Source organism: Scyliorhinus canicula, chromosome 6, assembly GCF_902713615.1.
Source record: "Scyliorhinus canicula chromosome 6, sScyCan1.1, whole genome shotgun sequence".
In the NCBI taxonomy this organism is placed as follows: domain Eukaryota; kingdom Metazoa; phylum Chordata; class Chondrichthyes; order Carcharhiniformes; family Scyliorhinidae; genus Scyliorhinus; species Scyliorhinus canicula.
Window position 1 is genome coordinate 219,163,201 of NC_052151.1, and position 71,375 is coordinate 219,234,575.

Genomic DNA, 71,375 nt, shown 5'->3' on the forward strand with positions numbered 1-71,375 from the left:
GCCCCTACAACCCTCCCTATCTCTGTAACCTCCTCCAGCCCCTACAACCCTCCCTATCTCTGCAACCTTCCTTTATGCAAAATATTCCGCAAAACATTCCTTTATGAAAGGCGCTAGGTGAATGCACTTTGCTGGAGTGGGAATTCGGAAGCAAGGGCCCTGACAGAGCTCTGAATGCTTGGTACGCGTCCTGTGGGCAGAAAGTATTCCAGAAAATATTCCGGCAGCTGCTGCTGAAACGTCCCACTTTGTCTTTGCGACTTGGGGCTGCGGGCGCTGTATCGGCTCTGAAATACCCAGGGTGCTGCTGAACGGTCAGGGTGACGACCTCTCACCCTGGGAAGGACCTGTTAGCAAGCTGAAACATCACCGGGCTGCCTCCGTCTAATAGAAATCTCCTGCTGTCGCTCGGAGCAGGGAGGATGTCTGGGAGGGTTCTCGTGTCAGCCCCTTGGCACCAGGAATGCGACCTTTGCCCCTCACGCTCAAGCAGGCCACTGACACACCATTGACTCAGTGCAGCCCTCACGGCCGGGGGGGGGTCCCTTTTCTCAGGCCCAAATGAGGCCGGCACTGCGATTGTGACAGTGAACACATTGCACCAGCTGGCAATTCGAATCAACACGCTGGAAACATTTGGCAGGTCTGGCACAATCTGCCGATCCAGACAGGCCAACAAAGTTAACATTCAACTCCACCCCCCCAGGGTGGTCTCTCTACTCCAACGGGACAGATACCCCCCCCCCCGGGCGGGATTCTCCCGTTCGGCGGCAGAGTGTCCGCTGGGAGTACCCATCCTGGGCCCACTGGAGCGGTTCACTGCACCGTGAACGGGCCGCTGGGAGTACCAATCCTGGCCCCCTACACGGGGCCGGCCCAGCGCTGGAGCGGTTCACCCCACCGTGAACGGGCCGCTGGGAGTACCGATCCTGGGCCCCTACACGGGGCCGGCCCAGCGCTGGAGCGGTTCACTGCACCGTGAACGGGCCGCTGGGAGTACCGATCCTGGGCCCTACACGGGGCCGGCCCAGCGCTGGAGCGGTTCACTGCACCGTGAACGGGCCGCTGGGAGTACCGATCCTGGGCCCACTGGAGCGGTTCACTGCACCGTGAACGGGCCGCTGGGAGTACCGATCCTGGCCCCCTACACGGGGCCGGCCCAGCGCTGGAGCGGGTCACGCCACTCCAGCCTCCCGTCCCGCCGTGCGACCTGGGCGCCGCGGGATCCGCGCAAGCTCAGCGACGCCAGCGACCATGCGCAGCCGACTCCCCCAACGTGCCGGCTCCGATGCAACATGGCACGGGGGGGGGGGGGGGGGTGGGGGGGGGGGGCAGATACAAGCGGGGCCGCAGTGGGGGGGGGATTGGGCCTTTATCTGAGGATTCACGAGGTGAATTACAGCGAGAAAGGGGCGAGGTGCAGAGCCCCGGCCGAGCAGTGCTTGCAGAGAGGTGGCAGGGATTAAACTGGCCCAAAGGACCTCCTTCTGTGTCACAACCATCTTATCATTCAGTAAAAGAAAGGTCAAAGAGCAACCAATTAAAAGGGTGCAGGATAGAGAAGTGGGTGATTTGAGGGGGTCAAACTCTGACCTGACAGGTCACCTTTTGGGGTCAGAGGTCAAACCCACCAGAGAATTCAGAGGGGGTGAAGGACTGATAGACTTGAAAGATTTCCACCCTCCTGCGCGTCATTATTTATTCATTCACAGTATGTGGGCGTCGCTGGCTAGTCCAGCATTTATTCCCCATCCCTAACTGCCTCTCGAGGGGAGGATGGTGAGCTGCCTTCTGGAACCGCAGCGGGCCCCCTTGGTGTAGGTACACCCACAGTGCGGTCAGGGACGGGGTTCCAGGATTTTGACCCAGCGACAGTGAAGGAACCCTCGCAAGGGCCCTTGCCTCCCCGTCAAAGTCGACTTTGCGGGATTGGAGCGGCCGAGGACAGGCAGCTTGGATTCCTGGCACTCCGTCCGTCTGACGAGTGGGAAGCTCGCTGGCAGAGACATACGAAAACAGTGGCATTTAGAGAACTCGAATAAAAGTAGAGAAATATGTCTGCGGAGAATTGACGCAAGTGCCTGACGATGTGGAAAAGGTCAGCCAATAGGAAAGCTGGCATTAAGCCAAGAGAAAGAATTAGCTCGCATTAATACGTCGCCTTTCATCGCCTCGAAACATCCCAAAACACTTAACAGCCAGTAAAAAAGCTGTCGCGAAGAATTAGCCATGCAGAACAGGCCATTCAGCCCATCTGTTGGTGTTGCTGGTTCACACGAGCCTCCTCCCACGTCCCCCCCACCCCCTCCACCTCACCCCTTCGACATTTCCTTCTATCTCTCTCTCATCCTTGTGAGTTTATCCAGTTTCCCCCTTCAATACATCCCCACTGTTGACCTCAACCACTCCCTGTTGGAGTGAGGTGCACATTCTCACCGCTCTCTCTCGCCTGGGTTGTGGGATTACTGGATACAGTTACATTGCCACGGCTCTGTTGTCACCCCTATGTGGATGGCCTTTGCTGCCTGCGTTTCAAACTTGGCATCGTTTGGGGGCCCTTGGCACATTTCCAAATGGCAAATGGGGACCGGCCCCCGTTTATGTTCCCAACCCAGGTTACCCTCACAGGGGGCCAGCACGGCTCTGGCGTGGTTTACGCCACTCCAGCGTCCCTACACAGCGCCAAATGGGCGTCGCGCCAACCCGCGCATGCGCAGTTGGGGCAGCTCAATCCTGCGCATGCGCGGGAAATTCTTACGCGCGCCGGCCCCGACGTAATACGGCGTGGGTGTTCAGGGGCCGGCTGCGGCGGAATGTCAGTCCCGGGGGGGGGGGGGGGGGGGGGGGGGGAGGCCAGCCCGCCGATCGGTGGGCCCCCATTGCGGGCCAGACCCCTTCAGAGGCCCCCCCCCCCAAGTGAAGGAGCCCCCCCCTACCCCAACCCCCCCACAGGCCGCCCCCCGAGCATTCCCGCAGAGTTCCCGCCGGCAGCGACCAGGGGTGGACGGGGCTGGCGGGACCCTGTCGTGTCGGAGCGGCTGCTCGGCCCATCTGGGCCGGAGAATCGCCGCTCGCCGTTTGCGCCGATTCTCCGAGCGGCCCGGCGTGGGAGAATCGCGTGCGGGGGTCGGGGCGGCGTGGCGTGATTAGCGTGGCACCCCGGCAATTCTCCCACCCGGCGTGGGGGAGGGGGGAGAATACCACCCCTCAAATCTGGAACATTCTGCTAAATCTCTGAAAGACCTGATCAAGTACCTCGGCAATCGTTTTTTTTTTCGAAAGTATCCTCCCCATCAGTCCCACTCCCCCCAAAATGTATGGACATTGCTCACAGGTCCCCCCCCCCCCCCCCCCCCCCCCCCCCGCAACACAGCGTCCACATCTATCCTCCATCCCCTCGAATGACCTGCTCATCCGGGCCAGTCACTGCGCCCTGTGGCTGACCTTCAATTATATCAGGCGGACCCTGGCACACAACGAGGATCCATTGACTGACCTCAGGACCTCCTCCCATAATCCCGCCTCCAACTCCCCACCCAGATCTATTTCCCACTTTCGCTTCACCTCCCCTGTCGGGGCTCCCTTCCCAATCCATCAGTTCCTTGTAGATCTCTGAGACCTTCCCCTCTCCTCCGACTACTGAGGCTGAAATTGCGTTCGGTGACCGGCCGGAGAATCCAGCTTCACCACAGATTCAGGGGCATTAGCCGAGGCCCACCATCCCAAAGCTCCATCCACAACGTGTCGAGTTCCCAACGGCGTGCCTCCCTCATGGTCTCACCCGTCGGGAACTCGTGGCGGCTGTGGACTAGGTTCAGCGGCGCAGTTGGGGGAGGGCCAATCCGTGGGCGGGGTGGAACACTGGGCGGAATTCTCCGCAAGGCCCGACGCTGTCTTGAAACCCGGAGAGGTTCACGACGGTGTCGGAGGCCGCTCCTTGCCCCCTATTCTCCCCCCCCCCCCCGGGGGGCTAGGGAGGCCATGCCATAAATCTCGGCCGCCGGGCCTTGTCGCTGTCGTCAAGTTAGCGCGCCGAGAATGACGCGGTCGGCGTGCCTAATGATGTCAGCCGCGCATGCGCGATTGCCGTCTTGCCCTCCGCTGCCCCGTAAGACATGGTGGCTTGATCTTGCGGGGCGGCGGAGGGGAAAGAGTGCGTCCCTTTGAGACGCCGGCCCGACGATCGGTGGGCACCGATCGCGGGCCCGTCCCCCCCCCGAGCACGGCCGTGCTGCTCACTCCCCTCTCCGCCCCCCACAAGCCACAAACCGGCTTTTGCCGGCATGTTCACGCCGGCAGCGACCAGGTGTGGTTGCCGCCGGCGTGAACCGGTCGGGAACGGCAGGCCGCTCGGCCCATCCGGGTCGGAGAATCGGGGGGAGTGGGAGAATCGCAGGGGGTGCCAGAGCGGCCCTCCCTCGATTCTCCCACCCGGCGTGGGAGCGGAGAATCGCGCCCATTATTCGGGGCTGGGGGTACTGTGTGGGGTGTGTGGTCCGGGGCACGCGAGCCGGCCGATGCGAGAGACTACTTCACGGGCCGGATTCGCGAGAGACCGGAACTGTGCACAGTGACTCCCAGTGTGATACAGAGACAGGAACTGTGCTAAGTGACTCCCAGTGTGATACAGAGACAGGAACTGTGCACAGTGACTCCCAGTGTGATACAGAGACAGGAACTGTGCACAGTGACTCCCAGTGTGATACAGGGACCGGAACTGTGCACAGTGACTCCCAGTGTGATACAGAGACAGGAACTGTGCACAGTGACTCCCAGTGTGATACAGAGACAGGAACTGTGCACAGTGACTCCCAGTGTGATACAGAGACAGGAACTGTGCACAGTGTCTCCCAGTGTGATACAGAGACAGGAACTGTGCACAGTGACTCCCAGTGTGATACAGAGACAGGAACTGTGCACAGTGACTCCCAGTGTGATACAGAGACAGGAACTGTGCACAGTGACTCCCAGTGTGATACAGAGACCGGGACTGTGCACAGTGATTCCCAGTGTGATACAGAGACAGGAACTGTGCACAGTGACTCCTAGTGTGATACGGAGACCGGGACTGTGCACAGTGACTCCCAGTGTGATACAGAGACAGGAACTGTGCACAGTGACTCCCAGTGTGATACGGAGACAGGAACTGTGCACAGTGAATCCCAGTGTGATACGGAGACTGGAACTGTGCACAGTGACTCCCAGTGTGAGACAGAGACACGAACTGTGCACAGTGACTCCCAGTGTGATACAGGGACAGGAACTGTGCACAGTGACTCCCAGTGTGATACAGAGACAGGAACTGTGCACAGTGACTCCCAGTGTGATACAGAGACAGGAACTGTGCACAGTGAATCCCAGTGTGATACGGAGACTGGAACTGTGCACAGTGACTCCTAGTGTGATACAGAGACAGGAACTGTGCACAGTGACTCCCAGTGTGATACAGAGACAGGAACTGTGCACAGTGGCTCCCAATGTGATACAGAGACAGGAACTGTGCACAGTGACTCCCAGTGTGATACAGAGACAGGAACTGTGCACAGTGACTCCCAGTGTGATACAGAGACAGGAACTGTGCACAGCAACTCCCAGTGTGATACAGAGACAGGAACTGTGCACAGTGACTCCCAGTGTGATACAGAGACCGGAACTGTGCCCAGTGACTCCCAGTGTGATACAGAGACAGGAACTGTGCACAGTGACTCCCAGTGTGATACAGAGACAGGAACTGTGCACAGCGACTCCCAGTGTGATACAGAGACAGGAACTGTGCACAGTGACTCCCAGTGTGATACAGAGACAGGAACTGTGCACAGTGACTCCCAGTGTGATACAGAGACCAGGACTGTCGACAGTGACTCCCAGTGTTCTAAGGAGACCGGAACTGTGCACAGTGACTCCCAGTGTGATACGGAGACTGGAAGTGTGCAAATTGACTCCCAGTGTGATACAGAGACAGGAACTGTGCACAGTGACTCCCAGTGTGATACGGAGACAGGAACTGTGCACAGTGACTCCCAGTGTGATACAGAGAAAGGAACTGTGCACAGTGACTCCCAGTGTGATACAGAGACCGGAACTGTGCACAGTGACTCCCAGTGTGATACAGAGACAGGAACTGTGCACAGTGACTCCCAGTGTGATACGGAGACGGGAACTGTGCACAGTGACTCCCAGTGTGATACAGAGACAGGAACTGTGCACAGTGACTCCCAGTGTGATACAGAGACAGGAACTGTGCACAGTGAATCCCAGTGTGATACAGAGACAGGAACTGTGCACAGTGACTCCCAGTGTGATACAGAGACAGGAACTGTGCACAGTGACTCCCAGTGTGATACAGAGACAGGAACTGTGCACAGTGACTCCCAGTGTGATATGGAGACCGGAACTGTGCACAGTGACTCCCAGTGTGATACAGAGACAGGAACTGTGCATAGTGACTCCCAGTGTGATACAGAGACAGGAACTGTGCACAGTGACTCCCAGTGTGATACAGAGACAGGAACTGTGCACAGTGACTCCCAGTGTGATACAGAGACAGGAACTGTGCACAGTGACTCCCAGTGTGATACAGAGACAGGAACTGTGCACAGTGACTCCCAGTGTGATACAGAGACAGGAACTGTGCACAGTGACTCCCAGTGTGATACAGAGACAGGAACTGTGCACAGTGACTCCCAGTGTGATATGGAGACCGGAACTGTGCACAGTGACTCCCAGTGTGATACAGAGACAGGAACTGTGCATAGTGACTCCCAGTGTGATACAGAGACAGGAACTGTGCACAGTGACTCCCAGTGTGATACAGAGACAGGAACTGTGCACAGTGACTCCCAGTGTGATACAGAGACCGGAACTGTGCACAGTGACTCCCAGTGTGATACAGAGACAGGAACTGTGCATAGTGACTCCCAGTGTGATTTGAAAATCTCCTCCAGTGCCTGCAATCTCTGTAACCGCTTCCAGGCCATCCATCTATCTCTTTAACCTATTTCAGCCCCTGCAGCCCACCCGATCTTTGTAACTTCTGCCGGCCCCTCCAATCCTCCCTATCTCTGTAACATTCCCCTGCCCTTACAGCCCTTCCCAATCCTGGAACCTCCTCCCCCATCATCCCTGTTTATTGTCAAACACACTGTTTTCTGCTCTGGGTGATGAGCAGATCAATCGGCAGCTTCCCTGACAACTATGGCATGTTTTACTTCCTGCTGCCTGGCCTCGCGCTGTATTTCCTGCCTTTGAAGGATAATTAATGTTTTTGCTGTTGAGGGCTGAGTTAATCCATTGCATCTGTCTCCCAGGCGCTGCCAGGAAGCCGTCTCAATCAGCTGGCCCATTCCAATCGTGCCGCACAGATGTGGGATGAAGTTCCCTCTGGGAGAGAGAGAGAGAGAGAGAGCTGCTGGGTCAAGAAGCCCGGGCTCACACAGACTGGCTTTTCGGAAACTGCAAACATCAATGCAAGAACCATAGATAATCATCTTTGTTCGCGTCACAAGTAGGCTTACAGTAACACTGCAATGAAGTTACTGTGCAGTTACTGTGTCGGAGAGAAAGAAGGAGAGAGAGAGAGAGAGACAGAAAAGGGCAGGGAGATGAAGATAGAGGGAATTTCAGAGAAACAGAGGAAGACACAGACTGAGTTTGTGTGTGTGTGTGTGTGCATGTATGCGCGAGTGTATGTGTGCCTGTGTGCGTGTGGGTTTGTGCATTGCAAGGGCCCTTACTGCTCATTTCCTTATTTCCCCTTTTTCACTTTGTCATTATTATTTTTGATCCACGGGGGAATTAATGGACATGTACCTTTAAGTCCAGCAGCAGAATTCAGATGTCACTGTCCCTATGAGCAGGTGATCTGCATGCTGCGCATTTCGGAGCCAAGCAACTGGCGGGGAGCATCATGGGGTCGCTGCGGAGATTGGGGACGTTTATCGGGTGCAAACTGAATTCAGGGAAAAGTGAGCATTTTGTGGTCCTCCTGTCGGGGGTGAGGGTAGTGGCGGGGATGCGGGTGGGGATGCGGGTGGGGGGGTGGGGGGGTGGGCTGCCATTTCGCCTGGCGGCCTTTCAATTTAGGTATTTGGGGGTGCAGGTGGTCAGGAGTGGGCTGGGTGATGTACCATCAATTCACGACGAGATGTTGAGAGCGAGTGAACATAGGCTTTACTATCCAAGAACTTGCCTGCCTGTGGCTGCGTTAACAATGAGCGCCGCCCCCAGGCGGCAGGTCTATATACCACCTGGGGAAGGGGGGGGGGGGGGGAGCCAGAGGCAGACCCCACCAGGGTTCCAGTACAATACATGGAAGGAGATGATATTCCCATTCCCTGGCCATAGGCCACAGTACTGTACCGGCAACTTATATTATGGTGAATACGTTCACCACACTGGGCTGTAGGAGTTTAATGTCGCCCGTCTGGTGGGGAGGGTGAAGGCGGAGTTGGTGAGGTGGGATGAACTCCCTCTGTCGTTCATGGGCCCTGTGCAGGCTGTTGAGGTGAAGGTTTCCCCCCCCGATTGCTGTTTCAATGTCCGCCGGCCCTTTGGGCTCGGTCGTTTTTCAGTGGGTTGGATAAGTTCATCTCGTCGTCTGTTCGCAGGGTGGGAGGTGGCCAGGGTTGAGAAGGTGGCACTGCAGAGGGGGACGGTGAGGCCTCCAAAATTTCTGGGTGGCAAATTCAGATAAGGTGCAGGGCTGGAGCAGGGAAGGCGGAGTGGGTGGGGGGGGGGGGGGGACTTTGTTTATGAGGAAGAGGCGGGTTCTTGCAGGGGTTTGGGGGTTGCGGGCGCTGTCTACGGCTCTGCTGCAGGTGGCCGCTGGGAGATGTTTGGCGAGTCCGGTGGGGGCGGCCATTGTTGAAGATTTGGTGGCAGTTCAGATAGCCCTTTAAGCTGGGGGCCGAGTCAGGATGGATGACAATCAGGGGGAATAATGTGCTTAAGCCAGGGAGGATGGATCCGAGGTCGCAGAGGAGGGAAGGGAGAGGCATTAAGGAAATGAAGGGTGTGTTTCTGGGAAGGTGGCTTGCGAACTTGGGCGAGATGTGTTGGCTGCCTCGAGCAAAGGTGTGAGGTATACGCAGGTGCGGGACTTTGCAAGGAAGGACTTTCCGAACTTTCCAATAGCACCTGGCTCCTCGCTGTTGGAGGCAGTGCTGTCAGTGGGTGGGTTGGAGAGGAGGTTCGTCTCGGTAATGTATGGGAGGGTTTTGCTGAAGGATGGAGTGTCCTATGGGTGGGGAGGTTCAGACGAAGTGGGAGGAAGAGCTGGGGGCAGCACTGGGGGAGACTTTGTGGTGTGAAGTGCTCTGCAAGCCGAGGTGAATGCTTGACCTTTACGCCAAGTTGGAGCTGATACAGCTGAAGGGATGTGCAAGGGGGTGGAGGATGTCTGTGAGCGATATGGGAGGGGCCCTGCGCACCATGTGGATACGTTTTGGTCCTATCTGAAGCCGGAGGAGACGGTGTTAAGTACAATCACGGGGAGGTCTTGCACGTGGACGTGGAGCACGATCCCCGAGAAGCCATATTCAGGGTGTCGGACTGGCTGGAGCGGCAGGCAGATGTGGGGCAAATGTTTTTGCCTCCCCCGCGCTGATTGCTCACAGGCGGTGTGGTGATATACATCACTGTAGATACACAAGGGGTTAATGTAAATACACTACGACTAAGTAAACACTAGAGGGAGCGCCGGAGATGTCATGACATGCAGACATACAGCTACTGAACACATAGAATAGGACACGGCCAATGGGCAGTCAAGACACCCAGAGGTGACACTACCACAAGGGGGCATTACACAACCCATATACAAGGAGAGGGCACACATGCTCTGTCTCTTTCCACAGGCGATACTTAGAGAGAAGGACAGGGGCAGATCAGAAGCATCACACCCACCACGTGGCTTAGAGCAGACTGGTTAGTTAGACTGAGTCACTACAGCAAGATTAGCAGGAGAGTCAAACTCATAGAGAACTGTGCTAATGGTTCAATAAATCACAGTGAACCTACCGAGATCTGGGCGTTCAGGTCCATTGTACCCTGAAGGTGGCAACACAGATCGATAGAGTGGTCAAGAAGGCATACAGCATGCTTGCCTTCATCGGGCGGGGTATTGAGTACAAGAGTTGGCAGGTCATGTTACAGTTGTATAGGACTTTGGTTAGGCCACATTTGGAATACTGCGTGCAGTTCTGGTCGCCACATTACCAGAAGGATGTGGATGCTTTAGAGAGGGTGCAGAGGAGGTTCACCAGGATGTTGCCTGGTATGGAGGGCGCTAGCTATGAAGAAAGGTTGAGTAGATTAGGATTGTTTTCGTTGGAAAGACGGAGGTTGTGGGGGGACCTGATTGAAGTCTACAAAATTATGAGAGGTATGGACAGGGTGGATAGCAACAAGCTTTTCCAAGAGTGGGGGTGTCAATTACAAGGGGTCACAATTTCAAGGTGAGAGGGGGAAAGTTTAAGGGAGATGTGCGTGGGAAGTTTTTTATGCAGAGGGTGGTGGGTGCCTGGAACGCTTTGCCAGCGGAGGTGGTAGAGGCGGGCACAATAGCATCATTTAAGATGCATCTGGACAGATATATGAACGGGCGGGGAACAGAGGGAAGTAGATCCTTGGAATATAGGGGACAGGTTTAGATAAAGGATCTGGATCGGCGCAGGCTGGGAGGGCCGAAGGGCCTGTTACTGTACTGTAATTTTCTTTGTTCTTTGTTCTACTTCAAAGTCTGGAGTATGTTTTGTTCAAAGCTGCACCGAGTTGCAGCCTGTGTTATCCCAGAGTACAGAGCACAACAGACGGGACTTGTTGGGGAGGAGGGAACAGGTGAAGATTGGATGCGATCCCAGTGTGATGATTTTCAGAGTCCCAGTGAGTTTCAGTTTGACTCCTCCCAGAAATGAGTTCCTACTCTCTCCCCACCGTGTTCTCTCCAGGGTGGCTGTGAGGGCTGTATTCCTGAAGCTCCAGAGAACCGGAATGATTGAACCTACAGGGAAACCATTACAGGCTGCAGACAAAGATAAGAACCTTCTCTCTCTCTCCCTCTCCAGAAAGGCCTGCATCTCTGAAACCACAGAGACCTCAATGAACCTCCAATAAAACCACAAACTGAAAGCAAGGCTTGAAGAGGAGTAAGTTGCTAGAAACCACCATCTGAAACAAAGACTCTTTTTGCCTTTGACTTATGATTTTTTTTACCCCTATCTCCCCTTCTGTGTTTGTCTGTCTTGTTTGTGTGTACAAAGGGTGGAGGCCACTTAAAGTGAGAATTAAGAGTGAGCGAGCAGTTAACCCCATTTTCTGCATATTTAATTTGAGTTCTTGTTATAAATAAACAATAAATGTGTTATTAGAAATGGAGATGCCAGCTAGAGAGAGGAAGGTGGAAGTAACTGATGCGACTGATCAGAATTTAAATTGGAAAGAGTTAGCTGGGATCACAGGTGAGCCCACGAAGTAGTGGAGCATCGGGGGTATTTTCCGGTGGGAAAATTGAGCTGGAAATTCGGATGCAATGCCAGCATGAGAGAGAGATGCAGAAAAAAGCAGATCAAGTGTAAAGAAAACGAAAAAGGAGAAGAAATGGAGATGGAAATGAGGAGGTTGAATTGGAGAGCGAGGGAAAGGAAAAAAGAGAGAGAATTCCTCACGTGGACATTACCTGGTGCAGAGTAAACTGACGGAGCGGGAGCCTAAGAATTATGACAAGATGACAGGCTGTTCTGGATGCAGACGAATTGGTTCCTGAAGCACATCGGTATCAGTTCTGGAATCTGAGGGCACAGTCGAGACAGAATTGTGCAGAATTTGAAAGGGTTAAGCAGAACAATATTAATGTGGGCACTGGCATTGGCAGTCGTAACTGTCTATGAGACTCTTGGAGAGGTCACTCTCTTTGAGGAATTGAAGAATTTACTACATTAAGAACCCATATTGAAGGCAGAGGGTGAAATCTGATGGACAGGCAGCAATAATGGCTGACAATTATGAGCTTATCCATCAATTTCAGTGAGTGTGTGTGTTTCAGCGTCTGCTTGTGAGTGAGTGTGTGTGAGTGTGTGCCTGAGTATGTGTGTATGTATGTGCCTGTGTGTGTGAGAGGGTGTGCCTGTGTGAGGGTATGTGAATGTGGGTTGTAGTGTGTGAGTGTGAGCTTGTGTGTGTGCTCTGTGCGATTGTGTGTGTTTGGGTGTGTATGTGAGTGTGTCTACGTGTGTGATTGTGAGAGTGTGTTTCGGTGTGTGTGAGCATGTATGTGAGTGAATGTGAGGTTCTCTGTGCATGTGTGTGTCAGCGTATATGTATGTGGCTATGTGGTGTGAGTGTGTGTTTCACAGACCCTGCACTGAGACACTGAGAGGACAGAGGTATGGAAGGCATGACTGAAAGAGGCCTGGGGTTGTGGGAGTGGGGGTGAAAGAGAGGTGGGGAGACGCAACATAAACACAGTGTAACACACAAATAGCCACAGAAAGCTCCCTCTACATTACCCTGATAGTGTCCCCCTCCCACCCCCACCATATCCACTGTCCCCATCAAACACTCCCAAGACAGGTACAGCACGGGGTTAGATACAGAGTAAAGCTCCCTCTACACTGTCCCCATCAAACACTCCCAGGACAGGTACAGCACGGGGTTAGATACAGAGTAAAGCTCCCTCTACACTGTCCCCATCAAACACTCCCAGGACAGGTACAGCACCGGGTTAGATACAGAGTAAAGCTCCCTCTGAAGTGTCCCCATCAAACACTCCCAGGACAGGTACAGCACGGGGTTAGATACAGAGTAAAGCTCCCGCTAAACTGTTCCCATCAAACACTCCCAGGACAAGTACAGCACGGGGTTAGATACAGAGTAAAGCTCCCTCTACACTGTCCCCATCAAACACTCCCAGGACAGATACAGCACGGGGTTAGATACAGAGTAAAGCTCCCTCTACACTGTCCCCATCAAACACTCCCAGGACAGGTACAGCACGGGGTTAGATACAGAGTAAAGCTCCCTCTACACTGTCCCCATCAAACACTCCCAGGACAGGTACAGCACGGGGTTAGATACAGAGTAAAGCTCCCTCTACACTGTCCCCATCAAACACTCCCAGGACAGGTACAGCACGGGGTTAGATACAGAGTAAAGCTCCCTCTGAAGTGTCCCCATCAAACACTCCCAGGACAGGTACAGCACGGGGTTAGATACAGAGTAAAGCTCCCTCTACACTGTCCCCATCAAACACTCCCAGGACAGGTACAGCACGGGGTTAGATACAGAGTAAAGCTCCCTCTACACTGTCCCTATCAAACACTCCCAGAACAGCTGATGTACCATCAATTCAACTCAAGACACAATTAGGATCCGAACTGTGGCTTTAATCAGCTAGTTGTTAGCCCGGTGGTCGACTATAGAGAAAGGCCGACCGCCGGGAACTCTGGGTACTTATACCCCACATCGGAGGCGGGGCCTACTTGCCTCTCGACATTTTGGAGAGCAGTCACATGACTAGTCCCAACCAATCGGATGAGAGGCACATGACCAGTCAGAGCCAATGGGAAGCCAGTGCTCAGCACCAATGGCAGTGCTAATATCCATACCACCACATTCACCCCTTGTGGAGAAAGAAGGTGGGGGGGAGGGGTGTAAGTGGGAGAGAGAGGGGGGGAGTCCGAGGACTGGTGGTATGAAAATCGATAAAGGTGGGCTGCCCACTGGCTCGTGGCAAAATGATACTACTACTACTAACAACAGAATAACACAAAATGTCCAAAATAAAGTCCCATGGCCGCTTCAGGTGGAGCTGATCAGCCTGTCGGGTGCCCGTGGTGTTCTGGAGGACCGTCGCAATGGAGCCGGTGACGTTGGGCCAATGGTCGTCCTTGCCTCCGGGAGCGTTGGTCGTAGATGTGTCTCCGTACCCCGGGCGGGTGGTGGAGACGCTGTAATCGGGGGGAGAGGGGGGGATGTGCGCTGGGCCGTGGGGGTGCGGGGGGCGCTGGGGGAATTGGGGTTGGGGTGGAGGTGTTGATGTAGGAGGAGAAGGCCGCACGCCGGCGGCTGCCAGCTCCCGGAGGGAGACCGTATCCTGCCGACCGTCGGGATACTCCACGTACGCATATTGCGGGTTGGCGTGGAGTAACTGGACTCGCTCAACCAACGGGTCGGACTTGTGCACCCGCACATGCTTCTGGAGCAAGATGGGCCCGGGGGTGGCCAGCCAGGTCGGGAGAGGGGTTCCTGAGGACGACTTCCTGGGGAAAACAAGAAGCCGTTCATGAGGTGTTTGATTAGTGGTAGTACAGAGGAGAGACCGGATTGAATGCAGGTGTCGGGGATGACCTCTTGCCAACGGGGCATAGGGAGATCTCTGGACCGTAGGGCCAGCAGGATGGTCTTCCAAATGGTGCCATTCTCCCGCTCGACCTGTCCGTTACCCCGGGGGTTATAACTGGTCGTCCTGCTAGAGGCTATGCCCCTGCTGAGCAGGAACTGACGCAGTTCGTCACTCATAAAGGAGGACCCCGGTCGCTGTGGATGTACGCGGGGTAACCGAACAGGGAGACGATGGATAGGAGGGCCTTTATGATGGTTGTTGTGGTCATGTCGGGGCAGGGGATGGCGAAAGGGAATCGAGAGTATTTGTCGATAACACTCAAGAAATAAGTGTTACAGTTGGTGGAGGGGAGGGGACCCTTGAAGTCTATACTGAGACGTTCAAAGGGGCGGGATGCCTTGATCAGATGCGCTCGTTCTGGGCGGTAGAAGTGCGGTTTGCACTCGGCGCAGACGTGGCAGTCCCTAGTGACGGTCCTGACTTCCTCAACCTGGAATGGGAGGGACTCGTCGATAGCGCGCATCGTGGCCTTTGCGATATCCGCTTTGATGCGGCTAAAGGCCTGGCGGGCCTCCATCGACAGGGGAAAGGAGGTGGACTGGATGAGGGGGCGGGCATTGTCAGCGTAGTTGGGGACCCACTGGGCATAATAGGAGAAGAAGCCCAGACAGCGTTTGATGGATTTGAGGGTATTGGGGAGAGGGAGTTCCATCAGGGGGCGTATGCGTTCGGGATCGGGGCCTATCACTCCGTTACGCACTACGTAGCCGAGGATGGCTAGGCGGTCGGTGCTAAACACGCACTTATCCTTGTTGTAGGTTAAATTAAGGAGTTTTGCGGTTCGGAGGAATTTTTGGAGGTTGATGTCGTGGTCCTGCTGGTCGTGGCCGCAGATGGTGACGTTATCGAGATACGGGAAGGTGGCCCGTAAACCGTGCTTGTCGACCATTCGGTCCATCTCCCGTTGGAAGACCGAGACTCCATTTGTGACACCGAAGGGAACCCTGAGGAAGTGGTAGAGGCGCCCATCTGCCTCAAACACGGTGTACTTGCGGTCACTCGCACGGATGGGAAGCTGGTGGTAGGAGGACTTAAGGTCCACCGTGGAGAAGACTTTGTACTGCGCGATCCTGTTAACCAGGTCGGAAATACGGGGGAGAGGATACGTGTCCAGCTGCGTAAACCTGTTGATGGTCTGACTGTCGTCTATGACCATCCGATTTTTCTCCCCAGTCCGAACTACCAGCACTTGTGCCCGCCAGGGGCTGTTGCTGGCCTCAATAACTCCTTCCTTCAGGAGCCTCTGGACCTCGGACCCGATGAAGGTCCGGTCCTGGGCACTGTATCGTCTGCTCCGAGTGGCGACAGGTTTACAATCTGGGGTGAGATTAGCAAACAGGGAGGGGGGTCCACTTTGAGGGACGCGAGGCTGCAGACAGTAAGGGGGGAGGAATAGGGCCGCCGAATTGGAAGGTTAAGCTCTGCAGGTTGCACTGGAAATCCAGGCCCGAGAGTGCCGGAGCGTATAGACAGGGGAGGATGAGGAGTTTGGAGTTTTTGAAAACCCTCCCCTGGACCGTGAGGTCCGCTATGCAGCACCCGGTGATTTGGACGGAGTGCGAACCCGAGGCTAACTCGATCTTATGTTTGACTGGGTGGATGGGGAGCGCGCAGCGTCTTACCGTGTCGGGGTGGACGAACCTTTCCGTGCTCCCGGAGTCCAGCAGGCACCTTGTTTTGTGTCCGTTGAGCTGGATCGGTGTCATAGTCTTGGCGAGCGAGCGTGGTCGCGACTGGTCGAGTTTGATGGAAGCCAGTCGTGGTGAGAGTTCCAGATCATCCTCAGTGGCAGAGTAATCGCTGGCAGGGCCTTCCGTGTTGGCCCAATATGGCGGCGCCCATGGGACCCTCGTGGCGGCTGGGGGTAGAGTCAGCGGCGTCCGCGAGTCGGTCGGGGCAGCTAGGGGCGCGGGTCGGGAGGACCGTTGGGCCGTTGCGGGAGCCGGGAGGCGGGCCGGAGAGGTTGGTGCGCAGCGTGGGGCCCTTGGGGGGGGGGGGGGGGGGGGGCGGGGGGGGGGGGGCGGGGGGGGTGGGTGGGGGGGCGATCCGCAGTCGCTGCGCGGGACAGCAGCGACCGACTTGGTCTGGCAGACCACCGCGTAGTGGCCCTTCTTCCCGCAGCTCTTACACAGAGCGGAGCGGGCCGGGCAGCGTGGGCGGGGGTGCTTGGAGAGGCCACAGAAATAGCAACGGGGCCCCCGCTACCTTATCGGAGCGACCCGCGGAGCAGGCTTGGGGGGGTGTCGGGGTCCACTGAGGATGGGGGTGGCGCGTGCCATGAAGTCCAGGGGGTTGCTACACGGCCGGGGGCGTATGCGCGGGCGTTCAGGGAGATTGCCAGAGTCCGTGCCTCAGCTAGGCTGAGGGTGTTCTTCTCCAGCAATTGTTGGCGGATAGAAGGGGACTGCATGCCAGCAACGTAAGCGTCTCTGATTCGAAGTTCCATGTGCTCCATCGCCGAAACTTGGAGACAGGCACACGTTCTCCCTAGAGCTGCGAGGGCCTGGTAAAACTCGTCGAGGGACTCACCAGGGAACTGTTGGCTGGACTTCAGGAGATGCCGTGCGTAAACTTCATTGACCGGCCGGAGAAAGGGTCCTTTGAGAATCTCCATGGCCGCATCAAAATCGCCTTCGTCTTCGATCATTGCGTAGACAGAAGTGCCCACGCATGAGTGGAGAATGTGGAGTTTCTGCTCCTTGGTGGGCTTGCCGGCTGCAGTCGTCAGATAACTATTAAAACACGCCTGCCAGTGTTTAAAGATTGCAGACGCATTTGCAGCATGCGGGCTAGTGCGGAGGCAGTCAGGCTTGATGCGAAGCTCCATTCCAAAATTCTAACTGATTAAATTGATGTACCATCAGTTCGACTCAAGACACAATTAGGATCCGAACTGTGGCTTTAATCAGCTAGTTGTTAGCCCGGTGGTCGACTACAGAGAAAGGCCGACCGCCAGGAACTCTGGGTACTTATACCCCACCTCGGAGGCGGGGCCTACTTGCCTCTCGACCAATTGGAGAGCAGTCACATGACTAGTCCCAATCGGACTCGTCCCAGGACAGGTACAGCACAGGGTTAGATACAGAGTAAAGCTCCCTCTACACTATCCCCATCAAACACTCCCAGGACAGGCACAGCACGGCGTTAGATACAGAGTAAGGCTCCCTCTACACTGTCCCCATCAAACACTCCCAGGACAGGTACAGCACGGGGTTAGATACAGAGTAAAGCTCCCTCTACACTGTCCCCATCAAACACTCCCAGGACAGGTACAGCACGGGGTTAGATACAGAGTAAAGCTCCCTCTACACTGTCCCCATCAAACACTCCCAGGACAGGTACAGCACGGGGTTAGATACAGAGTAAAGCTCCCTCTACACTGTCCCCATCAAACACTCCCAGGACAGGCACAGCACGGGGTTAGATACAGAGTAAAGCTCCCTCTACACTGTCCACATCAAACACTCCCAGGACAGGCACAGCACGGGGTTAGATACAGAGTAAAGCTCCCTCTACACTCCCCATCAAACACTCCCAGGACAGGCACAGCACGGGGTTAGATACAGAGTAAAGCTCCCTCTACACTGTCCCCATCAAACACTCCCAGGACAGGTACAGCACGGGGTTAGATACAGAGTAAAGCTCCCTCTAAACTGTCCCCATCAAACACTCCCAGGACAGGTACAGCACGGGGTTAGATACAGAGTAAAGGCCCCTTTACACTGTCCCCATCAAACACTCCCAGGACAGGTACAGCACGGGGTTAGATACAGAGTAAAGGCCCCTTTACACTGTCCCCATCAAACACTCCCAGGGCAGCCTCAGCATTGTATCTAACCCTGTTCTGTACCTGCTGTGGGAGCGTCCGATTTCGACTCTGGTCTGAAGAACAGAGTAAGTATTTAGTCCACCAGCACTTATTGGCATCAGGCACTGACTGGACTCTGATTCGCTACTCCAACACAATTTTACACTTAGTCAAGCAGTGGAAATAAGTTTAAGAGGGGGGGGAAATCCTGACATTTCCTGAAAGTGGTGAAGGTGCTGAGTGAATAACAAGCGCGAAAGCAGTCAGTCGTATTCTGTGTGGTCTGCACAAGCTTCCTCTGCTAACACCCCGCGACTCGGTCTCCACAGTAAAATGGAGAGAGACTGGAGTATGTATCGTCAGCGCAGCAGCACAGGGCAACAAGCCCCTCATAGCTGCAGCTTGTTTCCAGATGTGCAGTTCAGGAAAATCCCAGGCTTCAGTTCCGGCCTAGTGCTGGGGGCAGGCGGTGGGAGGGGCACAGTTAAGCCTGCTGCTTACGTATTGTATGAATATCGTTCCCAGGATCTTGGGGAGATCTGCCCACCTCCTCTACCTATCAGTGTTACAGGGACAGCCTGAGAGAACATCAGCTGGAAAAAAAAAGCTGTTGGCGCCACCGGAACGAACTGCTCGCGGGGCCCGTTCATATCCATAGTCGCCCGAGTAGACCATCATTTATTGCCCATCCCTACCTTCACAAGGTGGTGGCGAGTTGCCTTATTGAACCTGCTGCAGTCCATGAGGTGTAGGTACACCCACAGTGCTGTTAGTGTGCGAGGTCCAGGATTGCAACCCAGCAATAGTGAAGGTACGACCGATATATTTCCAAGTCACGCTGGTGAGAGACTTGGAGGAGAACTTGCTGCTGCTGGTGTTGGTGTTCACAGGTATCTGACAGGCATTGTCCTAGATGGTCGCAGTCAGGGGTCTGAAAGGTGCTGGGAGTTGAGAATGGAACTTCTCAGGAGACCTGGACAATGGGCTTCCCCCCCACCATGGCCCACCCTCTCGCCAATTCTATGCCGGGCTGAGTGAGGCCTGGGCCGCCCTGCCCGCCCTTGCTTCAGTTGAGATCCTCAGGTGGTCTATTATTGACCAACGGAGGCCTGTTTCCCATCAAGCCTCAGCTTTCAGGCTGGCGGAAAGGGTCCAGGTGAAACGTGGGAGGGGAGCCGAGAAAGTAACCAAGTTCTGACTCAGGCTTACACATTCCAGAAAGCTGGGACAAAAGCATCGGAGACATCCTGCAGTTCCCGGTCCTGCCCACTTCCATCTTCCTGGTCTGCAGGGATTGGAGAGCTTGCCGTCCAATCAGATTGGGCCGGTCGCACTCTGAGTTGGCGGGGTAGAAATCCCACCTCCAGCCGATTAGCGCTCACTGGAGCGTAAAGCGGCAGCTCGGGGCAAGCAGTGAGGGTGGGGTTGCATTCCCTGCCTACTCTCTGGGCGGAAGGATGGAAAACCCTGCCGTCCTGAAAGTCCTGGCCACCGGCCACTGGGTTGCTGTCCTATAAAGTGGGTTACAGAGGCTGGCGGGGTCGTGCGGAAAAGGATGCGGCCAGAAATGCGGGGGGCGTGCGATTGGGGGACAAGGGCAAGTCTGGTCTCGGCCTTTTGGCGAGGATCGAGGTTGGGATCAGGCGCGAGATCAGGTCTCGTCAGCTTGTCTCTCTCTCTTGTGGGGGCTGTGATTGGATTCAATTTGAAATTGAATTGGTTTTCGGAGGAAGGCAAGGAGATGGATTAAGGAGCCCATCCTGTCCCCCCTGTGCATTAGCTTTGTGACTCAGAAAGGAATAACGTTTCAAGAGACTGATAGGATTGCAATTTGTGTGGTGGCCATCTTGAAGTGTCTGTCTTTATCTCTCAGACATTTTATGAATAAGAACATAAGAACGAGGGAGCAGGAGCAGTTCAGCCCCACTCTGGGTAGCGAATTCCAGAGATTCACCACCCTTTGAATGAAGTCATTCCTTCTCATTCTTCTTTTAATACTGGCTCCCCTTAGCCTGAAACTAAGGCCTCGCTCTGGGATGCCCAACGAGGGGAAATGTCCCCTCTACATCTAGCCTGTCAAATCCCTTTAACATCTTCTACACCTCCATTCGATCGAGTGATAGCCTGAACTACTCTACCTGTCTTCCTAAGCCAAGTATATTGTCTGGGGGGAGGGGGGGGAGGAGAAGGCTGACCGGCTCCCAAAAACAGCAACGGCCGAGGACCTGACCTAATCAAGCTCTTTAAAATTTGGAAAGGTTTCAACAGAACCGGTCCAGCGGCACAGTGGTTAGCACTGCTGCCTCTCAGCGGCGCAAGAGGCCCGGGTTCAAATCCGGCCTGGGGTCCACTGTCTGTGCGGAGTCTGCACGTTCCCCCCCGTGTGTGCGTGGGTTTCCTCCGGGTGCTCAGGTTTCCTCCCACAGTCCAAAGGTGTGCAGGTTGGGTGGATTGGCCAAGATAAAATTGCCCCTTAGTGTTCAAAGGTGAAGTGGGTTTAATAAGAACACGGGGGGGGGGGGGAGTCCAGGGGCTGTGGAGGTTACAGAGATAGGGAGGGTTGTAGGGGCTGGAGGAGGTTACAGAGATAGGGAGGGTTGTAGGGGCTGGAAGAGGTTACAGAGATAGGAAGGGTTGTCGGGACTGGATGGGGTTACAGAGATAGGGAGGGTTGTAGGGGCTGAAGGAGGTTACAGAGATAGGGAGGGTTGTAGGGGCTGGAGGAGGTTACAGAGATAGGAAGGGTTGTCGGGACTGGATGGGGTTACAGAGATAGGGAGGGTTGTAGGGGCTGAAGGAGGTTACAGAGATAGGGAGGGTTGTAGGGGCTGGAGGAGGTTACAGAGATAGGGAGGGTTGTCGGGGCTGGAGGAGGTTACAGAGATAGGGAGGGTTGTAGGGGCTGGTAGGAGGTTACAGAGATAGGGAGGGGTGTAGGGGCTGGAAGAGGTTACAGAGATAGGAAGGGTTGTCGGGACTGGATGGGGTTACAGAGATAGGGAGGGTTGTAGGGGCTGAAGGAGGTTACAGAGATAGGGAGGGTTGGTGGGACTGGAGGAAGTTACAGAGATAGGGAGGGGTGTAGGGGCTGGAAGAGGTTACAGAGATAGGAAGGGTTGTCGGGACTGGATGGGGTTACAGAGATAGGGAGGGTTGTAGGGGCTGAAGGAGGTTACAGAGATAGGCAGGGTTGTAGGGGCTGGAGGAGGTTACAGAGATAGGGAGGGGTGTAGGGGCTGGAGGAGGTTACAGAGATAGGAAGGGTTGTCGGGGCTGGATGGGGTTACAGAGATAGGGAGGGTTGTAGGGTCTGGAGGAGGTTACAGAGATAGGGAGGGTTGTAGGGGCTGGAGGAGGTTACAGAAATAGGAAGGGTTGTCTGGGCTGGATGGGGTTACAGAGATAGGGAGGGTTGTAGGGGCTGAAGGAGGTTACAGAGATAGGGAGGGTTGTAGGGGCTGGAGGAGGTTACAGAGATAGGGAGGGTTGTCGGGGCTGGAGGAGGTTACAGAGATAGGGAGGGTTGTAGGGGCTGGAGGAGGTTACAGAGATAGGGAGGGTTGTAGGGGCTGGAGGAGGTTACAGAGATAGGGAGGGTTGTGGGGACTGGAGGAAGTTACAGAGATAGGGAGGGGTGTAGGGGCTGGAAGAGGTTACAGAGATAGGAAGGGTTGTCGGGACTGGATGGGGTTACAGAGATAGGGAGGGTTGTAGGGGCTGAAGGAGGTTACAGAGATAGGGAGGGTTGTAGGGGCTGGAGGAGGTTACAGAGATAGGGAGGGGTGTAGGGGCTGGAGGAGGTTACAGAGATAGGAAGGGTTGTCGGGGCTGGATGGGGTTACAGAGATAGGGAGGGTTGTAGGGTCTGGAGGAGGTTACAGAGATAGGGAGGGTTGTAGGGGCTGGAGGAGGTTACAGAGATAGGGAGGGTTGTGGGGACTGGAGGAAGTTACAGAGATAGGGAGGGGTGTAGGGGCTGGAAGAGGTTACAGAGATAGGAAGGGTTGTCGGGACTGGATGGGGTTACAGAGATAGGGAGGGTTGTAGGGGCTGAAGGAGGTTACAGAGATAGGGAGGGTTGTAGGGGCTGGAGGAGGTTACAGAGATAGGGAGGGGTGTAGGGGCTGGAGGAGGTTACAGAGATAGGAAGGGTTGTCGGGGCTGGATGGTGTTACAGAGATAGGGAGGGTTGTAGGGGCTGGAGGAGGTTACAGAGATAGGGAGGGTTGTAGGGGCTGGAGGAGGTTACAGAGATAGGAAGGGTTGTCGGGGCTGGATGGGGTTACAGAGATGGGGAGGGTTGTAGGGGCTGGGGGAGGTTACAGAGATAGGAAGGGTTGTCGGGGTTGGAGGAGGTTACAGAGATAGGGAGGGTTGTAGAGGCTGGAGGAGGTTACAGAGATAGGGAGGGTTGTAGGGGCTGGAGGAGGTTACAGAGATAGGGAGGGTTGTAGAGGCTGGAGGAGGTTACAGAGATAGGGAGGATTGTGTTTGGAGGAGGTTAGAGAGATAGAGAGGGTTGTAGGGGCTGGAGGAGGTTACAGAGATAGGGATGCTGACCAGGCGCAACATTGCTCAGAGGGACTGTAGGGAAAAAATGAAATGGTATTTTAACACAGGTGTTGTTTAAGTGGGAGAAACATTAACAGCACTGTCCGCAGTATGCGTCAAAAATAGAGGCAGCAGGAGGCCATTCGGCCCTTCGATCCTCCTCATTATCATCATGGCTGATCATCAAGTTCAATACCCTGATCCCGCCTTCCCCCCATATCCCTCGATCCCTTTAGCCCCAAGAGCTGTATCTAATTCCTCCTTGAAATTACAGAACATATTGGCCTCAACTACTTCCTGTGGGAGTGAATTCCACAGAGTCACCCCTCTCTGGGTGAAGACATTTCTCCTCACCTCAGTCCTAAAAGCTTTACCCCCTCATCCTCAAACTGTGCCCCCCTAGTTCCGGACTCCCCCACCATCGGGAACATTCTTTCTGAACCTACCCTGTCTAATCCTGTTAGAATTTGGGAAGTTTCTAAGAATGGGATTTGTTGCAACGGCAAGGTTGATTATTGACGGGTTCTGCGTGCTTGCAGCCTCCAGTTTCCCCCCTGGCCCATTTCCTCCCCACTCCGTCGCCCACACCCGGTCCTCCTTCCCCTCCACCCTGACACATCCCTCCGAGCTGTCCTGAAGGCTTGGCATCAGGCTGGAATTGCAGCCTTGTGCAGGGCCTGCTTCCTGGAGACTAATGGCAGCTTGTGCGGTTTTTATTTTACTGGATCGCCTGAGGCTGCGTCTGAATTACTCCAGACAGCAGGCCGTTTGTTTGTTTGTTTGTCTGTTTGTTTGTTCACCTATGTTCCACCCTGCTGCCAAGTCGCCCACACACTGCCCAGCAAACAAACACGTTTTAATTGAAAAGAAATAGCACGGAGGGCAGGCGCGACTGCAGAGCAGTTCGCCAGCAAGGCCCCTCTGAGCAACGTTGGGCCTGGTCAGCATCCGGGAACTCAGGAGGCCTGGCTTGTGGTGAATGTAACTCCGTAATTCACACTGTATTGTATTATACATGAGACCATGCATTTTGTAAGCGCAGTTGCGTTGCCCGACCACTAGGGGGAGTAGCGCTGGGAATGCTTAGGAGTTTGTACAGGGCTCCACCCTTGGCTCCGCCCACGACTCCTCCCCCTGGACTGCTGCATAAATACCAATGCTCAGAGCCAGTCGTTCAGTTCATCGAGAGTTCAACGCGGAACAGGCTGGCTCTGTTGTAAGTAGATTAAAACCACTGTTCATATCTTAAAGCACGTGTCTAGTGAACTGATGGTTCCATCACTGGCATATCCTTCCACTCGCAGCACGTGCCTGTCTGAGGGCGGGGTGTGGTAGGACACGGTTCAGGCCCTAGTAAACAGGCCCGAGAGTTGAGGCCCACGGCAGAAACTGTGAGACCCCAATGAGGCTTGGGGGGAGCTGGGCCTGGCCATCATTGTAACAGTCGGCTGCCAAATCATGCCTCTCGAGAGGCCAGGAGGTCCGTGGAGACGAAAGGATAGGGTTGCCAACGGCGACTGACTACTCCAGGACGTTTCATCAGACCATGAGACATCGGAGCAGAATTAGGCCATTTGGCCCATCAAGTCTACTGTGCTATTCAATCATGGCTGATAATTTTTCCCATCCCCATTCTCCTGCCTTCTCCCCATAACCCCTGAGCCCCTTATTAATCAAGAGCCTATCTATCTCCGTTTTAAAGACACTCGGTGATTTGGCCTCCACAGCCTTCTGCGGCAAAGAGTTCCACAGATTCACCACCCTCTGGCTGAAGAAATTCCTCCTCATCTCTGTTTTAAAGGATGGTCCCTTAAACCTGAAGCTGAGCCGTTGGGGTCGAGTTTCTCCAGTGAGTAGAAACATCTTCTCCACGTCCACTCTATCCAGGCCTCGCAGAAACGAGATCCCCCTCCCCTCCCCCACCGTTATCCTTTTAAATTCCATTGCGTACTGTGATTGTACAGACCTCCTCTTCATGAAGACGTGCTGACTCAGTCCTATTTTACCATGCACTTCCAAGTACTCCGTGATCTCAGCCTTAATAATAGACTCTAAAATCTTACCAAGTCAGGCAAACTGGACCTTAATTTCCCATCTTCTGCCTCCCTCCCTTCTTAAACAGGGGTGTTACATGAGCCACTTTCCAGTCCTCTGGGACCCTCCCTTCCTCCAGTGATTCCTGCAATGTCACCACCAATGGCTCCACAATCTCCTCAGCTATCTCTTTTAGAACCCTGGGGTGTAGTCCATCCAATTTATCCACCTTCAGACCTTTCAGTTTCCCCAGAACCTTCTCCTTAGTGACGGCCCCTTCACTCATCTGTGCCCCCTCATTCTGGACAGTAGGGAGTGTCTGTGCTGGGGGAACTGAGATTTGGGAGTAGGGAGTTTCTCTGCTGGAGAAGCTGAGATTGGGGAGTAGCAGGTAACTCTGCTGGAGGATCTGGGGTTGGAGAGAAGGGAGCATCTCTGCTGGAGGAGCTGGGATTGGAGAGTAAGGACAGTCTCCTGGAGGGGCTGGGATTGGACAGTAAGGACAGTGTCCTGGAGGAGCTGGGATTGGACAGTAAGGACAGTCTCCTGGAGCTGGAATTGGACAGTAAGGACAGTGTCCTGGAGGGCTGGGATTGGACAGTAAGGGCAGTGTCCTGGAGGGGCTGGGATTGGACAGTAAGGACAGTGTCCTGGAGGGGCTGGGATTGGACAGTAAGGGCAGTGTCCTGGAGGGGCTGGGATTGGACAGTAAGGACAGTGTCCTGGAGGGGCTGGGATTGGACAGTAAGGACAGTGTCCTGGAGGGGCTGGGATTGGACAGTAAGGACAGTGTCCTGGAGGGGCTGGGATTGGACAGTAAGGACAGTGTCCTGGAGGGGCTGGGATTGGACAGTAAGGACAGTGTCCTGGAGGGGCTGGGATTGGACAGTAAGGACAGTGTCCTGGAGGGGCTGGGATTGGACAGTAAGGACAGTGTCCTGGAGAGGCTGGGATTGGACAGTAAGGACAGTGTCCTGGAGGGGCTGGGATTGGACAGTAAGGACAGTGTCCTGGAGGGGCTGGGATTGGACAGTAAGGACAGTGTCCTGGAGGGGCTGGGATTGGACAGTAAGGACAGTGTCCTGGAGGGGCTGGGATTGGACAGTAAGGACAGTGTCCTGGAGGGGCTGGGATTGGACAGTAAGGACAGTGTCCTGGAGGGGCTGGGATTGGACAGTAAGGACAGTGTCCAGGAGGGGCTGGGATTGGACAGTAAGGACAGTATCCTGGAGGGGCTGGGATTGGACAGTAAGGACAGTGTCCTGGAGGGGCTGGGATTGGACAGTAAGGACAGTGTCCTGGAGGGGCTGGGATTGGACAGTAAGGACAGTGTCCTGGAGGGGCTGGGATTGGACAGTAAGGACAGTGTCATGGAGGGGCTGGGATTGGACAGTAAGGACAGTGCCCTGGAGGGGCTGGGATTGGACAGTAAGGACAGTGCCCTGGAGGGGCTGGGATTGGACAGTAAGGACAGTGTCCTGGAGGGGCTGGGATTGGACAGTAAGGACAGTGTCCTGGAGGGGCTGGGATTGGACAGTAAGGACAGTGTCCTGGAGGGGCTGGGATTGGACAGTAAGGACAGTGCCTTGGAGGGGCTGGGATTGGACAGTAAGGACAGTGCCCTGGAGGGGCTGGGATTGGACAGTAAGGACAGTGTCCTGGAGGGGCTGGGATTGGACAGTAAGGACAGTGTCCTGGAGGGGCTGGGATTGGACAGTAAGGACAGTGTCCTGGAGGGGCTGGGATTGGACAGTAAGGACAGTGCCCTGGAGGGGCTGGGATTGGACAGTAAGGACAGTGTCCTGGAGGGGCTGGGATTGGACAGTAAGGACAGTGCCCTGAAGGGGCTGGGATTGGACAGTAAGGACAGTGTCCTGGAGGGGCTGGGATTGGACAGTAAGGACAGTGCCCTGGAGGGGCTGGGATTGGGCTGTAAGGACAGTGTCCTGGAGGGGCTGGGATTGGACAGTAAGGACAGTGTCCTGGAGCTGGGATTGGACAGTAAGGACAGTGCCCTGGAGGGGCTGGGATTGGACAGTAAGGACAGTGTCCTGGAGGGGCTGGGATTGGACAGTAAGGACAGTGTCCTGGAGGGACTGGGATTGGACAGTAAGGACAGTGTCCTGGAGGGGCTGGGATTGGACAGTAAGGACAGTGCCCTGGAGGGGCTGGGATTGGACAGTAAGGACAGTGTCCTGGAGGGGCTGGGATTGGACAGTAAGGACAGTGTCCAGGAGGTGCTGGGATTGGACAGTGTCCTGGAGGGGCTGGGATTGGACAATAAGGACAGTGTCCTGGAGGGGCTGGGATTGGACAGTAAGGACAGTGTCCTGGAGGGGCTGGGATTGGACAGTAAGGACAGTGTCCCGGAGGGGGTGGGATTGGACAGTAAGGACAGTGCCCTGGAGGGGCTGGGATTGGACAGTAAGGACAGTGTCCTGGAGGGGCTGGGATTGGACAGTAAGGACAGTGACCTGGAGGGGCTGGGATTGGACAGTAAGGACAGTGTCCTGGAGGGGCTGGGATTGGACAGTAAGGACAGTGTCCTGGAGGGGCTGGGATTGGACAGTAAGGACAGTGCCCTGGAGGGGCTGGGATTGGACAGTAAGGACAGTGTCCTGGAGGGGCTGGGTTTGGACAGTAAGGACAGTGCCCTGGAGGGGCTGGGATTGGACAGTAAGGACAGTTACCTGGAGGGGCTGGGATTGGACAGTAAGGACAGTGTCCTGGAGGGGCTGGGATTGGACAGTAAGGACAGTGTCCTGGTGGGGCTGGGATTGGACAGTAAGGACAGTGTCCTGGAGGGGCTGGGATTGGACAGTAAGGACAGTGCCCTCGAGGGGCTGGGATTGGACAGTAAGGACAGTGCCCTGGAGGGGCTGGGATTGGACAGTAAGGACAGTGTCCTGGAGGGGCTGGGATTGGACAGTAAGGACAGTGTCCTGGAGGGGCTGGGATTGGACAGTAAGGACAGTGTCCTGGAGGGGCTGGGATTGGACAGTAAGGACAGTGCCCTGGAGGGGCTGGGATTGGACAGTAAGGACAGTGTCCTGGAGGGGCTGGGATTGGACAGTAAGGACAGTGTCCTGGAGGGGCTGGGAGTGGACAGTAAGGACAGTGTCCTGGAGGGGCTGGGATTGGACAGTAAGGACAGTGTCCTGGAGGGGCTGGGATTGGACAGTAAGGACAGTGTCCTGGAGCTGGGATTGGACAGTAAGGACAGTGTCCTGGCGGGGCTGGGATTGGACAGTAAGGACAGTGTCCTGGAGGGGCTGGGATTGGACAGTAAGGACAGTGTCCTGGAGGAGCTGGGATTGGACAGTAAGGACAGTGTCCTGGAGGGGCTGGGATTGGACAGTAAGGACAGTGTCCTGGAGGGGCTGGGATTGGACAGTAAGGACAGTGTCCTGGAGGGGCTGGGATTGGACAGTAAGGACAGTGCCCTGGAGGGGCTGTGATTGGACAGTAAGGACAGTGTCCTGGAGGGGCTGGGGTTGGACAGTAAGGACAGTGTCCTGGAGGGGCTGGGATTGGACAGTAAGGACAGTGTCCTGGAGGGGCTGGGATTGGACAGTAAGGACAGTGCCCTGGAGGGGCTGGGATTGGGCTGTAAGGACAGTGTCCTGGAGGGGCTGGGATTGGACAGTAAGGAAAGTGCCCTGGAGGGGCTGGGATTGGACAGTAAGGACAGTGTCCTGGAGGGGCTGGGATTGGACAGTAAGGACAGTGTCCTGGAGGGGCTGGGATTGGACAGTAAGGACAGTGTCCTGGAGGGGCTGGGGTTGGACAGTAAGGACAGTGCCCTGGAGGGGCTGTGATTGGACAGTAAGGACAGTGTCCTGGAGGGGCTGGGATTGGACAGTAAGGACAGTGTCCTGGAGGGGCTGGGATTGGACAGTAAGGACAGTGTCCTGGTGGGGCTGGGATTGGACAGTAAGGACAGTGTCCTGGAGGGGCTGGGATTGGACAGTAAGGACAGTGTCCTGGAGGGGCTGGGATTGGACAGTAAGGACAGTGTCCTGGAGGAGCTGGGATTGGACAGTAAGGACAGTGCCCTGGAGGGGCTGTGATTGGACAGTAAGGACAGTGTCCTGGAGGGGCTGGGATTGGACAGTAAGGACAGTGTCCTGGAGGGGCTGGGATTGGACAGTAAGGACAGTGTCCTGGAGGGGCTGGGATTGGACAGTAAGGACAGTGTCCTGGAGGGGCTGGGATTGGACAGTAAGGACAGTGTCCTGGAGGAGCTGGGATTGGACAGTAAGGACAGTGCCCTGGAGGGGCTGTGATTGGACAGTAAGGACAGTGTCCTGGAGGGGCTGGGATTGGACAGTAAGGACAGTGCCCTGGAGGAGCTGGGATTGGACAGTAAGGACAGTGTCTTGGAGGGGCTGGGATTGGACAGTAAGGACAGTGTCCTGGAGGGGCTGGGATTGGACAGTAAGGACAGTGTCCTGGAGGGGCTGGGATTGGACAGTAAGGACAGTGTCCTGGAGGGGCTGGGATTGGACAGTAAGGACAGTGTCCTGGAGGGGCTGGGATTGGACAGTAAGGACAGTGTCCTGGAGCTGGGATTGGACAGTAAGGACAGTGTCCTGGAGGGGCTGGGATTGGACAGTAAGGACAGTGTCCTGGAGGGGCTGGGATTGGACAGTAAGGACAGTGTCCTGGAGGGGCTGGGATTGGACAGTAAGGACAGTGTCCTGGAGGGGCTGGGATTGGACAGTAAGGACAGTGTCCTGGAGGGGCTGGGATTGGACAGTAAGGACAGTGTCCTGGAGGGGCTGGGATTGGACAGTAAGGACAGTGTCCTGGTGGGGCTGGGATTGGACAGTAAGGACAGTGTCTTGGAGGGGCTGGGATTGGACAGTAAGGACAGTGTCCTGGAGGGGCTGGGATTGGACAGTAAGGACAGTGTCCTGGAGGGGCTGGGATTGGACAGTAAGGACAGTGCCCTGGAGGGGCTGGGATTGGACAGTAAGGACAGTGTCCTGGAGGGGCTGGGATTGGACAGTAAGGACAGTGCCCTGGAGCTGGGATTGGACAGTAAGGAGTGTCCTGGAGGGGCTGGGATTGGACAGTAAGGACAGTGTCCTGGAGGGGCTGGGATTGGACAGTAAGGACAGTGGCCTGGAGGGGCTGGGATTGGACAGTCAGGACAGTGTCCTGGAGGGGCTGGGATTGGACAGTAAGGACAGTGCCCTGGAGGGGCTGGGATTGGACAGTAAGGACAGTGTCCTGGAGAGGCTGGGATTGGACAGTAAAGACAGTGTCCTGGAGGGGCTGGGATTGGACAGTAAGGACAGTGTCCTGGAGCTGGGATTGGACAGTAAGGACAGTGTCCTGGAGCTGGGATTGGACAGTAAGGACAGTGTCCTGGAGGGGCTGGGATTGGACAGTAAGGACAGTGTCCTGGAGGGGCTGGGATTGGACAGTAAGGACAGTGCCCTGGAGGGGCTGGGATTGGACAGTAAGGACAATGTCCTGGAGGGGCTGGGATTGGACAGTAAGGACAATGTCCTGGAGGGGCTGGGATTGGACAGTAAGGACAGTGTCCTGGAGGGGCTGGGATTGGACAGTAAGGACAGTGTCCTGAAGGGGCTGGGATTGGACAGTAAGGACAGTGTCCTGGAGGGGCTGGGATTGGACAGTAAGGACAGTGTCCTGGAGGGTCTGGGATTGGACAGTAAGGACAGTGTTCTGGAGGGACCCCTTCATCCCCAAAGGTGTGCAGGTTATGTGGATTGACCGTGATAAATTACCCCTTAGGGTTCCGAGGATGGGGCGGGGTTGTGGCCGAGGGAGGGTGCTCTTTCAGAGGGTTGGTGACGAATTGATGGGCCCCATGTCCTCCTTCTGCACTGTTGCGATTCTATGGAAAATAACTTTCAAAGTCTTGAGGGGGCTGGACAGAACAGACAGGGAGAAACCGTTGCTGCTCGCAAAAGATTAGAAAGAAGAGGAAATATATTTTGTGTGATTTTGCAAAGGAGCACAAGCCATATGAGGGGAAACTGTTTCACGCATCAGTCTGCATGTGGTGGGCCGCTCCTCTGTGATGCTGGGTGTGGACACAATGGACTGGATGGTCCCCTTCTTCACCACCGTAACAACCCTGTAACTGCTGTACTTACATCCCAAATAAGGGGGTGACGGCAGCACAGTGGCAATATCATTTAGCTGCCACCATGTGCCAGGCTCATGCCCCAGGTTCAAATCCCACCAGAGCTGATGGTGTAGTTTAAATTTGATGAATAAAATCTGGATATTACATGTGACTCCAGACCCCGACCTCAACGTGGTTGACTCTTGAATTTGTAATAAGAACATAAGATCTAGGAGCAGGAGTCGGCCATCTGGCCCCTCGAGCCTGCTCCGCCATTCAATCAGACCATGGCTGATCTTTTGTGGACTCAGCTCCACTTTCCGGCCCGAACACCATAACCCTTAGTCCCTTTATTCTTCAATAAACTATCTATCTTTACCTTATAAACATGTAATGAAGGAGCCTCAACTGCTTCACTGGGCAAGGAATTCCATAGATTCACCCCCCTTTGGGTGAAGAAGTTCCTCCTAAACTCAGTCCTAAATCTACTTCCCCATATTTTGAGGCTATGACCCCGAGTTCTGCTTTCACCCGTCAGTGGAAACAACCTGCCCGCATCTATCCTATCTATTCCCTTCATAATTTTACATGTTTCAAAAGATCCTCCCTCATCCTTCTAAATTCCAACGAGTACAGTCCCAGTCTACTCAACCTCTCCTCATAATCCAACCCCTTCAGCTCTGGGATTAACCTAGTGAATCTCCTCTGCACACCCTCCAGCGCCAGTACGTCCTTTCTCAAGTAAGGAGATCAAAACTGAACACAATACTCCAGGTGTGGCCTCACTAACACCTTATACAATTGCAACATAACCTCCCTAGTCTTAAACTCCATCCCTCTAGCAATGAAGGACAAAATTCCATTTGCCTTCTTGGGTATTATTGACAATAGCTTAGGTAAGAGTATGTGGTGAGACATCAATGTAGCAGAGGGAAATAGCAACACACATTGTCACATTAAACAATACTTTAATAATATATAATTACATTCAGTTACAAAGCTGATCTCTTTGCAAATATCGGACGCTGTGCATTAATTATTAGAATATATTAAGAAACTCCATTCCAGTAATAGTAATAGTCACATTCCCCCACAAGGAATTCAGTAATAGTTCAGCATGAACACTAATCTGCATTCAATCTATAAATATCTCTTCTTCAACAGGCAGATAGCAATCAAAGGCTGCGGCCAGGACTTTGGAGAGGGACGGGAGGTTGGAGAGGAGTGGGAGGTGCAGCTGGTTGGAAAGAGATTGGCAGACGGAATCTTTTCACGCAAGATAGATTTTTGCACCCACAAACCTGGGTGTTCAAACTATCCAGGCAGAGCGAGAGTTAATGGGGGTCAATACAAAGGCAGTTTTACTCTGCATCTAACCCTGTGCTGTACCTGTCCTGGGAGTGTTTGATGGGGACAGTGTAGAGGGAGCTTTACTCTGTATCTAACCCCGTGCTGTACCTGTCCTGGGAGTGTTTGATGGGGCAGTGTAGAGGGAGCGCTACTCTGTATCTAACCCCGTGCTGTTCCTGTCCTGGGAGTGTTTGATGGGGACAGTGTAGAGGGAGCTTTACTCTGTATCTAACCCCATGCTGTACCTGTCCTGGGAGTGTTTGATGGGGACAGTGTAGGGGAGCTTTACTCAGTATCTAACCCCGTGCTGTACCTGTCCTGGGAGTGTTTGATGGGGACAGTGCAGAGGGAGCTTTACTCTGTATCTAACCCCGTGCTGTACCTGTCCTGGGAGTGTTTGATGGGGGACAGTGTAGAGGGAGCTTTACTCTGTATCTAACCCCGTGCTGTACCTGTCCTGGGAGTGTTTGATGGGGACAGTGTAGAGGGAGCTTTACTCTGTATCTAACTCCATGCTGTTCCTGTCCAGGGAGTGTTTGATGGGGACGGTGTAGAGGGAGCTTTACTCTGTATCTAACCCCGTGCTGTACCTGCCCTGGAAGTGTTTGATGGAGACAGTGTAGAGGGAGCTTTACTCTGTATCTAACCCCGTGCTGTTCCTGTCCTGGGAGTGTTTGATGGGGACAGTGAAGAGGGAGCTTTACTCTGTATCTAACCCCGTGCTGTACCTGCCCTGGGAGTGTTTGATGGAGACAGTGAAGAGGGAGCGTTACTCTGTATATAACTGTGTGATTTTATCCCAGTTGTCCCTCGCCCTCTCCCCCCCCACCCCGTCCTCCAGTTTTGCGGACTTTTTTCCTTCAAGTATTTACCCAACCGGGAAGCATGGTGGTACAGTAGTTAACACTTCTGCCTCATGGCTCAGAGGACCCGGGTTCGATTTCGATCCTGGCCCTGGGTCACTGTCTGTGTGGAGTTTGTACATTCTCCCAGTGTCTGGGTGAGTATCACCCCCACAACCCAAAGATGTGGAGGGTAGATGGTGGGATGACGCTAAATTGCCCCTTAATTCGAAAAAAATAGAATTGGGCATTCTAAGTTTATTTTTTAAAAGTATTTACTCATCTACTTTCCATTGAACCGGCTCCAGATAGACAGCAAATTGCAGATCACCGTGACTCACCCTGTGAAATAATGTTTTCCCACGGCTCTTTTGTCAATCACACAATGTGGCGGCGGAGATTATTCTCTATCTCTCTCGACAAACACCCCCCTGACCTCTTTCCAATGCCACATCCCTCTCTCAGTCTGTCGCTGCTGACAGTGAATCCAGAATGAGTTTTCGGTCAAGGTGTTTGTCTGTATCTCTGTCCCTCTCTCTCTCTCTCTGTTCCTCCCTCTCTCTGTCTCTCACTCTTTCTTTCCGACTCTGCCCCCCTCTTCACTGCCTCGAATCGAACTCAGGTCAATCAGCTCACTTCCCCTGTGGCAGTCCATTCCCTCGAATGGACATTTTCCAAATGTTTCTTCAATTCCCCTTCTGAAAGTTCCCGTTTGATACCCCTCCACCTGCCTTTCCATCCAGCACCCTGCAGATCACCAACATCCTGCTGCATTAAATAATGTCTCCTCCTCTCTACACTTGCATTTCATTCCCACCGGGTGGTGAATGGAGTGACACCACCCAACATGTTTTTCTCTCTCGCTCATTCATTCTGTTTGTCACATTGGAGATAATCGGGGTGTGTTGGCTGCAATCGATCACATCTATCAGAGCCCCTACTCAATACGTAAACCTAGCCAATCCTCGACATGACCCTGGCAGTGTCTCCCACACTTTGTGCCCAGGGTCAGCATCAAACACGCCCAGGACGGATCGGGAAAAGTCACCATTGTCCCAGATGACCATAGGCTGCTTTCCCCGGTGAGGGGGGGAGAGCTGACTGGTGGTGATTTAACCGGAGGGTCACCACACCTCAGGGGAGGGGGACAGGTTGAGAAGGCGGTGCCTTCATGAACAACCTCAGCCCGTACCGGAATTGAACCCACGCCTCAATCTGCATCACGGACCCAGCCGTCCAGCCAACTGAGCTGAACCAGTTAGATACAGTAAAGCTCCGTCTGCACTGTCCCCATCAAACACTCCCAGGGCAGGTACAGCACGGGGTTAGATACAGAGTAAAGCTCCCTCTACACTGTCCCCATCAAACACTCCCAGGGCAGGTACAGCACGGGGTTAGATACAGAGTAAAGCTCCCTCTACACTGTCCGCATCAAACACTCCCAGGACAGATACAGCACGGAGTTAGATACAGAGTAAAGCTCCCTCCACACTGTCCCATCAAACACTCCCAGGGCAGGTACAGCACGGGGTTAGATACAGAGTAAAGCTCCCTCTACACCGTCCCCATCAAACACTCCCAGGACAGGTACAGCACGGGGTTAGATACAGAGTAAAGCTCCCTCTACACTGTCCCCATCAAACACTCCCAGGACAGGTACAGCACGGGGTTAGATACAGAGTAAAGCTCCCTCTACGCTGTCCACATCAAACACTCCCAGGACAGGTACAGCATGGGGTTAGATACAGAGTAAAGCTCCCTCTACACAGTCCCCATCAAACACTCCCAGGACAGGTACAGCATGGGGTTAGATACAGAGTAAAGCTCCCTCTACACAGTCCCCATCAAACACTCCCAGGACAGGTACAGCATGGGGACAGGTACAGCACGGGGACAGGTACAGCACGGGGACAGGTACAGCACGGGGACAGGTACAGCACGGGGACTGGCACAGCACGGGGACAGGCACAGCACGGGGACTGGTACAGCACGGGGACTGGTACAGCACGGGGACAGGCACAGCACAGGGTTAGATACAGCACGGGGACAGGCACAGCACCGGGACAGTTACAGCACGGGGACAGGTACAGCACGGGGACAGGTACAGCACGGGGACAGGTACAGCACAGGGTTAGATACAGCACGGGGACAGGCACAGCACCGGGACAGTTACAGCACGGGGACAGGTACAGCACGGGGACAGGTACAGCACGGGGACAGGTACAGCACGGGGACAGGTACAGCACGGGGACAGGTACAGCACGGGGTTAGATACAGAGTACAGCTCTCTGGTTTGAATGTTTCTGAGCACTGGAAGTTGTTTATTGGATTGAGGTTTGGCACGTGTTGTCTCATTTGAGAAATGAGTTTCTCGTCTCATTGCCCAGTGATGTACTGAGTGTCCATCTGCAGGGGGCTTTCTCTCACATTACTCGCTTTCTTGCTGAATGTGAGATTTAGCAGCATCATAACAATTCAATTCAGCAATGAGAGGATATGGTAAAGCTGTGCTCCAGGATCCTAACAGCTCTATAGTTACGCCGGAACCCACTCGGCACCCTTGAGTCCAAAACACAGTAACAGGGGGAGGCCGTTTGGGTCAATCTGATGGGTTTGAAGAAGGTGCCACCACTTGCTGAGGTGTCCTCAACCATCAATGTGAGAGAGTCACTAATAAATCCATTGGGGGGGGGGGGGGGGTCCGGGAGAAATGTATTTACCCCGAGAGCGATGAGGGTGTGGAACTCATTCCCACAGGGAGTGGTTGAGGGTAAATAGTGGGGCTGTATTTAAGGGGGAAGCTGGATTAATACACGAGGGAGGGAGGACATGTTGACAGAGCCTGCACGGATCTGCGTGCACTTGGCAAACTTTGTCAAGTGGTGGTTGGGGGTTGTGGGAAATACATGGGCAAAGAAGCTGACAGAGGAGCAGATCTGGTGGCTGGACCGAATGCGGATGGGGGAAATGGCACAGTTCCACTGATGCACCACTAGATGTAGCCATTTCACCGGTGCTGCACCGCTATCGACATCTAGTGGCGGATGTACGGAGCTGCAACAAGACCCCCTTTTAAGGAGAAGTTGGCAGCAATGGGATGTTCAGTTGACCTGGCAGGTGGCATGGGCATGGAAAGGCCACTCGCTCTCTCGCGCCAACACCCCTCCTCCCCGGCTTGGTCATGCGACATACCCGAAGGCCTGCCATTTCAATAGCACCTACCCCATCCTCGGAGGCTCCAAAAGGAACAACTTTGCAGCCAATTAAGTGCTTTTCTTTTATTAAACTAGCCAATGGGGCCCCGTCATGGTAACCACGGGCAACAGGACAAATATCCCCGTGACCTTCCACAAAATGTCCACTGTGGGGTTAAACAACCCTGATGACTTCCGCTCGTCTTTTCCGAGCTGATGTTGGCCGGAGGATGAATGTCACAGCACAGCCCCATCCTGGCTGTCCGTCTTCCAGCGCTGACCGTGGGATCTTTTCCATCCACCAGAGAAGTGGGGTGTTGGAGGGCTGATGGTGCCGGGAGGGTGTGGAGGGGGGGTCAGTAAGGGGCGAGAAAGTGAGAGAAAGAGAGTGAGGGAGCGAGAGCAACAGGCACGGTTGCGAGAGATGGGGCACATCTGGGCCGAATGGCTTTATCTCCTCAGGCTTGAATGTCGGCCGGTCTCTGTTCTCTGCTTCACCCTCTCTTCCAACGGGGGTGGCAGTGGGGAGGGGGGGGGGGGCTGCTTCTCTTACCTCAGCTGCGCCCCCCTCAGGTGCCTCCTCCGGGCTCGGCTGGCCGACAGGTTGGTCTTGAGTTTGTTGAAATCACGCACAGAGCGGAGCGACCAGTTGCCCAGCTCCCGCAGCACCTTGTGCCCCCAGATCTTCTTGTCCCAGTCCTTGGGCGCTTCGACCAGCGGCACCCTCACCGCGGGTACGGGCAAGCCCATGGTCATCAGCAGCTGGCTGATCAGCACCAGCATGCTCTCGGCCTTGGTGCACAGGTCCATCACGGAGTCGGGCAGCCGGGGGTACCGGGCGCAGTCCGGCACGTTCTTCAGGACCAGCCTCAGGTAGCTGCTGAAGACCTTGTAGGCACGGAAGTTCTCGTTCACCCGCTCCTGGTCGGACAGCTCGGCCCAGCGGCTGGTCCCAGCCAGAGGGATCCCATCCGCCTCCGACAGTGTCAGGCCACTGGTCATCTTGTCCGTCAAACCTTGGCACTGGTCCTGTGAACAGGGAGATAGAAGAGAGTCAGAGGCAGCGAGCATGTGGCCAAACACAATACACAGGAACTGGACAAGATCATTCAGCCCCTTCTCCAGCCTGTTACACAGGAACAGGAGGAGGACCCATTCTGCCCCTTCTCCAGCCTGTTACACAGGAAAAGGAGGAGGCCCCATTCAGCCCCTTCTCCAGCCTGTTACACAGGAACAGGAGGAGGACCCATTCTGCCCCTTCTCCAGCCTGTTACACAGGAAAAGGAGGAGGCCCCATTCAGCCCCTTCTCCAGCCTGTTACACAGGAACAGGAGGAGGCCCCATTCAGCCCCTTCTCCAGCCTGTTACACAGGAACAGGAGGAGGCCCCATTCTGCCCCTTCTCCAGCCTGTTACACAGGAACAGGAGGCCCCATTCAGCCCCTTCTCCAGCCTGTTACACAGGAACTGGAGGCCCCATTCAGCCCCTTCTCCAGCCTGTTACACAGGAACTGGACAAGATCATTCAGCCCCTTCTCCAGCCTGTTACACAGGAACAGGAGGAATCCCATTCAGCCCCTTCTCCAGCCTGTTACACAGGAACAGGAGGGGGCCCCATTCAGCCCCTTCTCCAGCCTGTTACACAGGAACAGGAGGAGGCCCCATTCAGCCCCTTCTCCAGCCTGTTACACATGAACAGGAGGGGGCTCCATTCAGCCCCTTCTCCAGTCTGTTACACAGGAACAGGAGGCCCCATTCAGCCCCTTCTCCAGCCTGTTACACAGAAACAGGAGGAGGCCCATTCAGCCCCTTCTCCAGCCTGTTACACAGGAACAGGAGGCCCCATTCAGCCCCTTCTCCAGCCTGTTACACAGGAACAGGAGGCCCCATTCAGCCCACTCTCCAGCCTGTTACACAGGAACAGGAGGCCCCATTCAGCCCCTTCTCCAGCCTATTGCACAGGAACAGGAGGGGGCCCCATTCAGCCCCTTCTCCAGCCTGTTACACAGGAACAGGAGGGCCCCATTCAGCCCCTTCTCCAGCCTGTTACACAGGAACAGGAGGAGGCCCCATTCAGCCCCTTCTCCAGCCTGTTACACTGGAACAGGAGGCCCCATTCAGCCCCTTCTCCAGCCTGTTACACAGGAACAGGAGGCCCCATTCAGCCCCTCTCCAGCCTGTTACACAGGAACAGGAGGAGGCCCCATTCAGCCCCTTCTCCAGCCTGTTACAGGAACAGGAGGCCCCATTCAGCCCCTTCTCCAGCCTGTTACACAGGAACAGGAGGCCCCATTCAGCCCCCTCTCCAGCCTGTTACACAGGAACAGGAGGAGGCCCCATTCAGCCCCTTCTCCAGCCTGTTACACAGGAACAGGGGGAGACCCCATTCAGCCCCTTCTCCAGCCTGTTACACAGAAACAGGAGGAGGCCCCATTCAGCCCCTTCTCCAGCCTGTTACACAGGAACAGGAGGCCCCATTCAGCCCCTTCTCCAGCCTGTTACACAGGAACAGGAGGCGGTCATATTCAGCCCCTTCTCCAGCCTGTTACACAGGAACAGGAGGAGGCCCCATTCAGCCCCTTCTCCAGCCTGTTACACAGGAACAGGAGGTCCCATTCAGCCCCTTCTCCAGCCTGTTACACAGGAACAGGAGGCCCCATTCAGCCCCTTCACAAGCCTGTTACACAGGAACAGGAGGAGGCCCCATTCAGCCCCTTCTCCAGCCTGTTACACAGGAACAGGAGGCCCCATTCAGCCCCTTCTCCAGCCTGTTACACAGGAACAGGAGGGGGTCCCATTCAGCCCCTTCTCCAGCCTGTTACACAGGAACAGGAGGCCCCATTCAGCCCCTTCTCCAGCCTGTTACACAGGAACAGGAGGAGGCCCCATTCAGCCCCTTCTCCAGCCTGTTACACAGAAACAGGAGGAGGCCCCATTCAGCTCCTTCTCCAGCCTGTTACACAGGAACAGGAGGCCCCATTCAGCCCCTTCTCCAGCCTGTTACACAGGAACAGGAGGAGGCCCCATTCAGCCCCTTCTCCAACCTGTTACACAGGAACAGGAGGCCCCATTCAGCCCCTTCTCCAGCCTGTTACACAGGAACAGGAGGCCCCATTCAGCCCCTTCTCCAGCCTGTTTCACAGGAACAGGAGGAGGCCCCATTCAGTCCCTTCTCCAGCCTGTTACACAGGAACAGGAGGCCCCATTCAGCCCCTTCTCCAGCCTGTTACACATGAACAGGAGGGGGCCCCATTCAGCCCCTTCTCCAGCCTGTTACACAGGAACAGGCCCCATTCAGCCCCTTCTCCAGCCTGTTACACATGAACAGGAGGCCCCATTCAGCCCACTCTCCAGCCAGTTACACAGGAACAGGAGGCCCCATTCAGCCCCTTCTCCAGCCTGTTGCACAGGAACAGGGGGCCCCATTCAGCCCCTTCTCCAGCCTGTTACACAGGAACAGGAGGAGGCCCCATTCAGCTCATTCTCCAGCCTGTTACACAGGAACAGGAGGAGGCCCCATTCAGCCCCTTCTCCAGCCTGTTACACAGGAACAGGAGGCCCTATTCAGCCCCTTCTCCAGCCTGTTACACAGGAACAGGAGGAGGCCCCATTCAGCCCCTTCTCCAGCCTGTTACACAGGAACAGGAGGCCCCATTCAGCCCCTTCTCCAGCCTGTTACACAGGAACAGGAGGGGGCCCCATTCAGCCCCTTCTCCAGCCTGTTACACAGGAACAGGAGGCCCTATTCAGCCCCTTCTCCAGCCTGTTACACAGGAACAGGAGGCCCCATTCAGCCCCTTCTCCAGCCTGTTACACAGGAACAGGAGGCCCCATTCAGCCCCTTCTCCAGCCTGTTACACAGGAACAGGGGGCCCCATTCAGCCCCCTCTCCAGCCTGTTACACAGGAACAGGAGGAGGCCCCATTCAGCCCCTTCTCCAGCCTGTTACACAGGAACAGGAGGCCCCATTCAGCCCCTTCTCCAGCCTGTTACACAGGAAGAGGAGGCCCCATTCAGCCCCCTCTCCAGCCTGTTACACAGGAACAGGAGGAGGCCCCATTCAGCCCCTTCTCCAGCCTGTTACACAGGAACAGGGGGAGACCCCATTCAGCCCCTTCTCCAGCCTGTTACACAGAAACAGGAGGAGGCCCCATTCAGCCCCTTCTCCAGCCTGTTACACAGGAACAGGAGGCCCCATTCAGCCCCTTCTCCAGCCTGTTACACAGGAACAGGAGGCGGCCATATTCAGCCCCTTCTCCAGCCTGTTACACAGGAACAGGAGGAGGCCCCATTCAGCCCCTTCTCCAGCCTGTTACACAGGAACAGGAGGTCCCATTCAGCCCCTTCTCCAGCCTGTTACACAGGAACAGGAGGCCCATTCAGCCCCTTCACCAGCCTGTTACACAGGAACAGGAGGAGGCCCCATTCAGCCCCTTCTCCAGCCTGTTACACAGGAACAGGAGGCCCCATTCAGCCCCTTCTCCAGCCTGTTACACAGGAACAGGAGGGGGTCCCATTCAGCCCCTTCTCCAGCCTGTTACACAGGAACAGGAGGCCCCATTCAGCCCCTTCTCCAGCCTGTTACACAGGAACAGGAGGAGGCCCCATTCAGCCCCTTCTCCAGCCTGTTACACAGAAACAGGAGGAGGCCCCATTCAGCTCCTTCTGCAGCCTGTTACACAGGAACAGGAGGCCCCATTCAGCCCCTTCTCCAGCCTGTTACACAGGAACAGGAGGAGGCCCCATTCAGCCCCTTCTCCAACCTGTTACACAGGAACAGGAGGACCCATTCAGCCCCTTCTCCAGCCTGTTACACAGGAACAGGAGGCCCCATTCAGCCCCTTCTCCAGCCTGTTTCACAGGAACAGGAGGAGGCCCCATTCAGTCCCTTCTCCAGCCTGTTACACAGGAACAGGAGGCCCCATTCAGCCCCTTCTCCAGCCTGTTACACATGAACAGGAGGGGGCCCCATTCAGCCCCTTCTCCAGCCTGTTACACAGGAACAGGCCCCATTCAGCCCCTTCTCCAGCCTGTTACACATGAACAGGAGGCCCCATTCAGCCCACTTTCCAGCCTGTTACACAGGAACAGGAGGCCCCATTCAGCCCCTTCTCCAGCCTGTTGCACAGGAACAGGGGGCCCCATTCAGCCCCTTCTCCAGCCTGTTACACAGGAACAGGAGGAGGCCCCATTCAGCTCCTTCTCCAGCCTGTTACACAGGAATAGGAGGAGGCCCCATTCAGCTCCTTCTCCAACCTGTTACACAGGAACAGGAGGACCCATTCAGCCCCTTCTCCAGCCTGTTACACAGTAACAGGAGGCCCCATTCAGCCCCTTCTCCAGCCTGTTTCACAGGAACAGGAGGAGGCCCCATTCAGTCCCTTCTCCAGCCTGTTACACAGGAACAGGAGGCCCCATTCAGCCCCTTCTCCAGCCTGTTACACATGAACAGGAGGGGGCCCCATTCAGCCCCTTCTCCAGCCTGTTACACAGGAACAGGCCCCATTCAGCCCCTTCTCCAGCCTGTTACACATGAACAGGAGGCCCCATTCAGCCCACTTTCCAGCCTGTTACACAGGAACAGGAGGCCCCATTCAGCCCCTTCTCCAGCCTGTTGCACAGGAACAGGGGGCCCCATTCAGCCCCTTCTCCAGCCTGTTACACAGGAACAGGAGGAGGCCCCATTCAGCTCCTTCTCCAGCCTGTTACACAGGAACAGGAGGAGGCCCCATTCAGCCCCTTCTCCAGCCTGTTACACAGGAACAGGAGGCCCTATTCAGCCCCTTCTCCAGCCTGTTACACAGGAACAGGAGGGGGCCGCATTCAGCCCCTTCTCCAGCCTGTTACACAGGAACAGGAGGCAGCCATTCAGCCCCCTGTAAATGGTCATCTCCAGTTCCTGTGCCACATGCTCAATACTGCCTAAATAAGCAGGCATATCCGGGCTGGAGGAGGTAGTAACATTGGAACAGGGAAGCAAGAGTTGACTATTTGTCCCCTTCTGTCGGCCCCACCATTTTAACAAATGACCGACTGATCATCCACCTCTACCCTATTTTTCCACGAGCCGCCTATCCCTCAATGCCATTTGCCTACAGAAGTTATAACATTTTGTCTTGAACTTGTTCAATGATTGAGCTCCCGCAGCCCTCAGGGGGTTAGCGAATAAACTCCTCATTGCGAACATGAATGGCCTGCCCCTCCTCCCGTGTCTCCTGGTCCAGACTCACCAGCCTGGTGGAAACGTCCCATCCACATTCAACCTGTCATGCCCTGGAATAATTTAATAAATTCCAATGGGTCACTGCTTTTTTTCTGAATTCAAGAGAATACAATCCCACTTCTTAAAGAATGGATTCAGAAACATGCCAATTAGATGACTCATTGGTCCAATAATTGGCACTGATAGGTAAAGAGGCTACAGCTGGCCTGAGGGGCATGTGATGTGATGCTAGAGTTTGGTGCTGAGTGTGTTCAAAGGAAAAATAAAGGTGTTGGGGAAACGGAGCAGAACTCTTGACTCTTTACTCAATAGCAACCTGAGGCCAACACCAGACCCCTCAATCTCTCCTCATTAAACAGCCCCGCCAATCTAGCGTTTAGAGTGGTGAGCATCCGCTGCACTCCCTCAATGTCATGTGTATCCATCCTCCGATAAAAGAGACCGAAAACTGTAACAATACAGAAGGTACAGTCTCACCAAGTCTTTGTCAGACATCTTTACTCCTGTACTCCAATCTCCTTACTATGAAGGCTAACGTACCTACATACCAACGGCCAGCACGCTGGTTAGCACTGCTGCCTCACACTCAAGGATAGATTGATGGGAGCTGAAGGAGGTGACAGACATAGTGACGGTTATAGGTGCTGCACACGGTGACAGAGATAGAGGGAGCGCTGAAATGTCAGTGGATCAGTACTAAAGGAGAGTGCACTATTGGACGATCAATACTGAGGGAGTGCTGCACTGTCAGAGGGTCAGTATTGAGGGAGTGCTGCACTGTCAGAGGGTCAGTACTGAGGGAGTGCTGCACTGTCAGAGGGTCAGTACTGAGGGAGTGCTGCACTGTCAGAGGGTCAGTACTGAGGGAGTGCTGCACTGTCAGAGGGTCAGTACTGAGGGAGTGCTGCACTGTCAGAGGGTCAGTACTGAGGGGGTGCTGCACTGTCAGAGGGTCAGTACTGAGGGTGCCGCACTGTTAGAGGGTCAGTACTGAGGGAGTGCTGCACTGTCAGAGGATCAGTACTGAGGAAGTGCTGCACTGTCAGAGGGTCAGAGCTGAGGGAGCTGCACTGTCAGAGGGTCAGTACTGAGGGAGTGCTGCACTGTCAGAGGGTCAGTACTGAGGGAGTGCTGCACTGTCAGAGGGTCAGTACTGAGGGAGTGCCGCACTGTCAGAGGGTCAGTACTGAGGGAGTGCTGCACTGTCAGAGGGTCAGTACTGAGGGAGTGCTGCACTGTCAGAGGGTCAGAACTGAGGGAGTGCGGCACTGTCAGAGGGTCAGTACTGAGGGAGTGCTGCGCTGTCAGAGGCTCAGTGCTGAGGGAGTGCTGCACTGTCAGAGGGTCAGTATTGAGGGAGCGCTGCACTGTCAGTGGGTCAGTACTCAGGGTGCCGCACTGTCAGAGGAACAGTAGTCTACCAGTCAGAGAGAGCGACAGCGTCAGCTGTATACCTGACCAGAGAACGGAAAAGTTTTGTTCTCCACAGCGTCACCCATTTTTCCCTCTGCCCTGGGAGTGGGATGAGGTTGGTTCCCGATTGAGTGAAAGGGAGCTGGGTCATGACTTGATCCTCTCCTTATAATAATAATTAAGAATAATCTTTATTAGTGTCACAAGTCGGCTTTCATTAACACTGCATTAAAGTTGATCCTCCTTGCCAGACTCTGGCACCTGTATGGTACACTGAGGGTGAATTTGGGATGTCCAACTCACCTAATGACACGTCTTTTGAGACTTACGGGAGGAAACCGGAGCACCCGGAGGAAACCCACGCAGGCACGGGGATAATGTGCAGACTCTGCACAGACAGTGACCCGAGCTGGGAATCGAACCCGCATCACTGGCGCTCTGAAGCTTCAGCGATAACCAGTGGTGGCGAGTTGAGTGTAGATCACTGGCAATGGAGCGTAACCCTGTCCTATTCCACGTGCTGTCACTTGCAAACAATTCAGTCATGTCCTGTCATCTACGAGTTGCCAGTCTGCACGTGACCCCCTTCACTGCACTCCATCCAACCCCCCTCCATCTCACACTCCTCCCCGCTCCCCCTGTGCAAGAGCCAATTTTACAGAACCCCGTGGGAAGAACCAGCTCGGGAAGTGGCCATTGTGGGTCCAGTGCTATATAATGGGAGAGGTTTCATTTGTGATCTAATGGGAAAGCAGGCCTTTGGGGAAGAGTGATCATAATACAATCGAGTGCTGAGTACAGCAGAAAAAAGCTCTGTTTAAGATGACCAATTTCAGCACGTAGATTCCGAATTTCAGAATTCTCAGATATTATGTACAGGTGTGTTCATGAGGGTGGAAGTTTGAAACTACCTTTTTTATACTTGTTATTGAACATTTATTATGAGAATCAATTAAAGATTGTATTATAGTAATGAAGACTATAACATGGAGTCGATTGTAATGAAAGCTATTTATAATCTGACAATTCTATTTAAGGTTACGTTTTTGAATTTGAAAAAAATGTGGATATTCAAAAGAATATTGATTTGAAGATTATATTTATAATCCAGTATAATTTTTTAATGGTGTGGAGGGCCTTTATCTCAATATTTTTAAAGAGAATATTTACTTCAGGCTACTGTGTAACAAACATGGCTGACCTATAGAACATGGAACATACAGTGCAAATGGAGGCCATTCGGCCCACCGACCAACTTCCGCCTTATCCCTGTAATCCAAAAGCCCCTCCTAACCATTTTTCCTCACTAAGGGCAATTTATCACGGCCAATCCACCTAACCTGCATGTCTTTGGACTGTGGGAGGAAACCGGAGCACCCGGAGGAAACCCACGCAGACACGGGGAGAACGTGCAGACTCCGCACAGACAGTGACCCAAGCCGGAATCGAACCTGGGACCCTGGCGCTGTGAAGCCACAGTGCTAATCACTTGTGTTACGGTGCTGCCCTGTCTCTCTGTGTTGACCTTTGAAGAAGTTTTCTCTGTAGCTGTTACAAAACCAACTGGCGTTGAATTCTACGAAATCAATTTTTAAGGAATAAGTCTCATCAAATCATTTTTAAATACTTGAGGGTCATGTTATTTACTGTCTATGGTCTACAGACAAAGATGTAGGTTATCCATCTTTATTACACCAGTGGTTTGACTTGTCGGTGAATTCTCCTTAACAAATATTGAGATAAAGGGCCTCCGTACCATTCAGAAATTATAGGGGATTGTATGTATAATCTTCAAATCAATATTTGTTTGAATATCCAAATTTTCTTCAAATTCAAAAATTGAAGTAGAATTGTCAGATTAGATTGGTTTTCCTCCATCAGCAAGACATTTAAGATTCTTTTGTGAGTTCCTGCGCTTTCCGTTCCTTTTGTGTTGGCTAACGTTTTGGCAATGGTTCCAGGGTTGCACAATGTGGCACTTTTTTTACTTCAATAATGAAAATGGCTTATTGTCACGAGTAGGCTTCAATGAAGTTACTGTGAAAAGCCCCTAGTCGCCACATTCCGGCGCCTGTCCGGGGAGGCAGGTACGGGAATCGAACCGTGCTGCTGGCCTGCCTTGGTCTGCTTTAGCCCAGCGATTTAGCCCAGTGAAGACACCTCAGTTTCTTCATTAAGTGGGTCTTCCTTGAACATGTTAAGTTTGAGGGTGATGAGGTGAAGTCCAAAATTAGAGGTCAAATTTAAAACAAAGCCAACGACATGGGTCTAAGGCCTAAGCCAGCTAAGATGGGTAAATTAGATGATAAAATAGTGAAAGAAATAGTTCAATAGTCCAATGAACATACATTGTCTGAAGGAACAAGAACTCCAGGCCCCGTTGGGTGCATGCTCAGCAACCACGCCCTGTAAGCACTTCCCGGGGAGGACGGGCGCTGAGCACTGGGAGGGTGCGGACTGGCGTTTATAATATGCTCCCTCAGGGAGACAGCTGCTGTGGAACTGCATCAGTGAGATGCTGACTCATGAAATATAAATATTGAAGCCCAAACTGTGCCTCGAGTGTCCTGGAAGCGCAATCGTACACAGGCCTCAGTTCCCAGACGCATTTATTAATTTTATTTCAGCCTTGGCAGTTCTTCACTCCCAGGACCAACGTTGAAGCTAAAACGTCAAGATCGCCTGGCCAATCAGTCAGCCCGCCAACTGTAAACCAGAAGGACCGCATAAAATTGCATTCCATTGGCATCTTAATGGGCTAAATTGCCTGGTTAATTGTCGAAGGGGCGCTTCTGACTCTCGCACGCACCTGCTGAGCGAAATATTGTGCGGAGCGCGATGACATTGGGAGGCGCACCGACATCTTCCCGTGCTCTTCCCTGGCCTGGTAGAGCCCGTCCGAGCGACATAAAGGTCTGTCCCACAGGAAAGGTGGTCAAACCCTGGCCAACAAAGAGGTCAAGGGTCGTATTAGATTACAATGAAGAAACCAATAATGTTGCTCGGGGGCAGGTCCACCAAAGCAGGACCAGAAAAATATTGAGAAAGTGGGAAAAATAGAACATGAGATGAAACTGGCAAGAAATATATATATTTTAATATAAATTTAGTGTACAGAATTCATTTTTTTCCAATTGAGGGGCAATTTAGCGTGGCCAATCCACCTAGCCTGCACATCTTTTGGGTTGTGGGGGTGAAATCCACGCAGACACGGGGGGGAATGTGCAAACTCCACACGGACAGTGACCCAGAGCCGGGATCGAACCTGGGACCTCGGCACCGTGAGACAGCAGGGCTAATCTAGTGCCCCACGTCCACACGGACAGTGACCCAGAGCTGGGATCGAACCTGGGACCTCGGCGCCGTGAGGCAGCAGGGCTAACCCACTGCCCCACGTCCACACGGACAGTGACCCAGAGCCGGGATCGAACCTGGGACCTCGGCGCCGTGAGGCAGCAGGGCTAATCTAGTGCCCCACGTCCACACGGACAGTGACCCAGAGCTGGGATCGAACCTGGGACCTCGGCACCGTGAGACAGCAGGGCTAATCTAGTGCCCCACGTCCACACGGACAGTGACCCAGAGCCGGGATCGAACCTGGGACCTCGGCACCGTGAGGCAGCAGGGCTAACCCACTGCACCACGTCCACACGGACAGTGACCCAGAGCCGGGATCGAACCTGGGACCTCGGCACCGTGAGGCAGCAGGGCTAACCCACTGCCCCACGTCCACACGGACAGTGACCCAGAGCCGGGATCGAACCTGGGACCTCGGCACCGTGAGGCAGCAGGGCTAACGCACTGCCCCACGTCCACACGGACAGTGACCCAGAGCCGGGATTGAACCTGGGACCTCGGCGCCGTGAGGCAGCAGGGCTAACCCACTGCCCCACGTCCACACGGACAGTGACCCAGGGCCGGGATCGAACCTGGGACCTCGGCGCCGTGAGGCAGCAGGGCTAACCCACTACCCCACGTCCACACGGACAGTGACCCAGGGCCGGGATCGAACCTGGGACCTCGGCGCCGTGAGGCAGCAGTGCTAACCACTGCCCCACGTCCACACGGTCAGTGACCCAGGGCCGGGATCGAACCTGGGACCTCGGCGCCGTGAGGCAGCAGGGCTAACCCACTGCGCCACAGTGCTGCCCCAACTGGCAAGAAATAAAACACTAGATTGCAAAGCTTTCTCCAAGTTCGTTGAGTCATAGAAGATAATTGGAGTAAGGAACTGGCAGAGAGATGAAATCAAATATCCTGTGTCTGTCTTCACAGCAGGAGATACAGCTAATGGTTCCAGAGATAGTGAGGAACCAATGGTTTCATGAGTGAGGAAGCTATTCATCACAGAATGGTTACAGCATAGATGGAAGCCATTCAGCCCATTGCAGCCAGGCCAGCTCTCTGTTTACCACCCTTTTACCGTCTATATGACTATAGAAGACTTTTGGATTTCTGCTCACGTTAGCTGCCAGTCTCTTCTCACACTCTCTCTTGCTTAAATGTTTAATATTAGTATGGCTGAAAAAAGACACAGGTTGTCAAAGCTTTTCATGGTTCACTCATCAGGATAATTCGTAAGAATACCAAATGTTAACAAATTGCCTGTTGCGACTGACTGTACCAAAGGCAGCCAGCTTGTGATACTCAAAATACACAATTAGCTGCACAGCATTCACTCAGCAATCCTCAGTGTGCTATGAATTTAGCTGACAACCAATTTAGGATTATCAGTCAGGCTCGCAGTGTGGGCCACATGCTTGCGCTGGAAGCCGCATATATTAATACACTGAGCTCTGTCCTTTTTAGACATAAAGAACACATGCACACGCATTGCGCCTGTTTCCACTGAACAAAATAGGTGGAGCCATTCTCTGGTCCATTCCCCAGAGTCAATGCCTTGACCAGAGTCAGCCGGCCCAGTTTGAATTTAAATAAAGCTTGGCAGTTAATTGTCAGTCGTCAGTTAACTGGTGCAGCCTCTACGGAAACGCCTCCATCACTCAGGGTCTACTTGCCAACCAATCAGCGCTCTCTTTGCCTGCGGTATACAGTGTTGTCATTTGCACATTTGGTATTCTTGCGAATTGTCCTGTTGAGTGCAAGACGAAAAGCTTCAACAACGTGCGTCTTCTTTGGCGGCACTCAAGTTCTGTACGTACAAACGGCTATTTATTCGATACTGGGTAAGGAAAAAAAGTACTGGAGCAAATCGTGGGACTGGAAGCTGCAAAATCCCCTCAATTTGGTTGCCTATATTCCAGGGTTTTATAAAGGTGGTTGGAGAGATGGTGGATAATGAAGGCACGTAAACCATACGCCTGCATGACTATCTCCAACAAGAGAGAATCTAACCATCGCCCCTTGACATTCAATGGCGTTACCATCACTGAATCCCCCACTATCAGCATCCTGGGGGTTACCATTGATCAGAAACTAAACTGCACCCAGCCACATTAATACTGTGGCCCCCAGAGCAGGTCAGAGGCTGGGAATCCTGTGGCAAGTAACTCACCTAACCCCCCAGAGCCTGTCCACCATCTACAAGGCACAAGTCAGGAATGTGATGGAATACTCTCCACTTGCCCTGAATGAGCGCAGCTCCAACAACACTCAAGAAGCTCCACACCATCCAGGACAAAGCAGCCCCGCTTGATTGCTCCCCTTCCACAAACATTCACTCCCTCCACCGCCGACGCACCGTATCGATTGTGTGTCCCATCTACAAGATGGGGCAGCAGGGTAGCATGGTGGTTAGCATAAATGCTTCACAGCTCCAGGGTCCCAGGTTCGATTCCCGGCTTGGGTCACTGTCTGTGTGGAGTCTGCACGTCCTCCCCCTGTGTGCGTGGGTTTCCTCCGGGTGCTCCGGTTTCCTCCCACAGTCCAAAGATGTGTGGGTTAGGTGGATTGGCCATGCTAAATTGTCCTTAGTGTCCTAATAAAAGTAAGGTTAAGGGGGAGTTGTTGGGTTACGGGTATAGGGTGGATACGTGGGTTTGAGTAGGGTGATCATGGCTCGGCACAACATTGAGGGCTGAAGGGCCTGTTCTGTGCTGTACTGTTCTATGTTCTATGTTCTATGCATCGCAGGAACTCCCCAAGGTTCCTTCGGCAGCACCTTCCAAACCCACGACCTCCACCATCTAGAAGGACGAGAGCAGCAGATACCTGGGAACCCCACCACCTGGAGGTTCCCCCTCCAAGTCACTCCCCACCCTGACTTGGAAATCTGTCGCCGTTCCTTCGCTGTCGCTGGGTCAAAATCCTAGAACTCCCTCCCTAACAGCACAGTGGGTGTACCTACACCTCAGGGACTGCAGCGGTTGAAGAAGGCAGCTCACCCACCACCTTCTTGAGAGGCAGTTAGAGACGTGCAATAAACGCTGGCCGAACCCACATTTCCTTTGAAGATGAAAATAAATAATTCTTTGAGGGCTTAACAGGGCAAATGTTGAGAAATTGTTTAGTCCCTCAATGGAGGGTTGGAAACTGGTATCAGGGTAAGGGATGGGCCATTTTGGGACTGAGCCGAGGAGGAATGTCTTCACTCGGAGCATTGTGGATCTCTGGAACTCAATCCCAGAGAGCTGTGGACGATCTGTCACTGAGTAGGCACTGAGAGCAGCACGGTAGCATTGTGGATAGCACAATCGCTTCACAGCTCCAGGGTCCCAGGTTCGATTCCGGCTTGGGGTCACTGTCTGTGTGGAGTCTGCACGTCCTCCCCGTGTGTGCGTGGGTTTCCTCCGGGTGCTCCGGTTTCCTCCCACAGTCCAAAGATGTGCAGGTTAGGTGGATTGGCCATGATAAATTGCCCTTAGTGTCCAAAATTGCCCTTAGTGTTGGGTGGGGTGACTGGGTTATGGGGATAGGGTGGAGGTGTTGACCTTGGGTAGGGTGCTCTTTCCAAGAGCCGGTGCAGACTCGATGGGCCGAATGGCCTCCTTCTGCACTGTAAATTCTATGATAATCTATCTATGAGTATATTGAAGACCGAGACTGATAGATGTGTGGACACCAAATATCGACGGGGGATACATCAGGAAAGGTGGAGCGAAGGAGAAAAGATTTTCATTCATATGGCGCCTTTCTCTACCTCTGGAATTCCCGCAGTCCCACCAGTGGGAGTCACTCTGGTAATAGTGGAGATGCAGTGGACAGATTACAGGCAGCAAACCATAATGCGATCTCCACTGAGCCATGGACACCAGCCAGACGTTAACTGGGATGATTCCCCAATCACTGCAGGTTCAGCTACGATTTTAGTATTCCAGTACCGGAGCGCTTTCTGAACGAATAACCTCCCTGTCCCTACCGCACGGCTGACAGGTAGGTTAGACGATAAGTCGTGATCTTATCAGTCCGCTCCTGCTCCCATCTTTGTCTTGAGATATGATGGACGAGAATGGTGTGGATACATTGGAGAGGCAGGGACTGCTCGCTCCGGACAAGAGAAGGTTGAGTGGTGAGATAATGATAATTCTCACTTGGCTCAAGGTTTGAGAAACAGAGGGCACCGATTCACATTTAGAAACTTACGTAGAAAATAGAAGCAGCAGGAGGCCATTCGGCCCTTCGATCCTGCTTGCCCATTTATTATGATCATGGCTGATCATCAAGTTCAAAACCCCGATCCCTCCTCCCGTCCCCCTCCCTCCCCCCCCCCCCTCCCCCATATCACCTCGATCCCTTTAGCCCTGAGAACCAAATCGAATTCCTTCTTGAAATTACACAACGTTTTTGGCCTCATCTACTTCCTGTGGTTGTGAATTCCCCAGATTCACCACTCTCTGGGTGAAGACATTTCTCCTCACCTCAGTCTTAAAACATTTACCCCCTCATCCTCAAACTATGACCCCGAATTCTGGACTCCCCCACCATCGGGAACATTCTTTCTGTATCGACCCTGTTCGAATTTTGTACGTTTCTATGCGATCCCCTCTCACTCTACTAAACTCCAAAGAATATAATCCGAACCGATTTAGCCTTTCCTGATCAGAGAAGTTAATTGAAACAGTGGTGACATGAGGGAAGAGAGTTAGGATGTGGGCTGCACTGCCTCCGAGTGTGAGGAAGGCAGGGGGAGTGCGTGAGGTGCTGTTGTATACGGGAGGGGCCAGTACTGACGGGGCAGGTTTGAGTAGCCTCCTCCTGAGCTGTAACCATTCTCTTCTTCAGTGTGCCAAGCAAGACAGGAGTTTCTCCACAAAACCTATTAATCCTTTCTCCAAACGCACTAACCCGTCCATCTGCGTGCTGGCCCGCTGTGTCGTGTACCTGGCAGGTGAGTTTTCCTTCGGTCCGCAACTGGTCTCGGGCGAAGCAGGCACGGTAAGAAGTCTGACAACGCCAGGTTAAAGTCCAATAGGTTTGTTTGGAGCGCAGCTCCTTCCTCAGGTGAATTCCTCGGGAAGGAGCAGCGCTCCCAAAGCTCGTGTTTGAATCAAACCTGTTGGACTTTAACCTGGTGTTGTAAGGCTTCTTACTGTGCCCACCCCAGTGGGTGAGCGGTGTGTGTGTGCCCAGCCCGGGCTACGGTGAGACAGTGTGGGGTGGCTTCAATGGGAGGGGGGGGGGGATGGCAGAATCTGGCTGCTGGAGAACGGTGTGCCACCAGGCAACACACGACTAGGGGAGCCCAAAGCATCTGTGAGCAGAGCGCTCCTTGTAGAAGAGTGAACAGGAGGAGATGACAGCAAGCCAGGAGCTGGACGGAAGCGCAGACAAGCTCAGGCAAGAGGAACACCATCGTTAGAAAGTGGCTGAGCAACACCATCCATGCACATGGATGCACGCACTATATAAATATTACAGTAAGAAGTCTTACAACACCAGGTTAAAGTCCAACAGGTTTGTTTCAAACACGAGCTTTCGGAGCGCAGCTCCTTCCTCAGGTGGAGGTGAAGAAGGAGCCGTGCTCCGAAAGCTCGTGTTTGAAACAAACATGTTGGACTTTAACCTGGTGCTGTAAGACTTCTTACTGTGCTCACCCCAGTCCAACGCCGGCATCTCCACATCATATATAAATATTAAACAGAGGTATTCGACCTTCTTAACACGCTCCCCGTGAATGTTAAACAGAGGCTGCATTAGTTTGCTGTGCTGAGGGTGGGATGGTGGGGGAGGCAGTGAATTTAAATGAACTCCCAAAATACTCACGTATAATCTCATCGTCTCGTCCGCCTTGGGTCTAAGGTTCCTGCCCAGTTCAATGCAGCTCTTTAAAGTCTCGATTAATGTGTTCCTGTGAACCCGAGCTGTCCCCAGCAGCGTTCTGGCTGCCATATCACCTTGCCTGTCTCCTGGCAACTGTGTTTGTTAGAGAATCGGGGACTGGGAGACCAGCGTCTGTGTGTGTGTGTGCCTGTGACACCGTGTGTCTCAGCGTGAGGTGTATGTGTGTCGAGGTCCTTCTGTGTGAGTGTCTACGTCTGTTTCCTTCTGTGTCTGTGTGTATTTGTGTCTATTTATCTGTCTCTGTCTGTTTCTGTGTTTCTCTGTTGTGTCTCGGTGTATCTCTCTGTGTGAGTGTGTGAGAGGTGAATATGTATCTATGTGTTTCTGTCTGTGTGTTTTTGTGTTTCTCTCTGTCAGTGTGTGTGTGAGAGGTGAATATGTATCTATGTGTTTCTGTCTGTGTGTGTCTGTGTGTTTCTGTGTGTGTGTTTCTCTGTGTGTGTGTCTCTCTGTTTCTGTCAGTGTGTGTGTGAGAGGTGAATATGTATCTATGTGTTTCTGTCTGTGTGTGTCTGTGTGTTTCTGTGTGTGTGTTTCTCTGTGTGTGTGTCTCTCTGTTTCTGTCAGTGTGCGTGTGAGAGGTGAATATGTGTCTATGTGTTTCTGTCTGTGAGTGTCGGTGTGTTTCTGTGGGTGTGTGTCTCTCTGTCAGTGTGAGAGGTGAATATGTGTCTCTGTGTTTCTGTCTGTGAGTGTCGGTGTGTTTCTGTGGGTGTGTGTCTCTCTGTCAGTGTGAGAGGTGAATATGTGTCTCTGTGTTTCTGTCTGTGAGTGTCGGTGTGTTTCTGTGGGTGTGTGTCTCTCTGTCAGTGTGAGTGTGTGCGTGTATGAGCGCAGAGAGAGTTGAGTGAGCGTGTGTGTGTGTGTGTGTGCATGCGAGTCAGTGAATGAAAGCAGGCGGCTGTCCTTTGCTTTCCGCCAGCCACTTGGATGCCGGCTGTGCCGATGTTTTGGATTCCATTAACACCCACTCCCCCTCGGGCACCCCCCCCCCCCCCCCCCCCCCCCCCCCAAACGAATGATATCATCTGGGCAGTCCCAAATCCCGGAGCGCGGATCTGACCAAGACTGGATTCCTCATGGCCATCATCTGAAACAGCCACACCACCAAAGCTGCATGGCCTGGTGGCGCTCCTCTCAACCATGCCCTTATGATGCAGCTCGGGAAGCAGTCCAGGGAGGAGAAACGTCAGTTATGAGGATAGGATGGAGGGGTTGGGGACTTTTCTCCTTGGTGAGAAGAAGGCCAAGAAGAGGTAGCGCGGGTTAGCACTGTGGCTTCACAGCTCCAGGGTCCCAGGTTCGATTCCCGGCTTGGGTCACTGTCTGTGCGGAGTCTGCACATCCTCCCCGTGTGTGCGTGGGGTTTCCTCCGGGTGCTCCGGTTTCCTCCCACAGTCCAAAGACGTGCAGGTTAGGTGGATTGGCCGTGATAAATTGCCCTTAGGGTCCAAAATTGCCCTCAGTGTTGGGTGGGGTTACTGGGTTATGGGGATAGGGTGGAGGTGTTGACCTTGGGTAAGGGTGCTCTTTCCAGGAGCCGGTGCAGACTCGATAGGCCGAATGGCCTCCTTCTGCACTGTACATTCTATGACATGCTATGATTTGATAGAGATGTTCAACATCAAGAGGAGGGCCGGACAGAGTAGACAGCGTTACCGATAGGAGGGGTTCCTGATTTCTCCTCTCTCTACCCATCCCAATGTTTCTTCATTCCGATTCTCTCCTTTGTAATTGGCGGTGCATTTTCCCTAACCCAATCCTCCGTTAATAACTTGCACAGCATGCTCAAGCCGAGATTAAATAAAAAGCCCGTGCCCACAAGAGGGGTTTTGCAACATCCACTCCTTTTCCATTCACAATAAATGGGGGAGAAAGGCAAAACAGGGCATGACCAGAAGAAAAAAATACGATTCAGGGTTCTATGATTGAAGTTGGCTGGATCTAACAGACCGTCTGCTGGGCCACTGCGTTGGTTTCAATGAAATGTTCTTGGCTTGCCAGGAGTGTCACACTCCGAACGTTTGAGATGTGCGCATTTGACGACTTTGATACAGCTCAGAAACTTCCAGAAGCCAGCACGTGACTCGCTTATTCGGAGAGCTGGAGCAACACGATGGGTGGAATGGCCTCACTGTCATAATATACACCAGGATATCACGGTGCAGACACACACTGATGGACACACACAGGGACCAATCAACATGCGCAAACACCGCAGCCAATCACCAGTTAGAATACACACACTATAAAGGCAGAGGGCACCACGGTTCCCGCTCATTCTGGGTGCTGCCTCTCAGTGTAACAGGAACTCATCCAGCCCAGCACAGACTCACAACACGGGCTGAGAGAATCAACTGGTTCGGACAAGGCTTAGGTCTCCAGTTTAAGTTAGCATCATTTAGACCCACAGTCATCGTGTGTTAGTTAGTTAGAAGTTAGTTAATACAATTGAGTTGAACCTTAATCAGTGTTGGAAGTGTCTGTTCATCTCTCAAGCCCACACAAGCCAACACAACGCGCATTGTGCTCAGTAACAATTCTGAGGAAGGAGACGGTGTACTGCTTAAAAAAAACAGCAGCCAGTTGGGTAGAATGGGTCTCAGATACTAGTGCACCAATGAATAAATATGCAACGGAAAGGTTAATTGGGCCAGAATGTACGCCAAGCAATGGGGTTCATTTCTAAAAAGATAGAAATGAAGAGCAAAGAGGTTATGGAAGACGACATTGGGTCTCCATATCAGATTGTGGTTCACTGCGCAGAGTTCCAATCTCCGTGTCACATTGTGAGTCAGTTCTGGTCTCTGTATCACACTGGGAGTCACTGTGTACAGTTCCTGTCTCTGTATCACACTGGGAGTCACAGTGCACAGTTCCTGTCTCTGTATCACACTGGGAGTCACTGTTCACAGTTCCTGTCTCTGTATCACACTGGGAGTCACTGTGCACAGTTCCTGTCTCTGTATCACACTGGGAGTCACTGTGCACAGTTCCTGTCTCTGTATCACACTGGGAGTCACTGTGCACAGTTCCTGTCTCTGTATCACACTGGGAGTCACTGTGCACAGTTCCTGTCTCTGTATCAGACTGGGAGTCACTGTGCACAGTTCCTGTCTCTGTATCACACCGGGAGTCACTGTGCACAGTTCTGGTCTCTGAATCACACTGGGAGTCACTGTGCACAGTTCCGGTCTCTGTATCACAGTGGGAGTCACTGTGCACAGTTCCTGTCTCCGTATCACACTGGGAGTCACTGTGCACAGTTCCTGTCTCTGTATCACACTGGGAGTCAGTGTGCACAGTTCCTGTCTGTGTATCACACTGGGAGTCACTGTGCACAGTTCCTGTCTCTGTATCACACTGGGAGTCACTGTGCACAGTTCCTGTCTCTGTATCACACTGGGAGTCACTGTGCACAGTTCCTGTCTCTGTATCACACTGGAAGTCACTGTGCACAGTTCCGGTCTCTGTATCACACTGGGAGTCACTGTGCACAGTTCCTGTCTCTGTATCACACTGGGAGTCACTGTGCACAGTTCCTGTCTCTGTATCACACCGGGAGTCACTGTGCACAGTTCTGGTCTCTGAATCACACTGGGAGTCACTGTGCACAGTTCCTGTCTCTGTATCACACTGGGAGTCACTGTGCACAGTTCCTGTCTCCGTATTACACTGGGAGTCACTGTGCACAGTTCCTGTCTCTGTATCACACTGGGAGTCACTGTGCACAGTTCCTGTCTCTGTATCACACTGGGAGTCACTGTGCACAGTTCCGGTCTCTGTATCACAGTGGGAGTCACTGTGCACAGTTCCTGTCTCCGTATCACACTGGGAGTCACTGTGCACAGTTCCTGTCTCTGTATCACACTGGGAGTCACTGTGCACAGTTCCTGTCTCTGTATCACACTGGGAGTCACTGTGCACAGTTCCTGTCTCTGTATCACACTGGGAGTCACTGTGCACAGTTCCTGTCTCTGTATCACACTGGGAGTCACTGTGCACAGTTTCCTGTCTCTGTATCACACTGGGAGTCACTGTGCACAGTTCCGGTCTCTGTATCACATTGGGAGTCACTGTGCACAGTTCCGGTCTCTGTATCACACTGGGAGTCACTGTGCACAGTTCCTGTCTCTGTATCACACTGGGAGTCACTGTGCACAGTTCCTGTCTCCGTATCACACTGGGAGTCACTGTGCACAGTTCCTGTCTCTGTATCACACTGGGAGTCACTGTGCACAGTTCCTGTCTGTGTATCACACTGGGAGTCACTGTGCACAGTTCCTGTCTCTGTATCACACTGGGAGTCACTGTGCACAGTTCCTGTCTCTGTATCACACTGGGAGTCACTCTGCACAGTTCCTGTCTCTGTATCACACTGGGAGTCACTGTGCACAGTTCCTGTCTCTGTATCACACTGGGAGTCACTGTGCACAGTTCCGGTCTCTGTATCACACTGGGAGTCACTATGCACAGTTCCTGTCTCTGTATCACACTGGGAGTCACTGTGCACAGTTCCTGTCTCCGTATCACACTGGGGGTCACTATGCACAGTTCCTGTCTCTGTATCACACTGGGAGTCACTGTGCACAGTTCCTGTCTCCGTATCACACTGGGAGTCACTGTGCACAGTTCCGGTCTCTGTATCACACTGGGAGTCACTGTGCACAGTTCCTGTCTCTGTATCACACTGGGAGTCACTGTGCACAGTTCCTTTCTCTGTATCACACTGTGTGTCACTGTGCACAGTTCCTGTCTCTGTATCACACTGGGAGTCACTGTGCACAGTTCCTGTCTCCGTATCACACTGGGAGTCACTGTGCACAGTTCCTGTCTCTGTATCACACTGGGAGTCACTGTGCACAGTTCCTGTCTCTGTATCACACTGGGAGTCAGTGTGCACAGTTCCGGTCTCTGTATCACACTGGGAGTCACTGTGCACAGTTCCTGTCTCCGTATCACACTGGGAGTCACTGTGCACAGTTCCTGTCTCTGTATCACACTGGGAGTCACAGTGCACAGTTCCTGTCTCTGTATCACACTGGGAGTCACTGTGCACAGTTCCTGTCTCTGTATCACACTGGGAGTCACTGTGCACAGTTCCTGTCTCTGTATCACACTGGGAGTCACTGTGCACAGTTCCTGTCTCTGTATCACCCTGGGAGTCACTGTGCACAGTTCCTGTCTCTGTCTCACACTGGGAGTCACTGTGCACAGTTCCTGTCTCTGTATCACACTGGGAGTCACTGTGCACAGTTCCTGTCTCTGTATCACACTGGGAGTCAGTGTGCACAGTTCCGGTCTCTGTATCACACTGGGAGTCACTGTGCACAGTTCCTGTCTCCGTATCACACTGGGAGTCACTGTGCACAGTTCCTGTCTCTGTATCACACTGGGAGTCACTGTGCACAGTTCCTGTCTCTGTATCACACTGGGAGTCACTGTGCACAGTTCCTGTCTCTGTATCACACTGGGAGTCAGTGTGCACAGTTCCTGTCTCTGTATCACACTGGGAGTCACTGTGCACAGTTCCTGTCTCTGTATCACACTGGGAGTCACTGTGCACAGTTCCAGTCTCCGTATCACACTGGGAGTCACTGTGCACAGTTCCTGTCTCCGTATCACACTGGGAGTCACTGTGCACAGTTCCTGTCTCTGTATCACACTGGGAGTCACTGTGCACAGTTCCTGTCTCTGTATCACACTGGGAGTCACTGTGCACAGTTCCTGTCTCTGTATCACACTGGGAGTCACTGTGCACAGTTCCTGTCTCTGTATCACACTGGGAGTCACTGTGCACAGTTCCTGTCTCTGTATCACACTGGGAGTCACTGTGCACAGTTCCTGTCTCTGTATCACACTGGGAGTCACTGTGCACAGTTCCTGTCTCTGTATCACACTGGGAGTCACTGTGCACAGTTCCGGTCTCTGTATCACACTGGGAGTCACTGTACACAGTTCCTGTCTCTGTATCACACTGGGAGTCACTGTGCACAGTTCCGGTCTCTGTATCACACTGGGAGTCACTGTGCACAGTTCCGGTCTCCGTATCACACTGGGAGTCACTGTGCACAGTTCCTGTCTCTGAATCACACTGGGAGTCACTGTGCACAGTTCCTGTCTCTGTATCACACTGGGAGTCACTGTGCACAGTTCCTGTCTCTGTATCACACGGGGAGTCACTGTGCACAGTTCCTGTCTCTGTATCACACTGGGAGTCACTGTGCACAGTTCCTGTCTCTGAATCACACTGGGAGTCACTGTGCACAGTTCCTGTCTCTGTATCACACTGGGAGTCACTGTGCACAGTTCCTGTCTCTGTATCACACGGGGAGTCACTGTGCACAGTTCCGGTCTCTGTATCACACTGGGAGTCACTGTGCACAGTTCCTGTCTCTGTATCACACTGGGAGTCAGTGTGCACAGTTCCGGTCTCTGTATCACACTGGGAGTCACTGTGCACAGTTCCTGTCTCCGTATCACACTGGGAGTCACTGTGCACAGTTCCTGTCTCTGTATCACACGGGGAGTCACTGTGCACAGTTCCTGTCTCTGTATCACACTGGGAGTCACTGTGCACAGTTCCTGTCTCTGTATCACACTGGGAGTTACTGTGCACAGTTCCTGTCTCTGTATCACACTGGGAGTCACTGTGCACAGTTCCGGTCTCTGTATCACACTGGGAGTCACTGTGCACAGTTCCTGTCTCTGTATCACACTGGGAGTCACTGTGCACAGTTCCTGTCTCTGTATCACACTGGGAGTCACTGTGCACAGTTCCGGTCTCTGTATCACACTGGGAGTCACTGTGCACAGTTCCTGTCTCTGTATCACACTGGGAGTCACTGTGCACAGTTCCGGTCTCTGTATCACACTGGGAGTCACTGTGCACAGTTCCTGTCTCTGTATCACGCTGGGAGTCACTGTGCACCGTTCCATTGCCTGTATCACACCAGGAGTACAACAGTATCAAATATGCCTGGAGACATCAGTTCAGTCCATAAGAGGGCCATTCAGGAGTCTAGTAACAGCAGGGAAAAAGCTGTTTTTGAACATATCAGTGCGTTTTCTTTGTGTTTTGTATGTTCTGCCCGATTGAAGAGGTGGGAAGAGAGAATAACCCGGGTGGGAGGGGTTTTTGATTCTGCTGCCCGCTTTCCCAAGGCAGCAGGAGGTGCAGACTGAGTCAATGGATGGGAGGCGTGTTTGTGTGATGGACAGGGCGGTGTTCACAGCTCTCTGTAGTTTCTGATGGTATTTCTGCCCCCCACTCGACAGTGAAGTGGGCAGCCAATTTCTCATTTCTTTCCTTTTCCCCTTGGCCTGATAGGACAGGCTGATGATGCCTTTTCTCATGGAGCTGCTCCCTGCCATCAGAATAGACGCATAGACTTCCAGCGGGGTGATCCAATCCAGAACCACACAGTCAAATTGACCTCAGCCGCTAACCTGTTGCCACTGTGCACAATACTGCTCTCCGACAAAAGACAGAACCAGTTCGATGCCAGAACTGAGAGATTCTATTGACTGAAAAAATGTTACTTGGTGACAATCTTTTGCACAGAAAGGGAAAAGCAGAGCAGAGGCAACATTATATCTAAGTGTTGTGATTAATAATTGAAGGGTGTGAAATGGTTTTGACAGGTTCGATGAAGCAGTGTTTCCAGTTCGAGGGACAGAACAAACTAGCAGTAACATTAGCAGTAACTAGGGCAACAGTAACTAGGGCAGCAGGGTAGCATGGTGGTTAGCATAAATGCTTCACAGCTCCAGGGTCCCAGGTTCGATTCCCGGCTGGGTCACTGTCTGTGCGGAGTCTGCACGTCCTCCCCGTGTGTGCGTGGGTTTCCTCCGGGTGCTCCGGTTTCCTCCCACAGTCCAAAGATGTGCGGGTTAGGTGGATTGGCCATGCTAAATTGCCCGTAGTGTCCTAATGAAAGTAAGGTTAAGGGGGGGTGTTGTTGGGTTACGGGTATAGGGTGGATACGTGGGTTTGAGTAGGGTGATCATGGCTCGGCACAACATCGAGGGCCGAAGGGCCTGTTCTGTGCTGTACTGTTCTATGTTCTATTACGGAGAGCCATGAATACATCCGATGAGGAGATCAGGATGACATGATGTGGAGATGCCGGCGTTGGACGGGGGTGAGCACAGTAAGAAGCCTTACAACACCAGGTTGAAGTCCAACAGGTTTGTTTCAAACACGAGCTTTCGGAGCACAGCACATTCCTGAGGAATTCACCCGAGGAAGGAGCAGTGCTCCGAAAGCTCGTGTTTGAAACAAACCTGTTGGACTTTAACCTGGTGTTGTAAGGCTTCTTACTGAGATCAGGATGAACACCTTTCCCTGGAGACTGGTGGGAACGCTGAACCCGCTCCCACGGGGAGGAGTGAAGGTGGACGGTGTGGATGTATATTAGGGGAAAACTGAATAACCAGAGGAGGAAGAAATTCAGAGAAGATGTTTGAGGAATGTGTTTCCTCAATACTGACCCTCTGACAGTGCGGCACTCCCTCAGTACTGACCCTCTGACAGTGCAGCACTCCCTCAGTACTGACCCTCTGACAGTGCAGCACTCCCTCAGTACTGACCCTCTGACAGTGCAGCATTCCCTCAGTACTGACACTCTGACAGTGCGGCACTCCCTCAGTACTGACCCTCTAACAGTGCGGCACTCCCCCAGTACTGACCCTCTGACAGTGCAGCACTCCCTCAGTACTGACCCTCTGACAGTGCAGCACTCCCTCAGCACTGACCCTCTGACAGTGCAGCACTCCCTCAGTACTGACCCTCTGACAGTGCAGCACTCCCTCAGTACTGACCCTCTGACAGTGCAGCGCTCCCTCAGTACTGACCCTCTGACAATGCGGCACTCCCTCAGTACTGACCCTCTGACAGTGCAGCGCTCCCTCAGTACTGACCCTCTGACAGTGCAGCACTCCCTCAGTACTGACCCTCTGACTGTGCGGCACTCCCTCAGTACTGACCCTCTGACAGTGCAGCACTCCCTCAGTACTGACCCTCTGACAGTGCGGCACTCCCTCAGTACTGACCCTCTGACAGTGCAGCACTCCCTCAGTACTGACCCTCTGACAGTGCAGCACTCCCTCAGTACTGACCCTCTGACAGTGCAGCACTCCCTCAGTACTGACCCTCTGACAGTGCAGCACTCCCTCAGTACTGACCCTCTGACAGCGCAGCACTCCCTCAGTACTGACCCTCTGACAGTGCAGCACTCCCTCAGTACTGACCCTCTGACAGTGCTGCACTCCCTCAGTACTGACTCTGACAGTGCAGCACTCCCTCAGTAGCGGCCCTCTGACAGTGCGGCACTCCCTCAGTACTGACCCTCTGACAGTGCAGCACTCCCTCAGTACTGACCCTCTGACTGTGCAGCACTCTCTCAGTACTGACCCTCTGACAGTGCAGCACTCCCTCAGCACTGACCCTCTGACAGTGCAGCACTCCCTCAGTACTGACCCTCTGACAGTGCAGCGCTCCCTCAGTACTGACCCTCTGACAATGCGGCACTCCCTCAGTACTGACCCTCTGACAGTGCAGCGCTCCCTCAGTACTGACCCTCTGACAGTGCAGCACTCCCTCAGTACTGACCCTCTGACTGTGCAGCACTCTCTCCATACTGACACTGAAGTACAAAGCTGCCACAGTACTGCCATCCATTTGAAGGAGTGTCGAGAACTGGGAGAGTTTTAGAGTTGGAGGTGGTTGCAGAGATAGGGAGGAATGTAGGGGCTAGAGGAGGTTACAGAACATGGGTGGTAGGTGCTGGAGGAGGTTGCAGAGATAGGGTGGGCTGTAGGACATTACATAAACAAGGTTGCAGGGGCTGGAACTGGTTACAGAGATAGAGAGGGTTGTACGGGCTGGGGGAGGTTACAGAGATAGGGAGGGTTGTAGGGGCTGGAGGAGGTTACAGAGATAGGGAGGGTTGTAGGGGCTGGAGGAGGTTACAGAGATTGGGAGGGTTGTAGGGGCTGGAGGCGGTTACAGAGATAGGGAGGGTTATAGGGGCTGGAGGTTACAGAAATAGTGGGTGTAGGGACTGGAGGAGGTTACAGAGATAGGGAGGGTTGTAGGGGCTGGAGGAGGTTACAGAGATAGGGAGGGTGGTAGGTGCTGGAGGAGGTTACAGAGATAAGGAGGCTTGTAAGGGCTGGAGGTAACAGAGATAGGGAGGGTTGTAGGGGCTAGAGGAGGTTACAGAGATAGGGAGGGTTGTAGGGGCTGGAGGAGGTTACAGAGATAGGGAGGGTTGTAGGGGCTGGAGGAGGTTACTGAGATAGGGAAGGTTGTCGGGGCTGGAGGAGGTTACTGAGATAGGGAGGGTTGTAAGGGCCGGAGGAGGTTACTGAGATAGGGAGGGTTGTCGGGGCTGGAGGAGGTTACAGAGATTGGGAGGGTTGTCGGGGCTGGAGGAGGTTACAGAGATAGGGAGGGTTGTATGGGCTGGAGGAGGTTACAGAGTTGGGAGGGTTGTCGGGGCTGGAGGAGGTTACAGAGATAGGGAAGGTTGTAGGGGCTGGAGGAGGTTACAGAGATAGGGAGGGGTTGTCGGGGCTGGAGGAGGTTACAGTTGGGAGGGTTGTCGGGGCTGGAGGAGGTTACAGAGATAGGGAAGGTTGTAGGGGCTGGAGGAGGTTACAGAGATAGGGAGGGTTGTCGGGGCTGGAGGAGGTTACAGGGATAGGGAGGGTTGTCGGGGCTGGAGGAGGTTACAGAGATAGGGAGGGCTGTAGGGGCTGGAGGAGGTTACAGAGATAATGGAGGGTTGTCGGGGCTGGAGGAGGTTACTGAGATAGGGAGGGGTGTAGGACGTTACTGAGATAGGGAGGGTTGTCGGGGCTGGAGGAGGTTACTGAGATAGGGAGGGGTGTAGGACGTTACTGAGATAGGGAGGGTTGTCGGGGCTGGAGGAGGTTACTGAGATAGGGAGGGGTGTAGGACGTTACTGAGATAGGTCAGTGCGGGCTGGAGGGGCAAATATATATCATAGCACAGGTGGTCAATGTGAACCGATGATGGGAAGGAATTGGTCGATATTTGCCTGTCGTCCTGATGTCTGCAGTGGGTAGAATATGGGACACGTGTCTTGATATAGACTCGCCATGTGGAGACAAAGGCAGGGAGGATGGTTTCAGTAGTAGATGTGCAAAGACTTTATTCAGTTGATGTTACTGAGGTGGAAATCGCTGGCACTCGTGATGATGTGAAAATATTTTAGATTTCTTCTCCGGATGTGGGCGTGGACAATGTTTTTTGCCCATCCCTACTTCCCTTTGAGAAAGCGTCGGCGATCTGTCGTACATGTGGTCTTGTCATGTGAGAGCACCTTTAAGAAATGGGTGTTTTAAAAATAGCTGTTGTGGATGTACCTTTAAGAAATTGGTGTTTATCAGTGATGTCAGAGTGTGGATGGAGCTGGGCTGTGTCAGCTTTTTACTTTCGTTTTAGGCTGTTTGCTCCAGGGGGTGTTTTAGTTTTGTTTTGAGAGTTGGATGGCTGCAGGCAAAGCAAGGAGCTGCAAAAGGATCTCTCTCTCTGCAAACTAAAGACTGTCTCCAGATCAATTTATATATTTGCCCCTCCAGCCCGCAGTGATTTCAAAGTGCTGACTGCTCTCAGTGGTGAATTTAAACCTGATCCCTGTGTTAAAAAGGGTCTTTTGTCTTGTGGATGTTAATAAGGAAAGATTAAGGGTTCCTGACAGAATGTTGTATCTGTCGGGAGCATCGGTGTTGATAGTTGTTCAGATGTTTGCTGTGGGTTTACATGGTGTTCACTGGATTCATGGGTTCTCCAAACCCTGGCCCATAACAGTAGGTCCACCCACTGTGCTGTTCGGACCACATAGACATTCCTCGCAATGTGATAAATCCACGTGTCTCGCTCGGCCATTTCAGAGGAGCAGTTAGGGGTGAACCATGTTGCTGTCTGGTCTGGGAGTCACATGGAGGCCAGACCGTGGTAAGGACGGCAGATTTCCCTCCCTGATGGGACATCAGTTTAACCACCAATCGACAATGGTTTCTTGGTGACCACTTTTAATACCAGATTTTAAAAAAGAAATCCCAGCTTCACCCGGGGCTGGATTCGGACCCTGGGCTGCTGCTTTCATAGCCCAGCCATAACACGCAGGCCCCAGTGCCACCCCTTGAAGAGGTTGATATGGGATTGGTGGCTCGTCCCAGGCTGACGCCTCAGACCACGGGTCAGAGGAGGCTTCGGAGGGGTCTCGAGAACCAGGGAACTCTTTCTGCTGTTACGGTGGTGATGGTGCATGCTGTGGCCGGCCCTCACATGTGTGGGGCAGAGTCTCGGAATCCAGTGGACTGAGTCCCCCACTGGATACCACGTAAAATGTAAATGACGTTTATTGTCACAAGTAGGCCGACATTAACACTGCAACGGAGTGACTGTGGAAAACTCCTCGTCGCCACATTCCGGCGCCTGTTCGGGTAACACAGAGGGAGCATTCCGAATGCTCAGCTGGTACGGGAATTGGACCCGCCCTGCTGGCCGTGTTCGGCATCGCAAGCCAGCTGTCTAGCCCACTGAGCTAAACCAGCCCCGATAAGAATCAGAAAATCTCTGCAGCACAGAGAGAGGCCATTCGGCCCATCGAGTCTGTGCTGGCCCCTATAAGAAGCACCCTACTTACGACCACGCCTCCACCCCGATCCCCGTAACCCGACCTAACCTTTTGGACACCATGGGGAACTCTAGTGTGGCCAATCGGCCGGAGCTGCACATCTTTTGGATGATGCCTCCAGCAGCAGGCTGCTTGCAGAGTGAGTGGTCCGGAGTGTTGGGGAGTGCAGCAGGTCGGGTTGGTAACGTGAGGCCACGCCTTAACTAAAGATTGATGCCTTGAATGATTTGGAGACAAACACCTCCAGACTCCTCTGCTCCCACGCTCGTCGGTACTTTACCCGTCTCCTTTTGTTTTTGAAAATTCATTAAAAAATAATTTGCAAACTCCGCACAGTGACCTGGGGCCGGGATCGAACCGGGGTCCTCAGTGCCACGGGGCAGCAGTGCCAACCGCAGCACCATTGTGCCACCCTTCAGTTTCTGTTGTGTTGCCTCTCCCTCCTCACTCGTTCCAGCAAAATGGATCACTCACAACATCCTGGTGCCACGTTTGCCAATTTCATTCTGCTTTCCTAAAGCCCGGCTCTTTCTCCCTTCCATTTCTGACCCGGTACGGAGCTGGTGGACGTTCACACGAGGTGGGGCCCGGTTATGGACTGGCGGTGCCCAAGTTGGTGGAGCAAGGGGAAATGACAGATGGGGTTGGCCACTCCCCGCCTCCAACCTGCTCCACCATTCGATACGGCTATGGCTGATCTCCATACCTCAGCTCCACCATCCCCATGCACCCCCCTGACCATAATAAGAAGTCTTACAACACTAGGTTAAAGTCCAACGGGTTTGTTTCAAACACGACCTTTCGGAGCACTGCTCCTTCCTCAGGTTAACCTGGTGTAAGACTTCTTACTGTGCTCACCCCAGACCAACGCCGGCATCTCCACATCATCTCTATCATAAGACCACGAGACATTGGATAATAATTAGGCCCATCGGGTCTGCTCTGCCATTCAATCATGGCTGATATGTTTCTCATCCCCATTCTCCTGCCTTCTCCCCACAGTCCCTGATCCCCTCAATAATCAAGAACCTATCTATCTCTGCCTTAAAGACACTCAGTGATTTGGTCTCCACAGCCTTCTGCGGCAAAGAGTTCCACAGATTCACCACCCTCTGGCTGCAGAAATTCCTCCTCCTCTCTGTTTTAAAGGATCGTCCCTTTAGTCTGAGGCTGTATCCTCGGGTTCTACTTTTTCTCACAAGTGGAAACATCCTCTCCACGTCCACTCTATCCAGGCCTCGCAGTATCCTGCAAGTTTCAATAAGGTCCCCCCCCCCTCATCCTTCTCAACTCCAACGAGTACAGACCCAGAGTCCTCAACTGTTCCTCGCACGACAAGTTCTTCATTCCAGGGACCATTCTTGTGAGCCTCCTCTGCACCCTTTCCAAGGCCCAGCACGTCCATCTTTAGATATTGATCTCAGTCTTGGATATGCTCACCGCCCTACTTCTCCGGGGCTGGGGGGGGGGGGGGGATTCCAAAAGATTCGCACCCCTCCGAGTGAAGAAATTCCTTCTCATCCCGGTGGGAAATGGCCGACGCTTTATCCTGAGTCCGTGGCCCATGTTCTGGACTCTTGCGCCAGGGGCAAGCAGAAGATTATATGGGGTTACGGGTAGAGTGAACGGGAAGGCCCTTTCCTGCCAGGAGGGGAGTCCATGAAGAGGCAGCGTAGATTTCGTGGGGAGGGGGGCCCTCAGGGAGAGATTATTGTTCATCTGGAGGACAATGGGGATCTGGACGTTTCAGCGTGACAGGCAAGGTGAGAGGGTGGAGGGGGTAAATGGGGAGGGCACTTGTAAAATTGTAAACGTCGAGTACAAAGGCCAGGGGAGCGCGAGTTGGAAAGTGCGATGAAATTGGAATATTGCTTCTGGGGCACAATGGGCCCAATGGTCTACTTTGATGCTGCAGATTGACAATATGTTCCCTCGGGTCCTTCCGCCGACCATTTGGCCTTTTGGTTCCCGTACCAGCCTCCCCGGGCAGGCGCCGGAATGGGGCGACTAGGGGCTTTTCACAGTAACTTCATTTGAAGCCTACTCGTGACGAGGGGCTGTTTAGCACAACGCTAAATTGCTGGCTTTGAAAGCAGACCAAGCAGGCCAGCAGCACGGTTCGATTCCCGTAACAGCCTCCCCGAACAGGCGCCGGAATGTGGCGACTAGGGGCTTTTCACAGTAACTTCATTTGAAGCCTGCTCGTGACAATAAGCCATTTTCATTTCATTTCATTTTCAATAAAGCCATTTTCATTTCCATTCATCGGAGCGGAGGAAGGCCTGCTGATCAGAGGCCTGAGCCTGGAATGTGTTTATCAGAGATGACGGCGTGGATCCCTTCCAGCGAGCGGTTCAAGAGCTGGAAAGTGGCTGGCCGAGTGGGTTCTGCTGGAACCACCGGCTGCTGAGCAAAAACGAAGGAATGTTCGAGCGAAAAAAAAAACATCCTTTGGCCAAGGACCAGGAATTCGAGGATGAACTTGGCTTTCCCACACACACATTCTGTCGCTTTAAATGTCTGGTTTACATTTCTTATTTTAATCTGTGTTTACTTTCCGATCTGGGAGAGGAAGGAATGCTGCCTGGTTCTTTTTCCCTTCCCCGTCCTCCCCTACTCTTCGGCCTGCGGTCAACCTGCTCCTGCCAATACCTGCGTCCAGTTTAGTCAGCCCGGTTTACCCTCCTCACCCCCCCCCCTCAGGAAGGTGGCCTGTTTGCAGCGATGATGGAAGCCTGCCACTGATATTTAGTTATTTGGACAGAATTCTATCAGAGGTCCCTCGGATAGTTCAGAAATCGGAATGAGCCCTTTGCCCCGTATCTGGGGCTGGCTCTGACATCAGCCCTCTGGATGATTAAAGTTAGTGTTTAACCGCCCCCCCCCCCCCCCCCACCCCACCAATCACTGAGCTCTCACCAGTCTTCCCCCATGTCAAGCCAGGATGTGGAGATGCCGGCGTTGGACAGGGGGGTGAGCACAGTCAGAAGTCTGACACCAGGTTACAGTCCAACAGGTTTATTTCAAACACCAGCTTTCGGAGCGCAGCTCCTTCCTCAGGCAGACGGGGTCCAGCCTCCTCCTCTGCCTGGGGCAGGGTCTGACGTCAAGTCTGGCACTCGGCAAAAGGTGGAGATCTGGCCCCTTGACGGATGGCCAAGATACCAGCCCAAAGGTCAGTCAGGGGGGGGGGGGGCGTCTCCGATTAGCCAGCAGGAGAAAAGCCAAGAGAGACTTGGCAGAGGAAAGGATTTAATGGACCATCAGCATAATGCAGCAAACCTTGGTCAGTATCTATATGGGTATGAGGATCCCGCCCAGGGAGTCCCCCCCCCCCGGCACAGGGAGCCCCCCCCCCACCGGCACAGGGAGACCCCCCCACCCCCCCCCGGCACAGGGAGCCCCCCCCCACCCCGGCACGGGGAGGCCCCCCCCAGCCCCCCGGCACAGGGAGACCCCCCCCCCACCCCCCCGGCACAGGGAGACCCTCCCCCACCCCCCCGGCACAGGGAGAGCCCCCCCCACCCCCCCCCCGGCACAGGGAGACCCCCCCACCCCCCCGGCACAGGGAGACCTCCCCGGCACAGGGAGACCACCCCCCCACCCCCCCGCACAGGGAGACCCCCCCCCACCCCCCCGGCACAGGGAGACCCCCCCCCCCGGGCACAGGGAGACCCCCCCAGCCCCCCGGCACAGGGAGACCCCACCCCACCCCCCCGGCACAGGGAGACCCCCCCCACCCCCCCGGCACAGGGAGACCCCCCCCCCACCCCCCCGGCACAGGGAGACGCCCCCACCCCCCCGGCACAGGGAGACCCCCCCCCCCCCCCCCCCGGCACAGGGAGACCCCCCCCCCCCCCCGGGCACAGGGAGACCACCCCACCCCAGGAAGACCCCCCACACCCCCCCGGCACAGGGAGACCCCCCCACCCCCCCGGCACAGGGAGCCCCACCCCCCCGGCACAGGGAGACCCCCCCGGCACAGGGAGACCACCCCCACCCCCCCGGCACAGGGAGCCCCACCCCCCCGGCACAGGGAGACCCCCCCCACCCCCCCGGCACAGGGAGACCCCCCCCCCACCCCCCCGGCACAGGGAGCCGCACCCCCCCGGCACAGGGAGACCCCCCCACCCCCCGGCACAGGGAGACCCCCCCCACCCCCCCACCACAGGGAGACCCCCCCCCCACCCCCCCGGCACAGGGAGCCCCCCCCCCAGGGAGACCCCCCCCCACCCCCCCGGCACAGGGAGACCCCCCCGGCACAGGGAGACCCCCCCGGCACAGGGAGACCCCCCCAACCCCCGGCACAGGGAGACCCCCCCCGGCACAGGGAGACCCCCCCCACCCCCCCGGCATAGGGAGACCCCCCCGGCACAGGGAGACCCCCCCACCCCCCGGCACAGGGAGACCCCCCCCACCCCCCGGGCACAGGGAGCCCCACCCCCCCGGCACAGGGAGACCCCCCCCCCCACCCCCCCGGCACAGGGAGACCCCCCCCACCCCCCCGGCACAGGGAGACCCCGCCCACCCCCCGGCACAGGGAGACCCCCCCCACCCCCCCGGCACAGGGAGACCCCGCCCACCCCCCGGCACAGGGAGACCCCCCCCCCACCCCCCCGGCACAGGGAGACCCCCCCCACCCCCCCGGCACAGGGAGACCCCCCCCAACCCTCCGGCACAGGGAGACCCCCCCCGGTACAGGGAGACCCCCCCCACCCCCCCGGCACAGGGAGACCCCCCCCGACACAGGGAGCCCCCCCCCCCCCGGAACAGGGAGCCTCCCCCCTGGCACAGGGAGACCCCCCCAGCACAGGGGCCACACCCCCCCCCCCGGCACAGGGACCCCCCCCCGGCACAGGGAGCCCCCCCCGGCACAGGGAGACCCCCCCCCCCAGCCCAGGGAGACCCCCCCCAGCACAGGGAGCCCCCCCTCTACGGCACAGGGACACCCCCCCCGGCACAGGGAAACCCCCCCACCCCCCCGGCACAGGGACACCCCCCCCACCCCCCGGCACAGGGAGACCCCCCCACCCCCCCGGCACAGGGAGACCCCCCCGGCACAGGGACACCCCCCCACCCCCCGGCACAGGGACACCCCCCCCGGCTCAGGGAGACCCCCCCACCCCCCCCCCCGGCACAGGGACACCCCCCACCCCCCCGGCACAGGGAGACCCCCCCCCCCCCCCGGCACAGTGTCCAAAATTGCCCTTAGTGTTGGGCGGGGTTACTGGGTTATGGGGATAGGGTGGAGGTGTTGACCTTGGGTAGGATGCTCTGTCCAAGAGCCGGTGCAGACTCGATGGGCCGAATGGCCTCCTTCTGCACTGTAAATTCTATGATAATACTAAGTAGATCTATGATAATAAGATGCTCAGATGTATGGATCCTTCTGTACAATGAATGCAATGGACACAAATGGCCGAAACAACCCTCAATTTCCCTCCCGATGGAAATAGCTTCCCGTTAGCTGCCAGGAAAGACGAAAAACAAATTGGCAAGCGTTGGTATTTTCAATGAACATTTATTCAACAACACAAAATCATTGGTCA

The 71,375-nt window shown here is 54.3% G+C and overlaps 1 protein-coding gene across 1 annotated transcript; it reads right to left on the reverse strand.

Moving 5' to 3' along the window:
* Nucleotides 1-35,254: 35,254 nt before the first annotated feature.
* On the reverse strand, nt 35,255-53,441 carry LOC119967882 (ciliary neurotrophic factor-like). Its single transcript, XM_038800969.1, has 2 exons — nt 53,078-53,441; nt 35,255-37,309 (listed from the first exon to the last, which is right to left on the reverse strand). The coding sequence occupies exons 1-2, from the start codon at nt 53,201-53,203 to the stop codon at nt 36,830-36,832; spliced, it is 606 nt and encodes a 201-aa protein (XP_038656897.1). The 5' UTR covers nt 53,204-53,441; the 3' UTR covers nt 35,255-36,829.
* Nucleotides 53,442-71,375: the final 17,934 nt, after the last annotated feature.

Coding starts and splice junctions, on each gene's coding strand:
- LOC119967882 (XM_038800969.1), bottom strand. CDS start 53,203: ATGGCAGCCAGAACGCTGCTGGGGACAGCTCGGGTTCACAGGAACACA. Junction 37,310..53,077: donor ACGAGACGATGAGATTATAC/GTGAGTATTTTG, acceptor CCCTGTTCACAG/GACCAGTGCCAAGGTTTGAC.